This window comes from Spinacia oleracea, chromosome 6, assembly GCF_020520425.1.
Source record: "Spinacia oleracea cultivar Varoflay chromosome 6, BTI_SOV_V1, whole genome shotgun sequence".
NCBI lineage: Eukaryota > Viridiplantae > Streptophyta > Magnoliopsida > Caryophyllales > Amaranthaceae > Spinacia > Spinacia oleracea.
This window is the reverse complement of record NC_079492.1, coordinates 86,180,369-86,252,457: the sequence shown is the minus strand read 5'-3', so window position 1 is coordinate 86,252,457 and position 72,089 is coordinate 86,180,369. Positions and strand designations below refer to the sequence as shown.

The 72,089-nt window shown below is 36.8% G+C and overlaps 1 protein-coding gene across 6 annotated transcripts; it reads right to left on the bottom strand.

The window, feature by feature from the left end:
* Positions 1–30,597: 30,597 nt before the first annotated feature.
* On the bottom strand, positions 30,598–59,147 carry LOC110777216 (uncharacterized). 6 transcript variants are annotated; one of them, XM_021981824.2, is made up of 13 exons: positions 59,028–59,147; positions 58,812–58,939; positions 57,067–57,256; positions 56,881–56,955; positions 56,454–56,560; positions 49,180–49,240; positions 48,969–49,028; positions 48,805–48,879; positions 48,514–48,657; positions 40,349–40,403; positions 34,360–34,482; positions 31,503–31,726; positions 30,598–30,961 (listed from the first exon to the last, which is right to left on the bottom strand). In XM_021981824.2, the coding sequence occupies exons 2-13, from the start codon at positions 58,841–58,843 to the stop codon at positions 30,938–30,940; spliced, it is 1,170 nt and encodes a 389-aa protein (XP_021837516.2). In that variant the 5' UTR covers positions 58,844–58,939; positions 59,028–59,147; the 3' UTR covers positions 30,598–30,937. The 6 variants fall into 6 exon arrangements, with proteins under 6 accessions (XP_021837516.2, XP_021837518.2, XP_021837517.2 ...); XM_021981826.2 differs by having other exon boundaries at positions 49,180–49,233; positions 56,454–56,537; positions 59,028–59,104; XM_021981825.2 differs by lacking the exon at positions 59,028–59,147 and having other exon boundaries at positions 48,808–48,879; positions 58,812–59,020.
* Positions 59,148–72,089: the final 12,942 nt, after the last annotated feature.

The following is a 72,089-nucleotide window of genomic DNA, read 5'->3' as shown; positions in this document are numbered from 1 at the left end:
GATTAATTGCTGCAAATGTTTACGTGATGCATAATGTGTTTTACTAACCAGCTATGTGGGCCATTCATGATAATGAATGGGTGAATGGTATATATTGTATATGTACTGTTTTGCAGGTTATGAAGTGACTAGTATGGCCCAAATAGGATAGAAAATATGGTCTGCGTACCATTAATTTGAATGTAATTGGTCTATAGTACCAAAGTTATTTTTCAATTCAAATATGGTCTGCGAACCATCAAATAGTTGTAATTAGTTATAGCTTATCCTATTTGAAGAAAATGGTGCCTCCCACGGAGATTTTCAAGACGGACTTTGAAGTCAAAGCTTCAAGATGAAGTCGGGCCATACTAGATCACAAATATCTTATGCATGTTTTAAGTTATTTATTGTTTTAAATATGTCTTAAAATGCATGAGATCATAAGCTTGATTATGTTGCATGATTAAGGATTTTAGTTCACTTAAAATCTAACCAACATAGTAAGAGCCTTAAGTTCCAAACTTAAAAATTGAGTTAAAAGGTGCCATGCCAAAATATACACTTGCTTGGATATCCTTTACATCAATCTAGTAATAGTTTTCGCTCAGCGAGGTGTTACTTATTGGTCCTAAAGGGGCAAGGTACACAAATAATTGTGAGTACATGTTAGTTTTGGTGAAACTCAACGATATAAGTAAGGAATCCTTTTATGTCGTGGCAAATTCGATAGGTTTACCTAATAAGTTCTTAGACGTACCTATCAACCAAGAATAGTTTCTAGACTATTAGCAAAAGGCTTTTGCTTACCTAAGATGTTCTAGGATTAAGTCGACAAACTGTGCTTAGTTCTTCAATGATTTTAGGATCTTGGAATCATTTTATTCACACCTGCCGGAACACATAACTTGAATAAAATGCTTAATAAACATTGAATTATGCATGAATGCTAGAATTTAAGTTTATTAAGAGAAACTGTGAATGGTTATTTATTTGTTTATTCTTTTCAATTGTAGTTTTAATATGGCAAACAACAATTCATTCAACATTCGATCAATTCTCGAAAAGGAGAAGTTGAACGGGAAAAACTTCCTTGACTGGCAAAGGAACTTGCAAATAGTTCTTATGCAGGAAGAAAAGGAGTATGTCCTAGATGAGGCGATGCCCGAAGCTCCAGGCGACGGGATCACTCAGGCAGCCCTCAATCGTTGGATTGATGCCAACAAGGATGTGAAATGTCTAATGCTCGCCACCATGAGTGCGGATCTGCAGAAAACGTTCATCAACTCAAATGCTTTCACAATCATCAGTGAGTTGAAGAACATGTTCCAAGATCTGGCTCGAGTCGAAAGATTCGAGACTCATAGGCAAATTCTTGAGACCAAGCTTAAGAAAGGCGAGCCCGTAAGTCCACATGTTCTCAAAATGATTGGACTCATTGAGAATATGAGTCGGCTGGATCAGCAATTTTCTCAGGAAATGGCTATAGACACCATCCTCCATTCTCTTCATAGCGGGTATGATCAGTTCAAACTGAACTACAGTATGAATAGTCTGGACAAAACGCTCACTGAGCTTCACGGTATGCTGAAGACCGCTGAAAAGACGCTCAAAAGTGATAAGCAGGATGTGCTTATGGTGCGTGGGGGCAAGTTCAAGAAATCTGGAAAGAAGAGGAATGCTAAGAAAGGTGGCAACAAGGCCAGCCCAACTAAGCAAACTGGCGCCAAATCTGCAAAGAGGAAGGTCAGTCAACCCACTTCTGAATCCGAATGCTTCTACTGCAAGAAGAAGGGGCATTGGAAGAGAGATTGCTTGAAGCTAAAGGAAGATCAGAAGAACGGAACAGTCGTTCCATCTTCAGGTATTTTCGTTATAGACTGTATACTTGCTAATTCAACTTCTTGGGTATTAGATACAGGTTGTGGCTCACACTTATGTTCCAATCCACAGGGACTAAGAAGAAGTAGAAAGTTAAGCAAGGGTGAAGTCGACCTACGAGTGGGAAATGGAGCACGGATTGCTGCATTAGCTGTAGGAACTTACTATTTGTCGTTGCCCTCCGGGCTAGTTTTGGAACTGGAAGAATGTTTCCATGTTCCAAGTATTACTAAAAACATCATTTCAGTTTCTTGCTTAGATGCTAAGGGATTTTCCTTTATAATAAAAGACAATAGTTGTTCGTTTTATTTTAAAGAGATGTTTTATGGATCTGCTAGATTAGTCAATGGACTTTATTTATTAGATCACGACAAACAAGTATATAACATAAATACCAAAAAGGCCAAAAAGGATGATTCAGATCTCACCTATCTGTGGCATTGTCGATTAGGCCATATAAACTTGAAACGCTTAGAAAGACTTCAAAGAGAAGGAATTCTAGAACCATTTGACTTAGAGGATTATGGTAAATGCGAATCATGTTTACTTGGCAAAATGACAAAGCAACCTTTCTCTAAAGTTGGAGAAAGAGCAAATGAACTATTGGGTTTAATCCATACAGATGTATGTGGACCAATGAGTACAAATGCTAGAGGTGGTTTCAGCTACTTTATCACTTTCACTGATGACTTCAGTAGGTATGGTTATGTCTACCTAATGAAGCATAAGTCTGAATCCTTTGACAAATTCAAGGAATTTCAGAGTGAAGTAGAGAATCAATTAGGCAAGAAGATTAAGGCACTGCGGTCTGATAGAGGCGGTGAATATCTGAGCTATGAATTTGATGACCATCTGAAAGAATGTGGAATTCTATCAGAATTGACTCCTCCTGGAACACCACAATGGAACGGTGTGTCAGAACGGAGGAACAGAACCTTGCTAGACATGGTCAGGTCAATGATGGGTCAGGCCGAACTTCCATTAGAATTTTGGGGACATGCACTAAATACAGCTGCACTCACTATAAATAGAGCTCCGTCTAAAGCTGTCGAAAAGACTCCATACGAATTATGGTTTGGAAAGCCTCCAAATGTGTCTTTTCTTAAGATTTGGGGATGTGAAGTATACGTCAAACGATTAATTTCAGACAAACTTCATCCAAAATCTGACAAATGTATCCTTGTGGGCTATCCAAAGGAAACAAAGGGGTATTACTTCTACAATACATCTGAGAACAAAGTGTTTGTTGCTCGAGATGGTGTCTTTTTGGAGAAGGATCACATTTCCAAAATGACAAGTGGGAGAAAAGTAGACCTCGAAGAAATTCGAGTCGAACAACAAACTCTAGAGAATGCTCAAGATGACATTCAGGATGAAACTCAGAGATCTTTAGAAGAATCTGGTGAGAATCATGGTCAATCTAGAAATGTTACCCCGCGTAGATCGCAAAGATATAGATCTCAACCGGAAAGGTACTTAGGTATTTTGACGAACGAGAGCTATGACGTTCTATTACTTGAAAGTGATGAACCTGCGACTTACAAGCAAGCTATGACGAGCCCTAGCTCCAAGCAGTGGCAAGAAGCCATGCAATCTGAATTAGACTCCATGTCTGAAAACCAAGTATGGGATTTGGTCGATTTGCCAGATGGCTACCAAGCCATTGGAAGCAAATGGGTTTTCAAACTGAAAAAGGACAAGGATGGGAAACTTGAAGTTTTCAAAGCTAGATTGGTTGCAAAAGGTTACAGGCAAGTCCACGGTGTGGATTACGATGAAACCTTTTCACCAGTTGCAATGCTAAAGTCTATTCGAATAATATTAGCAATCGCTGCATATTACGATTACGAAATATGGCAGATGGATGTCAAAACTGCTTTCTTAAACGGCGTTTTAACAGAAACTGTGTTTATGACACAGCCTGAAGGTTTTGAGGATCCAAAGAATGCTAAAAAGGTATGCAAGCTAAAGAAGTCAATCTACGGATTGAAGCAGGCATCCAGGAGCTGGAATATACGTTTTGATGAAGCAGTCAGTGACTTTGGTTTCATCAAGAACGCGGACGAATCTTGTGTATACAAGAAGGTCAGTGGGAGCAAAATTGCTTTCCTAGTATTATATGTCGACGACATATTGCTTATCGGAAATGACATTCCTATGTTGAACTCTGTCAAGATTTGGCTTGGGAAATGTTTTTCGATGAAGGATCTAGGAGAAGCACAGTACATATTGGGCATCAAGATTTACAGAGATAGATCTAAAAGGATGATTGGACTTAGTCAAAGCACTTATATCAATAAGGTGCTTGATAGGTTCAAGATGGCGGACTCCAAGCGAGGCTACCTACCCATGTCTCATGGAATGACTCTAAGCAAGACTCAGTGCCCAAAAACACTTGATGAGCGTAGACGAATGAATGGGATTCCATATGCATCATTGATTGGTTCAATAATGTATGCTATGATATGTACACGCCCGGATGTTGCGTACGCACTCAGTGCTACGAGCAGATATCAGTCAGACCCAGGAGAGGCGCATTGGACTGCTGCCAAGAATATTCTGAAGTACCTGAAAAGGCACAAAGATGACTTCCTGGTCTATGGTGGAGATGATGAATTAATTGTTAAAGGCTATACGGACGCAAGTTTCCAAACCGACAAAGATGATTTCAGATCACAGTCTGGGTTTGTCTTCTGCCTCAACGGAGGAGCAGTAAGCTGGAAAAGTGCTAAGCAAAGCACCATTGCGGATTCTACAACTGAAGCGGAGTACATTGCTGCACATGAAGCAGCAAAGGAAGCTATATGGCTAAGGAAGTTCATAGGAGAACTTGGTGTAGTCCCCTCCATTAAAGGACCAATAGCCCTGTATTGTGATAATAACGGAGCTATTGCACAGGCAAAAGAGCCTAGACACCACCAGAGAGTCAAGCATGTACTTCGTAGATTTCACCTTCTACGAGAGTTCGTTGAAAGAAAAGAAGTCGAGATAAGCAAAATTGGAACTGATGACAACATATCAGATCCATTAACTAAACCTCTGCCGCAAGCGAAGCACAACTCGCACACTGCAGCTATGGGAATCAAGCATATTGGAGAATGGCTTTGATGTCTCTGTTTAATGTTTTAAAGTTTTAGAGTTTAAATCTTTGTAAAACATTATTGGTTAATCATTCACAATAAATGAAAGGAATTCATTTTTCCATTTAATTTGTGGTTTATTAAATGATGAGTCCCTTCAACTTGACGATATATTCAAGATAGACTGTCAGGACCAGTCCTGTGACTAAGAAATGTCTATCAAGTGAACTTGAATGTCAAAGGTTGAAAATGGTCCCTAGTCGGAGTTTTCTATAAAATTGGACGCATAGAAACCGTTAGACGATTAGAATGCAAGATGACTAGTAGTTCTGTTTCTTGAACTATGTGGACATGGCAATGTCATAATCATTTGCATAGATACTTACTTTGGGAAGACTAGTATCGGACAAGACCTATGAAACTTTACTGTAAGAGATGAAAGTCTGTCATAAGTAAATTTCATTAAATTATTAGACACTAAATCCTCAATACCTGAGTGATTTGAGATTACTTGTTTGAGAACTGGTTGCTTTGACGTTGACCAACCGTCGCACCGTAAAAGGAGGCTATAAAGGCAACGCTCAGGTAATCACCTATCAAACGAAGTCTAATCTCAAGATCGCAAGATTGGGATTGTCCTCCCATAAATCGGGATGAGATGCTTAAAAGTTGTACAAGGCCACTCGGAGAGCTAGAAACTGTGAAATGCATGGCCATGCTCGGATGAATCATAGGCTATGATTATCTGTTTATTTGATCAGTTGAACTCTGAAACCGAGGAACACCTCTGGACATAATAAGGATGACAACTCTTACCTTATGTTCAAGAGCAAGCATCGAGCGACAAAGGAATTAGGAAATGCACACTTGTCCCTAAGGACAAGTGGGAGACTGAAGGAAATAATGCCCTTGGTCCAAGTATGCATTCTATGTTAAGTCTAATAAATGCGGTTCAGTATTAATTAACAAGTTAATAATTCAGTGAGATCAAGTGAGCTGAATGCCTAGCTAGAGGCCGCTTCAGTTCAAGTGGAATTAATGATATTAATCCACAGCTTACTCTTGACTGAACCCGTAGGGTCACACAAATAGTACGTAAACGGATCAAGTATTTAATGGCATTAAATACTCCATCTATGAATATTCGGAACCGACGGATCTTGGTTTCAGTGGGAGCTAAGATCGTCACAGGCAAGAAATGAATACTCCGGAAACGATGATATTGCCGGAAACGGAAATATGGATCGTATCGGAAATATGAATATTATCCAAGTCGTAGATGTTGCCGGAAACGGAAACATGGTACGTATCGGAAAATATTATTGGAAATGGAAATATTACCAGAATCGGAAATATTGTCGGAAACGGAAATATTGTCAGAATCGGAAATATTGCCGGAATCGGAAAATAATTCCGGAAACGGAAATATTAAATATTTGTTCGAAACGGAAATTAATTCCGGAATCGGAAATATTAAATATTGTTCGTATCGGAAATAGATTCCGGAAATAGAAATTTAATCGGAAGCGTATCGTACGAATTAGCATCGGACGAGGCCTGCCGGACGAAGGCCCAGCACGAAGCCAGGCCATCGCCCAGCAAGCACGCACGCCACAGCCCAGCGCGCACAAGGCCGCGCATGCGTGGGCCGCGCTGCGTGGGCTGCTGCTCGCATGCGTGGGCAGCCCTTGTGGCTGCCGTGTGTGTGTGAGTTTGAGCTCATGCGAGATTCCTGAATCTGCAAGAGTCAGTGTATGATTAAATGTCTATTCCTATTGGATAAATTGATTAAGTAGAATTCATGTAGAATTCTAATTCCAATTAATTCGCATCCTACTAGGATTACGATTCCTTTTCCATAACTCTATAAATAAAGGCCTAGGGGTCATAATTTATATACAAGTTTCAAAGTATTCAAAAGTGAGTTTTTTGAGAGAAAATTCAAACACCCATCTTGCCCCAAAAGTGCCGAATTTTCTGAGTACCTTAAGGGCGATTCTAGTTGGTCAATCTTAAGGCGGATCCGGACGTGCTGTGGACTTTCTACGGAGGGACGACACTTGGAATCCTAAAAGACTTGTTCTTGTTCGGTTCGGGCGCAGCTAGGGAAGGCACGCAACAAAGAGTATGCATCTAATTATGCTATATGATTATGTGTAAATAATATGTTTCCTGGGTTAATGGTTGTTTCCGCATGATCTATGTAAATGTCATATGTATCATAACCTTACAAAAACATGAGACTATGAGATACACAAAATAAATTATGTAAATGAGTTAAAGCTTGACAATAATAAATTACGGAGTAATTTGAGAAGGAACTCCCTTTTTATTGCACAAATATGTTAGAATGCTAAGGTTGTGCATACATACTTAATCACCTCAAGTAATGATTTAAACTCATGTTTGTCAAGCCCTTAAATCGTACTATTGTACATTGCAACAAGTAGCCATATAGATGGCCTTGCTAACGGTACCCCCGATATCTCACCTATTGTTGCTAATGTCGTGATGCAGGACACAATATGTACCCACACCCTATAATAGTTGGCCTTGCATTAATATCTGTATACAGAGTATAAAAGTACTAAAAATGATCTTGATAAAGGTTCTTCAAGTATACAAAACCCAGGCAGAAGTGGTGATATAATTGTCATAATAAATCATATTCGTCTTGCAGCAATAAACTATCAAACTTGGAGAATATTAACTCAGTAACACTCAATAACCGTTTCTCCAATTCTATAACCAAACAACAGACTATAAAGTACTCCACCTTTGATTAATATGAATACTTCCGTATACACCTTAAAGGTATTGAATAAGCAATTTGTGAATGTAATTTGATGACCACCGAGACACAAAAGCATAAGGCATTCAATTTTATCCTCCATTAAACAACCAATTGCTTTGTTAGCCGACAATAAATAAATTCTACCACCCTTAACAAATATAATAAGAAGTTGGAAATTAGGTTTCGTTTTGCAAACAAAATTTCACAAAAACTTACCGCTGCAAGGAATATACAAAACTAATTGAATTAATTAAATAAAACATGCACCTTATTTTTACCCAATGGAAAGCAAATTCCATACAATTTGATGACGCAACATTAATTCAATTGGACTAGATAAATTCACAAGAAACAAATCAAACAATTGAGATAAAATAACTTCCATTCCATCAAATTAAGGAATACTTTCAATATTAAAACAACCGGTAGTAGTGATAGTATCGATAATCTATTGAAAGAATAGGAAATGTACCGCCTTTAATTTTCCACGATACCGCACGCCGCAACTCATAACTAGTTTCAATAACGTAGTTTTCTCAGATTATAAGTTCACCCAACACAAGTCATTCAAATTATACGCAATTTAATAATTGTCTTTTAGATTGTTTCGATTTAATACTATAAAAAAAAATATTGCAACAATAATATAATTGGAATGTAATTAGAATAAACTTATCTCAATATCGTGATGAATGAGGTGACTGATTTAGAACGATTGTCGCGCCGTGGCCAAACCACTGCTCTAAAAGACAATTCCGCGCTACCTCTGATGTAGTAGAACACTTGCGGTTGCCCTCCAGGGTTAACACGACACCAAGGTTTGTGTGCACTCACAAGCCCCGGTTGGAGATCAGAATATTTGCCCAGAAAAACGAGGATAGTGTTTAGAATTTGAGAGAGAATTGTAGAGAATGTTTCTGTAACTGTGTATTAATGGAAAACAGAAGTGATGTATTTATAGGGAAGCTGCAACAGCCATAAACGGCTAGTAGTGGGAGGTTACCACATTTACTGGGTAATTAATGGGCAGTTAAAACGGCTATTAAGTGGAGTTAATGGGGCAGTTACGGAATTAGTGGGTTTGATTAATTCTTTCTGCCCGTTAGAATTAATTAAGCCCACCACTGACCAAAAAGAAAGACCCGGACCACAAAACCCACCCCACACCCGCGAACCGCATTCGCCAAGTACCAAGGCCCGGCCCGCACGCGTGTGTGGGTTGTGTGTCCACCCATGTCACTCACATGCTTTCTTAAACAAATGATTCCCTCAAGCCCCCAAATATAAACATTAGAAGTAGTTGGCTTTTTTTTCCATGTGGGACTTTTCACATTCCCTTTTCCCCACTCATTTTTCTTTTGTATTCTCACTAGGATTTCCAACAAGAAAGATAGTAAAAGTAAATCAAATACTTTAAGAAGTAAAATTGTGTTAAAACTAGAAATTTCACATTCTGTTACACTTGTATAGGCAAATCATAGAAAAACAGGAAGTATGGGGTAGAGACGATTAAGATTTTAGAATGACCAAAGGAAGCAAATTTGATCACGGGAATGTTAATGCCTAGTTGGAAGATCCATGCCGGCCTGTGGGTGATTTAGCATACTTGAGTTATGACTGGTATGCCCGTGCCAGACACTATTATGCGGATATGAAGCAGTGGAGGTTTTCTGCTGACTTGTTCCAATTTTTGCCTATTTTTCAGTGAATTTCAGATCATTAGAACTGCTCGATCAAAAGTAAACTAAACCTCACTAAAGGTAAACCTAAATCTCTAGAAAATCAGATGACTTAATGGTTTTGTTCCTGCTTCTGTAGCCTGTTGTTGGTGATGTTGTTGTTCGTTTCAAACTGAAAGTCAGATGTCCTGCTTGCTCTCTTAATTGAGGGTGATGTTGTTGGTCACAAAATGAAAGTAACCAAATTGAATAAAAGTAAACTTAATATATCTAATTGTAAACTCAATATCTTTAAAAGTAAACAAAAAAAATCTCCCATGAAGTATTGTTTTCTCTTATTTTAAAAAGTAGATCAAAACTTGGTAATAGTAAATCAATTATGCTCAGAAGTAAACTCGTGAGGCTGGTTTCCTGGTTCTGAATTCTTATGACGACTATTATAGAAATTCAATGGCTTGTGTTCTGTTTTGTTATGTGTTGCTGTGCTGTTGCAAATCTGTTTCTGTTCGGCCTTGTTTCTGCTGGTCTTTTTTGTGTAGGAGTCTTCATAGTTGATAGTTCAGTAGGAACACTTGACAAGAGGGGGGGTGAATTGTTTCTTGGGAACTTGAGTAAGTTTCTTGCGGAATTTAAACAATAAAGAGACTGAGAACAATGAGCGAAGAAAGATATAAAACGGAGGAACCTTCTTGACCCTAATCAAGAAGAACCTCACTACTCTTTTGTATTAATGCAATAACTCTATTACAAATACACTCTTTAACTCGAGTTCCTCTCGAACACGAGTTCCCCACAGCAATCCCCTTCGATTACTGTGCTACTCTTTCTCTCTCTGACTTAACTCTAAGTCGCTCCTTTTCTCTTTGACTTAACTCTAAGTCGCTGTTTCTCTCTTTGACTAAACTCTTAGTCGCTCTTTCTCTCTTTGACTTAACTCTAAGTCACTCAAGGATCACTCAATCCTTAAACCCAAAATACAATATGATAGATAGATTCTAGTACGTAATAAAGCTTATAATAATAAGGAACTCAAGGAACACTCTATTTTGCCAACTGATTCTTTTAAAACGTTTAAGCTCTTTAAGATAGATTTTGTAGAAATCAGTTGTGTTTTGAAAAGCCAAAACTCTTCTCCTTTTATAGGAGAGTTTTACTTAGGGTTGGGTACCCATGTTCTCCTCAACTACCCACTAACAGTTACTGCTCAGTAACATGGGCATAGTTGGAGAGAAACAAGGGAGACCAAATCAAAACACTAAATGTACGTTAAACAGAAATACGTGGGGAGAGTTTCAAGGAACATGGAAAATCTTTTACTTGAGAAACAAGGATAATAAATCAGAATCCTATGTTTCATTTATTAATTAAATTCATTTTATTTATTAAAAAGATTTTCCAAGTTAAAACTCTTTTATAATTACAGTTAACATATTTCATTTAAAACGTACCAAAATACTTAGGTTCCTTTCGTTCCAAATTACGTATAAACAATATTAAATACTTACATAAATCCTAAACATAAACTCATATGTTGTAGTCTTCATGTTGCACCTTTAGAAGCTTCACTCGAAAACTTCCCAATTTGTTCCTTCTCTGGAACATCGAGGATCCACATAATATATGAGGATCTCGCCTTAGGAACTCGCCTAAGGATCTCGCCTTGCTTAATGATTATTTCTTCAATGTAGTGTCTGACATGGGTCAATTACTTGCTTATATTCCACGTTGCTTAGTTTATCCAACTCAGGATCTCCTTAACTTAGCATTATCCCTCTAAGGATCTCGGAACCTATTATGCAACATAACTTAACCAATTGTCAGGAGTTTGCTTTGTCATCATCAAAACTTTAGGGTCAACAATATTCCCCCTTTTTGGTGATGACAACATAAGCAAACTTTCACTAAATGCAATAATAATCAATTAGCATAAATATAAAGCAATAAATTAAATAAAGTATTTTTATAAAAATTAATCTAAATTTCCTAAATGAAATTAAGGAAAATTGAAATTAATTTTAATAAACGAAAATAAAATTAAGAACGAGAAATAAAATTTTATAAACTTACATCGAGAAGAGAGTAGTGAGACGGACTCAAGTGATCAATTTAAGTTAAGTTTGCATTCATTTCCCCCTGTTGGCATTAACAAAAAGTAGAAATACACAATACTAATATATACCGATTATAGCGCCCTCCGATCAACAGTTGGCAAACTAAGTTAGCCTCAAAGTTAAGTTCCAACGTACTAAATTCGAATATAAAACATAATAATTAACAAGCCAAGTTTTTAGAGATACGATCTTTTAGGAGTTCCACAGAAATAAAGGAAGAGAAATTGTATGTTTCCCAACAGATGGTTACATACAAAAAAAATAAAAAAAATAAAATAAAAAGTTCCAAAAAAAATCAAAAGCGTAATGTAACACAAATGGATAGGATCAGGAAAGATGACTTGGGTATGTAGCAAGTTTAGGTTGTTCCTTTTTCAACTGCATATAGATCCATATCCTTTCTCAATTGCGTCTTTTCATTCTTCCACTTTCTCATCATCATTCTCATTATCATAATATATATCAACAAACAACAGAGAATATTTCACCTTGGAACCACTTTGTGAACCCTGTCATACTCTTTTTTGTTTTTTTTTTTTTTTTTTTTTTTTTTAATTTTTTTTTTAATTTTTTTTTTTGGTATAACAACGTCCCCTTAGTATATACATCATAACCCATTCTTGTTCCCCCTGAGAACGTGCTGCCTTTTTTTTTTCTTTCATTCGGGTTTTTAAAAGCACCCCCACCACCCGACCTCCGCTGTAATTCGCGGGTCGGTGAAGCTCCCTCTTTTTTCGGGTGGTTCGAACTAGACAGAGAGGCAGGGGGAGTTTCGGGTCTGGGTGGGTTCGGATCTGGGTGGGTTCTGTGGGGGTTGGCGTTAGCGACCGGGTCAGGGCGAGTAGGGAGGGTCGCGAACTGGGTGGGGGGAGTTCGTTCGCGAGCGGTTGCTTGTGGAGGGACGTCGCGAGCGGGTTTGGGTTTGTGGGTTTCGGTGAGGACGGTGGCCATGGAGTCGGACGGCTGGGAGGTGGAGCCGCCGTCGTTGGTTGTTGTGGAGGGTTGGAGGGTTGGAGAAGCTCGGTTGCTGTGGTATCAGTGGTCGGTCGGTCGGCCGGGTTGGGTCCGGTCGCCGAGCCACTGCCGCCGGCGCTTGCTTGAGGCTGGCCGCCGCTCATGGTGGCTAGGGTTTCAGATTGGGGATTTTTAATTTCTAGGGTTTTGTGGTGTTTGAATTTGGGGATTTTTATTTTTGGGTTCCTTGTGTTTGAATTGGTGAGATGTGAATTTGTGGTGGTTTTGGGTATGAGATCCATAGGGGTGATCCATTAGCTTTTAATTTTGGAAAAATAAAATTTAATGGAATAAGAAAAATTATGGATATATAGAAGGAAATAAAAGATAAAAATAATTTGTGGAAAAATAAAAGATATGAAAAAAAATTGTAACAAACAAAATATATCCATGATCCTTTTATTTTAGCGGAACTTTTGATTTACGTATCTCATATTACTGACTAATTAAATACACATTTTAATTCTAAATTTTTGGTTGTTCCTTAACGATGGTAAACTTCAGTTATGCTTTACGCACATGTATTTATAATGGTATACAGTAGTTCTGCATAAATCTATAAAAGTCATACCTTGTGAGGAACTGTCCTGCTTACTTTTCTTATCTTGATCATCCCGATATCGAATCTCATTTTCCCGTGCTTCTCTCTGCTTGTTTACTTTGCAAGATTCTTGCAAAAACTTTCATTAGTTGTACGAAACAGTAAATTATCAAAGTAAATTTGTACAACTAGTGAGTCAGATCCTTTTGATTTTAAAAATAGAATTTTATCAATTCTTCCTCGTTTAAAATCATTTTGTAAAAGAAACTTGCATAATCTCTCGTACCACGATATAGGAGCCTGCTTTAACCCATATAGAGCTTTGTCAGGCTTGTAGATGTGATTCGGAAATTCGTGATTCTCGAAACCTGGGGGTTGTTCCACATAGACGTCTTCTTCAAGAAAATCATTTAAGAAAGCACATTTGACGTCCATCTGATACAACTTAAATCCCATAAAGGCTTCCTGTTGATTGTAGCCTTCGACTACTAACCTTGCCTTGTTCCTGACGATCGTTGTATGTTCATCGAGCTTGTTCTTGAACACCCACATCGATCCTATGACCTTTTGATTCTTTGGTTTGGATTCCAGATGCCATACCTTGTTCCTTTGGAACTCGTTTAACTCATTTTGCTTGGCAGTGATCCAATCAGTATCTTTCAAAGATTCAGTGTGGTTCCTTGGCTCGATTATGGAGAGGAACGCATGAAAAGCACAAAAGTTCCTTAGTTGAGACCTTGTTTGAGTTCCTTTCCTAATATCACTGATAATCAGATCCATTGGGTGAGAACTTTGATGTTTCCAGGGCTTAGGTTGAAATTGTGCCACTGGAACATCTAAGGTCTCCTCAGTTCCTTCTGTTTCCTGAGATCCTTGTTCCTCTGCATCAGAGGTTTCTTGATCTTCTTCCGGTTCCTCAGAATCAGCATTTTCTAGTTCCTCAGGATCAGGGGCTCTTGGATTTCTTTGTACAGGAACTTTTTGGTTAGAAGCAGTTTCTTGTGTTTGTGGATCTGCTATTCCATTTTGATGTCTTCCAGGAGAGATTTCCTCATCATTATCTGTAAAACGAATTAAACCAATTTCGAAATCTTCTTGTTCCTGAATTTCATCAACATTGTTAGCTTCATCAAGCATAATATATACATTTTTAACTCTTTTAAAAGAGTCTTTAAGAGAGGTGTTCCTGTCAGGCAACTGAAAGAACCTACCATGTACATCAGATTTAACATTATCGAGGTAGGTTGTGTGTTCTTTGCTAAGTTCCACTGCCTTGTCACTTTGAGCCTTTATTACGATAAGCTTTTTAAAATTGTCTAGAGTTTCTATCAATAATTCCACTAATTTAATTTTAGACAGAGATAGAAGAGTTGAGGACATTACTTCACTTGATGGATCTTGGGTTGATTCATCGATCTTTGCCATAAGACAAAGGTTTGCTGTTTCTTCTGGTTGATCCTCATCTTCTTCCGAGTCAGTGGCTTCTTCCCAAGCTCCGATCATTGCCTTCTTGAAGTTGGGCTTGGCAAAGGTGGATTTGTTGAATCTTTCCTTATATTGATCCTCTCCCTTGCCTTTCCCTTTTTCATTTTCCCACTGAGGGCAGTCTTTGATTTGATGGTCAGAATCACCGCACTTGAAACATCCTTGGTCAGACTTGGAACCGCTTAGTTTTCTCATTGAGTTCCTTCCTCTTAGATTTCCAGGTTTAGAGTTCCTGTAAAATCTTTCATTCTTCTGACCAACGTAGCAACCTCATCTTCATCAGGTTCTGAGTCCTCCTGTTCCTCATCCTTGAGAGCAAGGCCTCGGTTCTCAGGAACAACTGCTCCTAGATGTAATTCGTGAGTCATCAAGGATCCCGCCAATTGTTCAATGTTGAATTTGGTGAAATCCTTTGTTTCGAACAATGTTGTGACCTTGGTTCTCCATCTATCATCCTGTGGCATGCTCCTTAGGATCTTCCTAACCTGTTCATCAGAGGGAATATTTCTTCCAAGAGAAACTAGTTCATTAGTAATATTAGTGAAACGAGTAAACATTTCCTGTATTGTTTCTCTTGGTTGCATTTCAAAACGTTCATACTTAGACATTAATAAATCAATTTTTGAACGTTTGACCTCATTAGTTCCTTCATGAGTTATTTGAAGGAGATCCCAGATTTGCTTTGCGCTCTTGCACCCCATAACTCTGTTATGTTCATGAGGTCCAAGGCCGCAATGCAAGATTTTCACAGCCATTGCATTGATTTCAAATTTCTCAAAATCTTCCTTAGTAAATTCAGACATGGGTTTAGGAACTACCTCATTTTGAGCATTTGTCATTGTTACCTCGAAATCACCGACTTCTATGACTCGCCAGACTTGATAGTTCTCTGCCTTGATATAGATCTCCATCCTGTTCTTCCAGTAGGTGTAGAACTTCCCGTTGAACATTGGAGGTCTTTGAGTGGAATAACCTTCCTCGAGTTTCTCGTAAGCGTTCATACTTTCCAGGAACTTTTTCTCAACAGGGTTTCCTGTATTTTTATGAGATCCTGCTCTGATACCAACTGATAGTTCAGTAGGAACACTTGACAAGAGGGGGGGTGAATTGTTTCTTGGGAACTTGAGTAAGTTTCTTGCGGAATTTAAACAATAAAGAGACTGAGAACAATGAGCGAAGAAAGATATAAAACGGAGGAACCTTCTTGACCCTAATCAAGAAGAACCTCACTACTCTTTTGTATTAATGCAATAACTCTATTACAAATACACTCTTTAACTCGAGTTCCTCTCGAACACGAGTTCCCCACAGCAATCCCCTTCGATTACTGTGCTACTCTTTCTCTCTCTGACTTAACTCTAAGTCGCTCCTTTTCTCTTTGACTTAACTCTAAGTCGCTGTTTCTCTCTTTGACTAAACTCTTAGTCGCTCTTTCTCTCTTTGACTTAACTCTAAGTCACTCAAGGATCACTCAATCCTTAAACCCAAAATACAATATGATAGATAGATTCTAGTACGTAATAAAGCTTATAATAATAAGGAACTCAAGGAACACTCTATTTTGCCAACTGATTCTTTTAAAACGTTTAAGCTCTTTAAGATAGATTTTGTAGAAATCAGTTGTGTTTTGAAAAGCCAAAACTCTTCTCCTTTTATAGGAGAGTTTTACTTAGGGTTGGGTACCCATGTTCTCCTCAACTACCCACTAACAGTTACTGCTCAGTAACATGGGCATAGTTGGAGAGAAACAAGGGAGACCAAATCAAAACACTAAATGTACGTTAAACAGAAATACGTGGGGAGAGTTTCAAGGAACATGGAAAATCTTTTACTTGAGAAACAAGGATAATAAATCAGAATCCTATGTTTCATTTATTAATTAAATTCATTTTATTTATTAAAAAGATTTTCCAAGTTAAAACTCTTTTATAATTACAGTTAACATATTTCATTTAAAACGTACCAAAATACTTAGGTTCCTTTCGTTCCAAATTACGTATAAACAATATTAAATACTTACATAAATCCTAAACATAAACTCATATGTTGTAGTCTTCATGTTGCACCTTTAGAAGCTTAACTCGAAAACTTCCCAATTTGTTCCTTCTCTGGAACATCGAGGATCCACATAATATATGAGGATCTCGCCTTAGGAACTCGCCTAAGGATCTCGCCTTGCTTAATGATTATTTCTTCAATGTAGTGTCTGACATGGGTCAATTACTTGCTTATATTCCACGTTGCTTAGTTTATCCAACTCAGGATCTCCTTAACTTAGCATTATCCCTCTAAGGATCTCGGAACCTATTATGCAACATAACTTAACCAATTGTCAGGAGTTTGCTTTGTCATCATCAAAACTTTAGGGTCAACAATAGTGTATCTTTTCGACATGTTTATGAGCTAGGAGTTGCCTCGTACATAGAAATCTTGATAAAGGATGCATGTAAACCTTTTCAAAGTTAATTGTCCTAGTTTTGTGCTCACTCAGAACAGTGTATTTTTAACAGTGTTCTTTATTGTGAAATTGGTGCTACAAATAACTTGTTTTCAGTTGTATTTGAAGTTTTGAACTATGCTACTCTCTTGATAAGATGTCAAAAACCCACAACTCCATTCATGCACCAAATTGTCTGTATAATTATAATGGAACTAGACAATTGCATTTCAACACTGCAGTGGGAAATTAAAGAGGATGCGACATCTAACTTTGGTATGAAAGAGTTATCATAGAGGGTTATGGAGTCGTTTCGTGTATTCAAGTTGGAAGGGGAAAAGTGACCACTTTGTAATTTCGATATTTTATTAGGCATAATAGCATAAGGAGGACGCTTGGGTTCTGGCAGTTTGGTTTTGAAACTTGGAAGGATCTCTTTAATGGGATGTTTTGGTAGTTCCGTACCTTCCATTTGAAGGGAGGGAGTGTACTAGATGATCTTTGTAAGCAGAGGGGAGGTCTTAAATTACTGAACGATATAAGGTGAAACTTGTAGCGAAAGACTAAAATAAAATCATGGTGTTAACCACAAGTATTTGCCCCTGTACGGCTGTACTCGATATTAAGTCCACGTCCTTAAGAAGTAGTTTAAGTGGAAGTATCTAAAGATCTCGCTATAACACGAAGTTGGCATTTTGGTTATAATGACTAATGAACACATAGATAGGTATTAGAGTTAGTATGGTTTCATCATATTCCCTATGCTAATATAGTTTACATGAAGGAAGGTGGTAAAGGAGATATTCTGAAACGTACTCTACTGTTGTGGTTTTAGTTGGGGGACTGGTACTGAAAACTAAATGTTTTGCAAGAATTATCTGCTTTTCATTAGTTGGTATGTAGATGGCAGGAATGCTGAAACTTTCACTTGCTTCACTTTTGAGAACAATTTTCTTTGCCTGTGGCACAATTCAATAGATCACTCCCCACCCCCACCCTCTTTCTCCTTTATGCTAACACAAAAAAAGACTATTGGGAATCTGAGTTTCATAGTGAAGTGTAAGAGCCTTGTACCAGAAGTGTTAGATTTCTAAGATCTGGGGAAATAAAGAATGTGAGAGAAGCTGACTGGAAGAAAATTAAGTCATACTTATAAAGTTATATAGCTACTGTTTTTTAGCCGCATATATTTTGTGGAGATTATGGTTATGCCTCCTTTCATCTGGATAAAAACTGATGGTGCCTTACTGTCTTCTCATATATTTATTTGTTATCTTATTCAGGATTTATTCTTTAAGATATTGAGTGCCTCCCCCACTCGGCCACCCCCCCCCCCCCCCCCCCCCCCCTGCTGGAGGGCTTTAGAATGTGAGAGAAGCTGACTGGACGAAAATTAAGTCATACTTAGATAGCTACTATTTTTTAGCTGGTTATCTTTTGTGGAGATTATGGTTACGCCGGTTCATCTGGATGAAAGCTGCTGGTGCCTTCTCATATGTTTATTTATGATCTTATTCAGGATTTCTCCTTCGTTTATGTATGCAAATGCAAGGAAGACCTATCACTTATCTCAATTCTCCTTAAACCTATTAGCTCAAATGGTAGAGAACTATGCAGATGCATAGGGGGTGTAGGTTCGACTCCTACATAGGTTGTCTTAAGAGTAAATTTTAAAAAAAAACTCAAAAGTTAATACTCCGTACAAGAAACTAAAAACTAAATCAAAGTACCTCAAAAGTGAATCATAATAACTAAAAATTAAATGTATCTCTGAATTACATGTACAAACAGTAAATCAAATAAATTCACAAGTAAAGGTTTTTGAATTAAAAGTAAATGAAATAATACAAAAAGTAAATAATAAAATTAAAGTAGAAAACTAATTAGCCAACTCATACAAATACGAACTAATACAGAATTAGAACTAATTAGCCAAGTAAGGCTAGTGTTATTTAAAGATAGAGTAGGAGTAATAAGAATACACTCATATGTTTTACCTTTTGTTCAATTTAGAAGTAGATAAAGAACCCGTAATAGTAAATAGAATCAATTCAAAATTAAAGACAATACAATAGCACAGAGATGAGTACCTTTGACATTTCACTGAACAACCCCTATACCAAATCCAAAAGAACCCAACAACCCTTTAACTAGCTTCAAGGTTAAGGAAATATTCTGAAGTCATTCGAAAAATCTAAGAAATAAATAATATAAACTCAAAAGTAGACAATATATACTCAAGAGTAAACAATATAGACTCAAAAGTAAATAAAGGAAACTCAAAAGTAAACGAACCTACGTGGGATTCGAACCCACATCTTTTGTGCATTTGCACAATGCTCTACCAATTGAGCTAATAGGCTAGTGTTTTCACATAGAATAAATACAAATAAAGCAAAAACCTAAAATACCTACTGAAACCAAAACATCCAAGCAAACAGTAAGCAGACATAGCAGACCACGACACTAAAAGAAAATAAAAACAAGCAACCAGACAGCATCATCAACTAAAAACCTATTGAAACCAGAATAGAAGCCGCTACAGCAACCCTGCACACAACGAACTCCTCACAACACCTATGCAACACCCTAATAATTCCTTGCTTTTATAAAACCATTTTCCAACTTAAAATAAAGGAATTACTAAAGTATTACCGCCACCGTGATAACGGTTAAGGCTAGTACCAGAATTACGCAACGGAATTTAATGACAACTAACTTTTCAAAAACATAAATAATAAATTATCGAGGCCTCCTACAAGTTGGAACCATAACGGCCCAAAAACTAAGGTATTAAAAGTTCAACAAATTCAAAACATAATTAAAGTATAGATAAAATAGTTTTAAAGTAGGAAAGCATGCAACTCTCTCAATCATCCCAAGCCACATGATTTCGATCGTACTTTGATCTACCAACCTGCTATATTATTCTACTCCCCAACAATGCAAGTGCAAATGATGGATCATCATAGGGTCATTAAGGCAAAGGCCATGACCAAAAGACACAAAGCACGTAGTCAGTAAAAAGCTGAGTACTTACAAGGCTAGAGTGAGATAAAACTATAAACATGCATCACTCACTAAGTACTAATCAACATGGAAAAGCCATTAAATAAATAACAAGCAAATCATGAATACAAGACTCGACTCTTGACTCGACCCTTGACTCACAATTTAATTAGAATAAGCTTCGAACGGGCCAAAAGAATCTATATAATATACTAAAAGAGAGGAAATCAGTGTGGTGATGACAAATGTCACTCATTGATTTGCCTCACTTTTATTTAAAAAATAATTAAAATTATTGATTAACATTACTTTGTTTTATTTAAGGAAAAATATGCACAAATAAAATACTATAGATTGTCATTATAAATCTTAAAGATTCCTTGGATAATAAACATCCTAAAACTATTATGAAAAAATATAAATTATTACAATATACATACGATTCATTATTACAATTTACTTCTTCCTCTACCTAGCAACACTGAACTCTCTCGATCAATTTATGAGACATAAAACTAATTAACTATTAAATGCATTAGGTGTTTTTATTAACTAAAGAAATCCCTTAATTTCCTTCTTTAACTTAACGCACTTTTTTTTAAGGTATGTTACTTTAGTCAATGAAACGAAAAGTGAATTTTCTTTTCTTTTCTTTTCTATATGCCATAATAAATCTTACATCTACATATGAATATATGATGTCACTGATAATCCTAAAGTTTTCAACCAAAAAAGAATATAATTCTAAAGTTTATTTGTTTTGTTCAATTCATTTTAGTGATGTAGTATATTGAAACAACCTCAAAATGAGCTCATGTCAAACAATCTTTTTTTGTTTTTTGTTTTTTAGGGAACAAAATGATCTAATTTCGTATAGCATCATGAAACAATAAATGAACCTCTCAAAAATCGAAAGTTGAAGTCCAACTATAATTAATCTTGAATTTTGTCATCATTTGCGGCGTATGTTAATGATATTACTTCTTTAGAATTATATTTTTGAATCTATATATCCATATAATATACTAAAAGAGATAAAATTAATGTGGTGATGACAAATGTTACTCATTGATTAACCTTTCTTTTAATTTTTTTTAAAAAATTAATTATTAGTCAAATACTTCTCCAACCAAATAAATAAGGAAAGTATCAAATACCCATTTAGGTCATAGGTTTGTATTTATAATTTACTAACTTCTCCAACCAAAAATATAAATAATAATTTACTAACTTATATAAATTAAATACGTGTATATAGTATCTAGCTAAATAAAAGTAAATATACATTATTATATTAGAATCTAAGGAATCAAACACATATTTCATACATAATAGTCGTAGTTATATAGGAGTACTCGATCCCTTCGTAATTGTCTGCCCCATGCATGAACCATAAATGTTTTTTGTGATGAATTGGTTCTACTATAAAATTGAGAATAAATAAAAGTGATGGGACCAAATACATTTTATGTGAGATTAAAATTGTAATAAGTCAATATTTAGGAACGTGGGGAATAATTAACAGATTACACTGAGCCTTTTTGGTATACTAATTTATAAAAAATGAATAACATATTAGACTAGGCCTATTTGGTATACTATTTTTTTTTAAAGTCGACGGAGGCACATACCCCTTGGGATCCTTAATAACTTCGTCATTGTTTTAGTATATTTTATTTATAGGATACTTCCTCCATTCGTTGAATATTTTAGTATACTCACACACCTACTAACCTGCCCCAAATCCTAGAATATTTTATTGTACATATTAAGTATTCTTTGAATTTTTATAACACGTGTAGTTAATATTTTAAAAAATATATGTCAAAATGCTCAAAAGTATATTATGTACGTATTCCTTAATAAGTGTCAGTTTTCGAGAATTAACTTTGATCGTTCATATCAATATATTTAGAGGAAAATTAAAACTTACGGAGTACTTTGTTAAAGTTATTTCTTAATATAAATGCCCCTCTATGATTTGTGAATCTTTTAATATAAATAATTAAACAAGATAATATCTTTGACTTTATTACAAAATATACAACCAAGGCTCCGTCCTATTCGACTTATTTTGTCTGAACTGAACTAATTTGAACTTATCTAAGCTTAACTGAAGTTAACTGAACTTATTTTGCCTGAAATAAGTCAAAACAAGTTGAACAGAATAAAGCCAAGAATATAACAACACAACTCATAGTTGATAATTGTTATACTTTGGTCAAAATATTCAATCAGTATGTGCATGATCATATTCTCGACTTTCAAACGACAATATATTACTCATTCATAGAATATTCAAACTTCTTCCTTTATATCAAGTTGTCACGCTGATAGGAGTAATAAAAAAAAATCATAGTTATGGATAGACGAGTGAGTGTAGAACAACTTTTTAAACGCAAGAATTTAGAGAAATAATATGTAAAACAAGAATCATAGACTAACTAATTGAACTTTCTAGCTAGGTAGTTTAACCTAATGTAGAGTATAATTATTGAATTTGAAATATTGTAATCGATTATTGAAAGTTATTATTCCTAAAGTTTAGAGTTATAAAAGTTCTACTATTAAGCAAAAAGCTTTTCTTTAGTTTTTTCCTGCTTACTAAATATCTTCAACTTGAAAATCGAATGGCATTAATTATTCAATAAGTATGAAAGGGAAAATTAATTTTTTGACTTTATTTCAAGAGTTGGCTCATATAGGGGGATTTCTCTTCAACTTATTACCTGAACTTATAGGACCTGAAACTTATTTCAATAATTAAGGTCATATAAGTTGAAGATAAGTCCATAATAAAGATAATTGTGGTTAAGAAAATAAAAAAACCCTGACCAGGAAAATGTTTATATGCTAGAAAATGTGATTTAATTTTTTTTTATTGGACCAGAAGAAAATGTTCTTACCATGAAAATAGTAATGTGTTTTTACTAACATACAGAAAATGTATTATGAACTTTGTTTTTTGTACTTTTTTTTAAAGAGAACATATTATTATAAAAAAAAAGATCCTTAATTTCAACGTGATACATTGAAATTAAAACATAGATTTTTTTTAAAAAGTGCTTCATATATAATAAGTTGGTGGTGGAATCAAGATACATTTTTTATGTACTATGGTAAGGATGCACTTGCCTTACATTGAGATAAAACATAGATTTTATGAACGACCTAACTAAGGTCAGAGTTGATGCTTGGATTATGTAAACGACTATTATTTAAGAATGACAAAAGTGAGTTCATTCGAATAGGGCTTATTTACGGGTAGAAGACTTCCGTTTCGGATATTTAGGTACAAGTCGGGAGGGTCAGACATTCTATAAAGTTTATTGGTAAGTTATACATACTAATTAAGGTGTTTATTCATGTGGGTTAAAAATTCAATTAGTATGTGCATGATCATATTCTCGACTTTCACACGACAATATATTACTCATTCATTGAATATTCAAACTTCTTGCTTTATATCAAGTTGTCACGCTGATAGGAGTAATAAAAAAATCATAGTTATGGATAGACGAGTGAGTGTAGAACAACTTTTTAAACGCAAGAATTTAGAGAAAGTATGTAAAACAAGAATCATAGACTAACTAATTGAACTTTCTAGCTAGGTAGTTTAACCTAATGTAGAGTATAATTATTGAATTTGAAATATTGTAATTGATTATTGAAAGTTATTATCCCTAAAGTTTAGAGTTATAAAAGTTCTACTATTAAGCAAAAAGCTTTTCTTTAGATTTTTCATGCTTACTAAATATCTTAAACTTGAAAATCGAATGTCATTAATTATTCAATAAGTATGAAAGGGAAAATTAATTTTTTGACTTTATTTCAAGAGTTGGCTCATATAGGGGATGTCTCTTCAACTTATTACCTGAACTTATAGGACCTGAAACTTATTTCAATAATTAAGGTCATATAAGTTGAAGAGAAGTCTATAATAAAGATAATTGTGGTTAAGAAAATAAAAAAAAAACCCTGACCAGGAAAATGTTTTTATGCTAGAAAATGTGATTTAATTTTTTTTTATTGGACCAGAAGAAAATGTTCTTGCCATGAAAATAGTAATGTGTTTTTACTAACATACAGAAAATGTATTATGAACTTTGTTTTTTGTACTTTTTTTTTAAAGAGAACATATTATTATAAAAAAAAGATCCTTAATTGAAATCATTGAAATCAAAACATAGATTTTTTTTTTTAAAAGTGCTTCATATATAATAAGTTGGTGGTGGAATCAAGATACATTTTTTATGTACTATGGTAAGGATGCACTTGCCTTACATTGAGATCAAAACATAGATTTTATGAACGACCTAACTAAGGTTAAAGTTGGTGCTTGGATTATGTAAACCGACTGTTATTTAAGAATGAAAAAAGTGAGTTAATTCGAATAGGGCTTATTTACGGGTAAGAAGACTTCCGTTTCGGATATTCAGGTACAAGTCGGGAGGGTCAGACATTTTATCAAGTTTATTGGTAAGTTATACATACTAATTAAGGTGTTTATTCATGTGGGTTAAAAATGAGTAGAATGAAGATGTGTGTTAGGATCTGTTAGTACATAAGAGGGTGTGTGTGACAGGAACAATTTAAATATGTTCCCACCACCGTTGATAAAAATAATAAATTTACTTCCAATGTATAGTTTCTCATTAATAAACGCAATAAAATATCGAATTTTCTTATAAAATTGTAATTTTTTTTATAAGGTTTATGGGTAAGATACTAAGGTGGTACGTAATTCGGGTGGAAATAAGATGAGTACAACCGGTACAGGTAAGACGAGTGTTATGACAATAATACTTTTATATATTATTCCCCTAGCGGATGATGAATTGAATAAAGCCACTTTCATCATATAATTTACTCATTTCTATTAATGTAATAAAATATTAAATTCCTATAAAAAATTAAAATAGACATGCACAAAAATGATGGGTCAGAGCCTCAATGGTGGTCACGATTGACCTACTCTATAATTTATAAGCATTTTCCAAATGTTTTTTTAAAATATTTTTAAATATTTAGTTTTTAATACCCGGAATTGAATCATTTTATTATAGGAGCTACGTATGACCATTTACTGAAAGTCAAACATTTAAATAAGGCGTTATTTTTTTAATTGAATCTTCTTCTATATTTCCCCCGTTTCATAATGTATGGTCAAAGTAATGCATAAGAAACCGCACATATAATGGAAAATCGGAGAATATTATGGAACAGAAGGAGTACTTAACAACACATTTAGGGGGAAAACAAAGAAGGAGAAATGCAAATGGTAAAAATATTTTTCGAAACCTCATTGCTTGATTAATTTATTGGTTAATTTTGCCATCATATTGTAATGATTAAATTACTATGTATATTAATACAATACTGTATATTTTTTTTTGAAAGATAAGGATAATAAACTTAAAATCTCCGCATGAGAGTCACTCCTAAGTAAATACAATATTTTATTAGTGTAAGAAAATCCCCTATGTATTATATATTTCTACAAATTTGATATTATGATTTTCAAATCGTGCATCGCACGGGTGTTATACTAGTATTCCATAAAGGAAAGGTGATGGGAGCCAACCATACACCAAATAATAAATAATAAAATCGGGCCATACCGAGTGTCGGGCCATACCGACGGAATTCCTGCGCATATTATAAATGAAACAACGTCTTGTATCATTAGTAGGAGTACGAGCTTTCCGGCAAGACTCCCCCCATTGTTCATACTCAAGGTATATACGTTCCAAGAGTTTTGAAGCTTGCTCCGGTTGCACTTTACGTTTATTAATATTTTATTAAAGGCGAACTCAAGACTCAACAATGTACACACATACAATTAATAAACGACAACCAAAACACTCTTATTTTAATGTTTTAAGACTTGTGATCAACCAAGCAAGACTCTTGTGAAATTACTACCATGTTCCTTCTCACCAAAGTGAGATTCCACATCATGCCAATTGACATGAGGGTTGTGCCCTTGCACGACAAATCTTAATTTATTTCATACAACATATTCCCAACTGAACCCTACATGTGCGGTGGCTTACGTGAGCTAACCCTTCACATGTGGTAAAATAAATAGTACAACGAGGTACGAATAATTGGCTCAAAGTATGCTAGACATCCCGTACAATAGCATACAATTAAATAATTCATCCCTTGCATGTGAAACAAACCATACATGCATAAATATTGAACAACATGATTGACAATGAAATCCACACTCATAATAATATCAACATGCTTGTTCAACCAACAATTCAATAATTCCAATAATATTAATCCACGTGATCGTTCACCAAAGCATATATGAATCCACATAATAGAATTCACATCATCAACAATCATGTAATGTCATTGACAAAAGGTGTGGTCGCCCTAGACTTGTACGTACCTGGAATACCTAAGTACGGGGGCCACTGTGCGAATCACAACTTACTAGAAATCAACTCCTATAAACACAATGTAGAAACATAATTATTATCCATGTTTACTAAATTTCCATCAACTTTGTTTAGTTTTAAAACACTTGAATTAATTAGAACTTAATCGTTCATTAATAAAATAATAGTCTCAATCAATCGTTTAAAACCATAGCATGAAATTAATTTATTTTCATGCATAAAACCATTAAAAGTCGACGTTTTAAGTCTTTACAATATTCTGAAAAATATAATTGATTATCATAATTAAATGCATCATCTAATTATGCTAATCAATCGCCCATAAGACTTAGATTAAAACTCCAATCATAGTTTGTAATTAAAACCATTAAAACTAATAAAAATTGAAGCTTTAATATATATACCTCAAATCTGAAAATTATAATATTTCAATTCAAAACATTCTTCAATAATTCAAACATACAAATCCTCAAAATTCGGTGTTCATAACCGATCTCAACATTTTAATTAATCAAAACCAATAATAGTAATATAATATAAATACGGAATTGAAATAGAACAGGCAAGGAAGAAGAGAATTATACCAATCCGACCTATAGCACGGAACTACCACGAATTAAATGTGATTGGGCGAAAGAATTGAACGAACAAACAAAACACACGCACACACACACCTTGTGCGTGTGCGCGCGCGGGCGAGAACGAAGGCAACAGCAGGGGCGCGCTGGCGCGGGACGAGAGGGCGAGCAAGAGAGACGAGTGTGTGTGGGCGAGGGCCAACAACGCACAGAAACAACAAGAACAACACACATCAACAGCACGCAGCTGTGCTGTGCGGGTCGAGGGGCGTGAGAGGCGAGAGAAAAAGAGGGAGTAAAATTACTGCAGCAGGATTTTAGAACGTCATAACTTTTAATCTACAACTCGGAATTGATCGATTCTTGAGGCGAAGTTCAAGAACTTTTCGAGATCTACAACTTTGAAGAATAAAACTTTTTTCTGAAAACGAACGGAAGTAGGATAAAAACGGCCAAACATAAGTTCGACGAAAGAAAGAAGAATTTAGGGTTAGGGTTTTATTTTTAGATTTAATGAATAATAGGGAGCGATTTTGAGGGTGAGCATCTATATTTATAGGCTTAGGAACTCAAAGATGGGCTAGGGTTTAGGATTCCCTTTCGGGCTTCATTAAACATAGGATGGGCTTGTTTAATTTGTTTGGACTTGAACTCGGAATTGAATTGGGCTAGATTCATTTAAAATCGTTTTACTTTTGAAACCCAATTAAATTCCCAACATTAAATAATAAATTCGTTTGGTAATAATTAAACTAATAAATATTCTAATTAAATAAAATACAATTAAATGACATTTAAATGCGTTTTAAATTCTAAAAATCATAAAAATACTTTATAAATATAATAAAATATATTTATAAAATACAGAAAAATACGAGGTATTACAACCTAACTACATAAGCCAAACCAAATAGAGAACAACCTTAACCAATGCACCAACTGCAAACAGCATCTCAAACCCCACTTTTCAGCTCATAAAACTAACTGCAATCAGAATCTGACGATTTATCATTTAAAAATCTCTAAAGTAAATAAAAGGAATCCCAAATTAAATAAAAGAAACTCAAAAGTAAATCATAATAAATCAAAAGTAAATCAACCTACATACTTGGATTATTTGTACAATATTCTTTAGGTGTCAGGTTGTATGGAGCTTAACAGAGCTTAGCAGCCCCATAATTCACACAAGACACCTAAGCGTAAACCAGTCACTGCCTGCCATAATCATCAACATAAAAATAATAAACATAAATGTGGTTGAAAAGCTAAAACATGGATGATGAGAGTGAAAGGTGGGAAGGCAGCTTCAGTTTCAGAGTTGTATGATGTCTCACCAGAAGAAAATGAACTTTCCTGCAAGCGCTTCAGCTCGTCATAAGCCCAATCAAGGCCTGGGCAGTAGTGTAATGGTGGGTTAAATCGGACATCATTGATATCAAGTCGTAGGAATGCCCCATTCTCAACCAGGAATCTGACTACCTCCCTATTCCTCTCTTTATTTGTAAAGTGGAGCAGTGTCCCTGTACCCCGCCAAAAAAAATCATGGTAAGACCTCAAGATTAGTTAAGAACACGGTAAAATTAGCTAGCAGGTGGTTAGAGATAGTTCGTGTACGTACTTACAACGACATGGACCCTTGGTTCTAGCTTCGATATTAGCACCTCGTTCAAGCAGCACATCCATGACTTTTAGATGGCCCCTTCAGCAGCAAGGTGAAGAGGAGTGACCCCTTGCAATTTGGTGCCCCAAGAAGCCAGATTAACATCCATCCCCTCATTAAGTAATTGTTTAACCTGAGTAACAACAGACTCACTTGCATTAACAACACGTACAAGTTCCCTTACCAAATTTTCAATTAGCTCAGTTATAACTTATGCATCTCCTGCTGTCAACTTGAGTTTATCCACCATCTCTTCTACAACACACTCACTTGTATCGGTTTTAAGAAAGTACATAAACTTAATTCTTGAACTAATACAACAAGAAAATGGTGAAGAAATAAGGATAAACAATGTACACCTACACCTTTTATTTAACAATGGATAAGGTAAGTGTTGGTGAAGCATCTATTTTAGACTCAATTTTTGGCCATTGCAAAAAACAGTCCAAAATCAATACAATCCGAAAAATTTAAAATACAAGCTAATGAACAAATTGTTTAGTAAAAGTAGTCACAATAATACAAACAAATATAGATCAAACAATGAATGGGATCGAAGAATAACTCAGAACAAAAAACAAGATCAATAATAAAAAAAAAATGTTTAATTTTAACAATTAAAAATGCAAAAACTGAAATGAAACCCTAATTTTAACAATGAAATCGTAAAATACTGCAACAAAATCCCTAATTCGAAAAATAATACACCGTAATTTGAGCCAAAATCAAAAGAGCAAACACTGAAACAAATCGAAAATTCAATACATACATGGCGAATTGAAAAACGTGAAATCACAAAGAATATATTTGCAGGAATTAAAGATGTTGAAGAAGATAAGTCAATAGTAGAGATGATTTGAAAAAGGAGAGAGAAAACGGGAAGAAGAGAGAGAAAGAAAATCTGGAAAAGGGCAGAGAAAGGGAGGTCATTCGTCCAGATTAAAATGACAATATTACCCTTATTTTTTTATTTGGTCGGGCGAAATTAGGTCCATTGGATTGAATTGATCGAGGGCTGAGATTAGTTCTCAGTTCTCATCTTAAGGGGTGGTTCACACCATATATATATATATATATATATATATATATATATATATATATATATATATATATATATATATTATTTTTTAGTATTCTCAAGTGCTGTCAATTTACTAAATGAGACGCACTTGAGGGAAGCACACGTCAATTTTTCTACTAGTGTATGCTCATTTGGAAGAAAAAAACGAGGCAATCAATAACCCGTTACAAATCTTTATTATTTTTCAAGTTTAGGTATTTTTGGCAATTATTGATCTATAACTTCAAAAACTTAATCATCGGTTTGACGAAGCAAGTATGGATCTTCTTCTTATTATAACATGTCTAAATCCTGTTAATTCCTTCTCTTCTTTTGACAAGTTAAAGTTACTTAGACTTGCTAACTTTTATCCTAATGAGTTTTCAAGCTTTGATTTGCTCTGTCGTGAGGATGAACTTGATTTAATCCATGATATGCAAAGAGATGAGAGATTTGAGAGTTTGTAAGATATTGGAGAACTACCAAGAAACTTGTTGAGACAACGAAGCATGATACATGTCGTTTTATCTACTTGCTTATAAAGATGGTGTTGATTCGGTAGAATGGGCATTCTCTGCAATGGTTATTGTGAAGAGTAAGTTGAGGAATAGTATGGGAGATCAATTGCTAATTGACTCTCTAGTGACTTATATAGAGAAAAATGTGTTTCGACAAATAAGTGACTATGATATATTGAACCGCTTACGGAATATGAGAACTCGGCTAGCACAACTCCAATTTTGACAAAACAAGAACTTTTGTAAGCCTCTATTCAAATTTATTTTATATGGGTTGAACTGTGAAATTGTCATTTCCATTGTATGTATTTAATATAATAATTTTAGTAGTTTTTATTTCTTTTACAAGTATCCACCCTGGTTCAAAATGTTTGATACATCACTGAGCAAAAATGATTAAGACTTCATCAGTTATTTGCCATTACAATGCCAGTATCATTCCGGTTTCTAAAAACTGACTAAGGAAAAATAAAGGAAAGAAATTCCATTATTTACATTAGCCTTAGATTGAAGTTTTCTCAAACTTAAGGAAGCATCAGGACTATCCAATACAAAACACTTGAGGAATCAGATTTAATCCAGTTTCTGGGAAATACTCAACCCAAAGGATATAGTAGGAAATTCCAACATCTGGAATTCTATGCGACCGTATCTGATAGTTCTGCATTTGTGAATCTTCCGCTCACCAAGATAGAAGATTACATACTCACCGGTGGACCAACCTAATTTTGACGAGCATTAGAAGAAGAAAATTAGCAAGAAAATTAAATAAAATCGAGCAATTTTCATAGATATTGCTTAAAAATAACAAAATTCCCAAAATACACCAATTTTTAAAGTAATTCCCACCATATCGTCCATGTCATCAAAAAAATTAAATAAAATCCAGCAAGCTGATGATATCTAATTATGTAAAGGACCTAAAGGCTGCTAGCTCACGGTCACTTTGAAGATAAAACAAACTTGCATAGACAATGAGAACAGCAAGTAATTTCTTTCAGAATGCTAATTCGATATTCAGGAAACAATTAGTTCTCATTCTACAATAACTTCTCCATTTTTTATCACATGTCTACATCTATAAACTGAGTCACATAATTTAAGCCTCAAATATCTCTTTCTGAAATCAGCTCCCCAGTTGTGACAAAATCAATCATTAATAATTTCTTAAATAAGTACTAAAAATTTCCAGTCAATACTTTTTAACAAGCCAACCAACACATTGCCAACAATAAATTAGAAAATACCATACTAAACTGTTACCTTAAGCAAGAGATCATGTGCAATATGCTCCCAAGGCAATGATACAGACACTAAGGAGCAATTTAAAGGCAACATATCATCATCCGCATTATTTGATGCTGCTGCATAGGCCTGTTTAGCAGCAACAGAAGCAACAGATGCAGCTCTCCGAACAATTGTAGCTAGACCAAATGCACCTTTTGAACTACCAGGTGAAGAAGGTCCTGATGAATGCTCGCTCTGGTCTGGTAAAACATTTGCGAGTTTTAATCACCATGCATGATAATAGATTGTGCAAAATTTTGAGTATGCATCCCAAGTATTAAGATATTTATCTAATCATAATAATTTACTAATCATGAGTTACGTTTTATACTTTGGTCCAGTCCTTTGAGGTGGGTTCACTTCCTATCGCACCAATTTATGGTAATGATATTTGACAATTTCACCCCACATGCAACTCTCTTTCCTACTTTTTCATACACAAACCACAGTTGCGACACTCTCTTTCCAATATTTTCTTACACAAACATCACCTACAACAATATCTCTCATACTTTATCTTACACATACCCCACTCTTTCTCCTACCCTCCTTGGAGGGAGTATGTGGATATTATAATGGGAGTAGCATTGCAACAATTTATTTCTACCTAGATTGAAGTTTTTGGGGCATCTCCCTTCTGTTGCAAAAATAAATATAGAACTATATTCAGCCCTACCAGAAAAAAACAAGAGTTCATATTTTCCAACAAAACGACGACTTAAGGCAAATGCCCCCATGCGGGAGCCCAATTGGTAAAGTGCTAAGCGGTTTTCCTATTTAAACTTAAGTTCCACTCCCACTACGGGCATTTGAATTTGGAGGTTTCCCTACTTACACCTAAGTTCATTTCCCACTACGAGCATTTGACAGTTCCTACTTCCTTAAATAATATCCATAAAAACAGATGGAAGCAAGTGCAACAACAGCTACAGCTTAAAAAAAAAGGTGTAAAACAAAAGAGTGACATGCAATCCCCTAGACAAATACTAAGGTCCGTACACATAATCACTTTCACCAAATTTAAAGGCAAACTTTGCATCTACCTAGACTCTTCATTTTACCTCAAATACCCGTGTATGATCCTCAACACTCGTACATAGATTGGACACTTCATCACTTCATTATGGACCAATAAAACGCAAATTTTCACAAAATAGCCAAGTTGAGCATGTACCCGTGTCCGATACAGGTATTCAACCAGGGTAAAATATGCGCTAATATTGCCCACTAAATTCCAAAAGCTTTTAAAACGTATTCATTATTAATATTTTCTCCCTTTTTTTTGCACTATTCACATATTCTACTTTGATTATCTTTAATGATTTATCCCCTTAATCTCATATTAATGATAGTCACGTATAGACGTGGTTAGTAGACAAGGTAGTCCAATGGGTAGCAGGTTCGGGCTAATTTTAAAACGGGTCTTGGCTTTTTACCTTCTTAATGGGCAAGGCTCTTATAGGGTTTTAAATATAGGGCTCTTACAGGGTTTATGTTAGTATTTATGAAGAGAAGATACAAGACAACTTAAGGGCCAACTAAAATCTTTTGCTTTCTCTCTCCTCCCCTATAACCAAGTTATAGCTGGATCATATCTTAGTGCTTTCTCTCTCTCTCCTCATTCCTCATTGGCCTGCATCCTCTTAGAGACTCACAACCTACGGAGATGCCTTCTTTGTAGTTCCATCACATTTGTTGTTCTCGTACTTTCTCGATCTCCAACTTTACCGCTTTCTCTCTCTCTCCTTTCACGGCAATTGGGTATGCCATAAAATTATTGTCAATAGGCTAGTTTCTGATCCATTTCCGATGGAGTCAAAATTCATTTGTTCTTTTGGCTGTGGGATGTAATGGACTAAATAAAAATGACTCTTAAACCTCTTCGCTTCCTTTCCATGAAGTAGAAGTTGGTCTTCTCGTTGTCGTCCCGTTACCGCTTTTGGGTCAATTGGAAACAACCTCTCTGCAATTGCAGGGGTAAGGTTGCGTACACCCGACCCCCCCTTACCTCGCTTCTTGCGGGAGCCTCTTTGAGGCAATGGGGTAATGATAATGATAATGATGAATGAGTCTAGTTTCTGATCGTAAGTGATCATTGGCTTTGTAAATTGTAATCTAGAAGTCTGCATCCCGTTCCTCCTCCCCATACATTAACGAGGTTAGAAATTCAATTAATAAAAGTTCATTCTTATGATTCATTATTTAGTTTCTCTGTCTTTGTTCAAGCAATACTTGAGCTCAATTCACTGTAATTTTTAGTTCTCCTAATTAATTACATAAATACTATACACTTCTATATTACTTTTGTTTGGTAGAAGAATGAGATAATCCGGTACCCGGTAATGATCAATACCCTTTCGCCCATAAATGACCCATTAATATCTTGGACTTGACTGTGACTCGATCGTATTTCTTCTGACCCGCTTCTGACCAGTCCCACTAACAACCCAAACTTACCCGCCTCGACCCTCCTAATAACCAGGCCTAATCATGTGAAGTCTTGTTAGATTCGTCGAATGTATATTTTCAAAATATCATTTTTTACAATTTTTACTTATTGACAATTAGAGATATTAGTGTTTGAAATAATGCATTGACAAGCGTGAAAAGAGAAACGTTGCAACTAAAAAGACGGAGGAAGTACACTGCAAAAACGTAAAATAAATAGACTGGACAGATGACTAAATGCACAAAATCTCGTATATCAATCAATACAGGCAAAGCATCTCACAAAGCAGTGTACATTGATACCGGCACATATAACAATTGTGTTACTAGTACACAATACGCCATGTATATCCAATAAAAATTTACGAGTTGAAATATCTAATACCTTCAACACCAGAAACAGCAACTTCAACTTCTCCACGTCCACCTGGCCCTTTCATGTAAATTCTATCTATTTTACCTGAAGAATGACTGAAAGAAAGAAGACTTCCAAAACGATTTCTCCCAGCTGCAGAAGGTAGAATGAATAACGATTAGAACGCTAAACAAACAAAACAGATTAGAAATTCTTAAGTTTGATGTCAACATAGATTTCAAAAACATAAGAAAAGCCACCAAGAGCAAAGAGTAATGACGAGTGTACTTTTTCGCAAACTGAAGCTGATAAAAAAAAATTAGAAAATTCCAGCAAAAATAAGAGCCAGTCGAGAAAATCTTCAGCATCATTAAAAGTTGCATCAGTTTCTTTATCCACAATAATAAAAAATCATGACTAATCAAGGTAAAGTTCACCAAATTACAGCCTAGCCAACCTTTCGAGAGGTTGGCACTCTCCCAATTACATTTATTTGATTATTTTTCACAGTGATGTAATAATCCATTCCTCCCTGTCCAGTTTATTACAAATTTACAACGTGTTATGAGCTGGAAATTTGTGCAGAAAATTAAAGGAAAAGATGGAAGACATTTTCAATAGAAACTGGAAATAAAATATTATACGGAGTACAAGCTCTCGAGACGCTTGTTCTCTCCCTCAGCGTAAACAAACTAAAGAAAAATCTCAAAAATATTCAGTATTCCTTCTTTCTCCCTAAACACCTGTACTTAGGCTACTTTACACAATGCCTTAACAGAGACTTGCTACCCTTTCCTGAAAACTATAACCAACTTTGCGGCTGATTTACTTCCTTACCTGTATCCACCCTTCTGGAATAAGTGAGCATTGTAGGAGGTCCAAGCATAGGTTGGTTTTCTGCATTACCCACCACCCACATTTCACCCAACCTTAGCACAGCTTCAGTTCAACCTCCAACATTAAGTCTGTTGCCAGCTAGGTAGGCAGTTGTTTTGAAACGGGGAAAAACCCCCACAGCCCTCTTCAATTAGGAAATGTGGAATACATAGTACCTAGCTGATAGCTTGTTATAAGATCTCTTTGCAACCGACTGCTGTCTGTATGGTTGCTGCTTGAGGAATACCCTGTCTCCCACCTGAAAGCCCTCTTCTCTACACTTAGAATTTTCATACCCTTTCATTTTCTGTTGTGCCTGTAATTGAGCATTTAAATCATGCAATATAGCATCCCTTTGCAACTGCTCCTCCAACGAGGGACTGCAGTGTTACCTAACGGATCAAGGTAGTTGATCTCTCCCATAGACCGCCTTGAATAACTGTGGAAGAATGAGTGGCTGTGTTGTAGCTAGCCCATGTTCTTGGTTTCACATTGATGAAACACCTCAAATAAGATTCCACCCCTTTATTTACAACCACAGTTTCCCATCAGATTGAGGGTGGTATGCAACCTTGCAAGCAGAACATTTCCTTCGACAATATGCTTAAAAATACCCTCTCTATATGATGCTGTGGAAGAGGGAAACCATGCAGCCTTCGCGTATTTATATTTTACAGCTTAATTAATCATTTTTCATTATTAGGTCTTGTTTCTTTTATTTTATTTATATTTAGTTGGTCTCGTCCTCTCCCGGTTTTGTTTAAATGTGTAGGCACGCATTTTTGAGGTTCGAGTATTTCATGAAATCCCATATTGCATCAACGTATAGGAATTGAGTCCCATACTTTTACAACCAACTCCAAGCCTTCATAAAGCCCAAACAACCACAGCTGTAGCAACACCATAACAGTCCATACAATCCCCCCTCATCAACATGCTGCAACACTGGATCCATGCAACAACCATGCCCAATGCAACACCGCACCAGCTAAGCTCCTCTCTAACACCAGCAGCCGCCTTCTCACCAAACGCACATCAACTTCATCTCACCTTCTCCTCCTTGCTTTGCTTCACTACCCGACCAAATGAGCAGATATACTAACATCAGCCAGCCTTCACCTTCACCTCCATACCAACAGCCATCACCAATTCCTCTCGCTAATCAACTCCAACAGCCTTCCTGCCCCTCTGCTCGCCGGCTTACCAGCGCCACCATACACCACCGCAAACCACAAAGCAACAACATTCCAATGGACTCACGCGTCCAAGCTTGTCTGATGTACTTCGCCTGCATGAGAACAGTTTTCTACAACATTGGAGATGCAGTAGCATTTCCACCCAAACGCGCAAGTTAAAGGCAGAGCGTCCACCCTTAAGGGTGTTGCCATTTTAACCTCTCGTGACTCCGTGGCTGCACGTGAAGGTGGTCCTCCAATATTTGAATCTATGGCCAGGATTGTAGGGAACAAAGATGGAAGAGATGATTGAGAAGTGATCATATGGCCGTGATTAAATCATAGAGCATTGAAAGAGATCAAGGGGCTATGATTTCTTGCCAAAAGTACAGCAATAATTTGAAAAAGGAGGCAGACAAACGAAGGGGAAGAAAGAAGGGGGAGCGCTTAGATATTTTTGGGGTATTCTCATTTTTCTTTTCTTTTCTTTCTCATTTATTAGTTTTCTTATTCTTTTTTTTTACCTCTTCTTAAAATTCTTTTCCCTTTCTATTTTCTCTTCAACTAGAGGTTGTATAAGTACCTCATGGATAAAATGAACAAGGGGAGAAAACACACTACATTATAAATGATTAGATTAATTTTAGGGTTTTAGATAGTTTTTAGAGAGAGAAAATGAGGAAAACATTGTGTTGAAAATGGATTTTGAAGAATCAAAGATGCGAAACTTGATGATTTGGAAATCTCCATCAATTAATCAATGAGCTTTTCTTTCTCTCTCTCCTCATTTATTGCATTATTTTAATTGTTTTTATTAGTTTAATTGTTTATGCTTAGCTTAATGATTCATCCTTTAATTAGTTGTTTTAGTCCTTAGATTACTTTTTGCTTTCATGTTATTATTTGTTGAAGTCTTTCAATTTCTTGTTTTTATCTTTACCGAGTATTAGTTGGTTAGTGACTTTATCGTTTCCATATCAATTCCGACTTCGCTTGTCGTTTCCAAACCATGGTATTCCTGAAGGAAGTCAACATTGAAGAGTCCTTGGGGATGACTACCTCTTCCTTTTTACTTCAAGCCTTTTGGAGTATGCTGCCTTCAGCAGTAAATTTCTGTATAAATTGGTCCTATCGAATTCGAGCTTGTATACTCTGCCAGCTAATCCCAAAAGCTGTCACTGTGGTGCACAACTCTACTGCACTTGCAAATTCTCCCGACAATACAGCGGCCTCTCTACTTTCTGCACCAGGCTTATATTTTAATAACAGCTGAAATGAAGGAAGAAATTGAGTAAATGAGGGCAAGCAAGGATATGACTGTAAGGCCTAGCCAATCTATCGAGACTCCCATTTACAATTAACTGATTAATGTTGCAATAAGCTCATTCCTACTCCCTTTATAATACAATGTCCTAATAGAGACTTGGACAATTCTCAAAGCTCTAACTAATTCTTTGACAAATACCATTGCTACCCTTTCCTCAAAATGGTAACCAACTTTGTGGCGATTTACTTCCTTGCCCTTAATCTTCCTTCTGGAATAAGTGATCATTGTGAGACTTGCACAATACTTAACTCTGACAAATACCACTGCTGCCCTTCCCTTAAACTATAACCTACTTTGTGCCTGATTTGCTCTTATTCTTCTTTCTGGAATAAGTGACCATCGTGAAACTTGCACAATACTTAACTGACAAATACCATTGCTACCCTTCCCTCAAACTGTGACCAATGTAGAAGTTTCAGGCATAGGTTGGTTGTCTGCTTAATCACATACTCCACTATCAACCACATCTAATCCACTTGGAAACCTATCTTTAACATGGTGTCATGCGTTCCACTTTTTTCAATCATAGACCTTACTCATATCGAATTGGAAAGCCATCTCCTATAGTCCTATCCATCATTCACGTGCTTATAACAATAAAGTTGTATCCTTATAAATGGCTGATAAGATGTTGACAAGTACCCAAGGTACAAAAGTTGTAAAACAGTTAAAAGCTGAAGATTTTGCTCCAAGGAATTTCAATTATATAGGTCAGCCTCCAGGTGACACTGTGCCAGCCTATTGTTAGCTAATTTTCATAATCCTCCGCAGGCGGCAATTTGGACTAGTTTAATGAGACTAAGTACTGGTTAAGCTTTCGTTTCACATGCAAAATATACCACACTATCACATTTCATGTAACATTGGGCCAACTCAAAGACAATTTTAAACAGTAGCTCCCTACCTCCCACGGAAGGAAAGAAATTAAATTACTGGCAAATTGCTTATTATTCCCTTAGTAAGAACTTTACAAAAACCTATATGAAAAGTTTCCTAATTACAGGCAAAACATTCTAAACAGAAATGATAAAGATTCAGCCAATCAGACATGAAAATGAATTTAGCTAGAAGTCCTTGATTGGAAGTATATCACGATGTCCACTGTAAATTGAAGTACTTCAGTATATTTAGTCTTCAAATCAAACAATCAGAGGCTAAAGAAACACATCAAGTATAATAAGTAAAAACTATTACCTACGGGCTACAGTTCTAAAAGAAGAAAAGCTACTTAACCTTAATGTCTAATCATTTCTTGTAAATTTACCTGAAGAGTGAAGACTAAACGAAAAAGACTCACTAGACGGTATCTGCAAATTGTAAAAATGTAGCATAACGGATACAGACTAGAAACGCTTCCATTAGAAGTTAGCAATTTATCTCGAAAATGGAACACGGCACCAGCAAAAAGAGCAACGATAAGAGAAATTAATCCTTTTCTCAAGCTAAAACTTATTAGAAGTCTGCAAATCACCGCAAATGTGAAATTTAATAGAAACACATAAAGGAAGGTAACCTATACAAGGATATAGAAAAAGAAATTCTTTACCAGAAAAAATATATATTACTCTATTATCAAAGATAACTTATTATCAAGACATTGAAACAGCAACTTGGATTCTCAAAAAGTGGGCATCACCAAGTAACACTACCCAGGAAGGGAGTCTCTGAGAAGACCCCGTATAACTCAGAAACATGTATCAGAATTCATACATGCAACCACAATTCTCTTTGAGGGTTTCTTAAGTTTTTTTGGCCTGAAGATATGCTGGGAAGTACTTGAAGCTGTCCTATGCCATGTAATCTTCTCTAGTTTACTAAACAAATCATTTGTATCATTGTCATTACCCCATTGCCTCAAAGAAGCTCCCGCAAGAAGCGGGGTAAGGGGGGTCGGACGTACGCAACCTTACCCCTGCAATTGCAGAGAGGTTGTTTCCAATTGACCCAAAAGCGATAACGGGACGACAACCGAACAACCATCTTCTACTTCATGGAAAGGAAGCGAAGAGGTTATAAGAGCTATTTTGATTTAGTCCATTACATCCCACGGCCAAAAGAACAAATGAATCTTTGACTCCATTGGAAATGGACATTAAACAAATCATTTGTCTAATCAGGCTGACATGTTCTCTCCATGGTTATAATTTATGCTTGGAACTTACTCCCTCCGTCCCATAATATAGTGCCCGTTTGACCTTTTTCACGGGAATTAAGAAACTTGAAAAATAACATGATGAACTATTAATGTTATTGTACTTTAGTAGAAAAGTACACAATTTATTTTATTTTTTAAACAAAAAGACAAAAAATAATAAATTATGGGACCATATTTTCATGATAGAAACATTAATGATAGGACCACACTATTTTTTAGGTACAAACATTAAATATTGGACCACATTTTGGGTGTCCCAAAATTGTAAATAGGCACAATATTTTGGGACACCCAAAATGGAAAACAGGCACTATATTTTGGGACGGAGGGAGTATTAAATCTTCTAGATGTATTAACCTAATTCCAGCCATTATTACAGAACCTGCAGCTGTGGTCACAGTGAAACAGCAACACCTTAATAAATTTAAATTGAAACGCTTTGCATTAGGAAAAAACAATTTTAGACCTTGAGTTGTGAAATTTTACCATCATACGCATCACGAACCATTTGATAGCTCACAAATCCAGAAAAAATAGTAACCTGTAGCCACAATTGTGTAATTTCGTCAGAAGGGTTGATGGTGGAGAATAGTGGATATTACAAATCATATCAAAAGAAATACTGATTTCATTAAATGCTATAACATGCAGATAGTGCACAAACGAAAGAAATGAAGCATAGAAAAAAGCCCCAAGGCCCAAGGGATTTCAGTCGATGCGACCGAGATTTGATTCCCTTCTATGGCCAAGCCAAAAAAAATTGAAAAGTATATCTACCTGTGTTACACATGTACAAGCTGAAGGGAGAATATCAAAATATTAGTACAATAAGAATTTCCACTAAATTTGGACTTCCATTTGGGACCAGAGGGCTGAGAGACAAGGCTGGAGTACATGCAGAAAATAGAGGGCAGAGAGACAAGGCTGGAAGTATTGATCAAGTGGCAAGGGCTGCCTTCCTTTGAAGCTACTTGGGAGGACGCGAAACTGTTGCAAGAACGTTTTCCATCCTTCCACCTTGAGGACAAGGTGAGAGTCTTTTGATGGAGAGTAATGTGATGACCTGGCAGAGGCCTCCAATAACTATCATCTACGCTAGAAGAGGACAAGGGAAGCAACAACAGAATGCAGCCAAACCAACTCTGACACAAGCAGACAAAGAGCAGCAGCAGACAACAAACAACACCAGCAGCAACAATAATAATGGGTGAGGGCAGTACAAATGTGTAGCAATTAAAAGGGAGGGAAGGGGTAGTAAATCATATATTGTGTAGACTCTTGGGATTTGTGACCTAAAGTCACTGCTTGGAGATTGGCAGCCTCAAGTTTCTCTTTGTGTGTGAGTCTCTTATCACACTTGGATCAGAGCAATATCAGAGCAGTACGGTGCTGGTTGCAAGCAGTAAACATGGTGAGCAATAACCAACAGTGCTGGAAGAAGGGCTCAACGGTCTGAACACAAGATTTGAGGGAGTTGAGAACAATATTCAACAGATGGTCAATACGGCAGTAGCAGAGGGAATAGCGGCAGTCCAAAGGTCGCTATCCGAGCAGTTTAAGACCGCCGGTGAGGAGGAGGCGAGAAAGAACGCAGAGGCGGTCGACGCGGCCCCGGTAAGGCTTGATTATTTTCGAGAAGAACAAAGGCAGACCATGCTCTCCACTAAGGATAACCAAGAGAAATTTCAGGAGGAGGCGTGAAATTCACAAGCACCCAGAAGGAACCTCCACCGCAGATGAACAACCGTGCGCAGCGCCACTCTGAGACGGGAGCACCCAATCACAGAAACTATGATAGGGTTTCGAGGAAGAAAATTACGTGTTCGAAAGGGGAGGGCTCCATGATGACGTCGGTGGCGGAAAGGGTGGAAATACCCCTTTTCGATGCAACTGACCCAAACACGTGGATGATAAGAGGTGAAAAGTTCTTTGATATTTACCGACTCACCGAGGAGGAAAAGCTCGAAGTGGCAGTAGTGTCTATGGAGGGGAATGCCCAGAATAAGAGAATGGAGAGACTTGAAGGGATGAGCTATGATGGAGTTTCGGTCGGCCAACCCCGGAACCTTACATGAACAGTGGCCGGCATATCGCAGACGGCCATCGTCGTTGAGTATAGGCGGAGGTGTATAGTATAATGTTGAACCAATTCGTTAATGGACTTACAGAAGAAATTAAATCTAAGGTAAGGTTGTTGAACCCTTTCACCTTACAGCACGTTGTGGATGTGGTTGTGGATGTGGCTATTAGGGTAGAGGAGAGGAACAAAGTCAACAACACAAAAAGGGGTCAAACTTGGTCCAACACGAAGAATGGCTCCTTATCTCTGATTCACGCAAGTCCAATCTCACAAACAAGCCCATCTTCTACAATTCAGTGGTCGGATCCAGATTGAGCGGGGCGAGCCCACAGGATGTGAATGGGTTCACAAGCTCCTAATCAGGTACCCAGATCCGCTGCTTCATCAAAAGGAGTGGGGAAAGTTAAGCGACTTTCGGAGAGAGAGCTCCAAGAAAAACGGGCCAAGGGGCGCTGCTTCAGGTGTGAGAGTGGGAACCTGGAAAACGAAAGTGGGGAGGAGTTTAGGGATGACGAAGCTGCGGTCGAAGAGGAAGTGCCCACCAAGATCTCCCTGTGTTCGGTGGTGGGGTTGACTAACCCTAAACCATGAAGCTTAGTTTTAAAAAGCGCGTTTTTTTGCGCTTAAAGCTCGGAAGCTCAGAAGCTCACACCAAAACGCTTCTACCAGCCGAAGCCCAGCGACATACAAGAAGCGCGCGCTTCCTAGCGCTTCGGTGCTTCCTAGCGCTTTTGCGCTTCCTGTAGTCTAAGCACTTCAGACCCTTCTTTTTTATAAAAAATAAAGCCACATGACTCTAATCTTCTTTTTTAAAGTATTACGTGATTTCTTTTTTTTAAAAAGCGAATATTTGGGAAGTTTTTGAAAACCCTAGTGCAATTTTCTCCCGTAGCCGGATTTCTCTAGCCTTCTCGCCGGATTTCTCCCGTCGGATTCTGAATTTTTCTTTCATCGTTTTGATTTCTCTATTTTTTTCATCTTTTCTTTCCATATTTTCTCCATATGTTCTGAACTTCTGAAATTTTATTATTTCTTTCCGGGTGCGCTTCGCCTACGAAAAGCGTGCGCTTTCGCTTTGCGCTTTGCGCTTAAGCTCCAGGTCCCTTTTGCGCTTCAATGCGCTTCGCGCTTTTTAAAACTAAGCCATGAAGCTCTATGGCGAGGTCAATGGGGGCAACATGGTGATTATGGTGGATCCCGGGCAACACACAGCTCCATGCCCCTTAATACAGTCAAAGAACTCGTCATTCCGGTATCCGAATCCGCCGGTTCAGGGTTGGCCCTGGGAACGGAGAGGTAGTTCACGTAAGGGGGTTTGTAAGGGGTTGCGACTTGGGCTAGAATTTTTCCCATTAGAGTTGGGGTCTTGGGGAACTCAGACATTTTTTAGGAGTACAATGGTTGGAAAGGTTAGGGGCAGAAGACACAGGCGATGCGTTTGCGTTTTCAGGTGAACGGCGCGACGGTGACCTTAAAAGGGGGCCCAACCTTATGCCGATCACAAATATCTCTGAAGGCAATGATACGAATGTTGAGGAAGGAAGGCATAGGGGTGGTAATTGGGTTGAATCAGTTGGAAGAAGGGGAGGAAGAGAAGCGGGATGAGTTCGGCCAATGCTCAAAATTCTTGAAGGGGCATATTACTTACTTCAAAGGCGTTTTCCAAGCTCCGGTACGGCTGCCACCTCACCGAGGGCATGGACACACCATCAACCTTAAGGAGGGCACCAACCCCGTAAGTGTCCGCCCCTACTAATATTTACAGTTCCAAAAGGATGACATTGAACGGCTTATAAGGGAGATGTTGCAAGCAGAAATTATCCGCCCAACAGCAAACCCGTTCCCAAACCCCGTGCTACTGGTGAAGAAAAAGACGAGGTATGGAGATTTTGTGTTGACGACCGCGCCGTCAACAAAGAAACAGTACCAGATACTATGATCCATGTCATTGATGAATTATTGGATGAGCTTCATGTAGCCACCATTTTTTCCAAACTTGATCTTAAAGAAGGTTATCACCCGATTTTGGTGCGACCGGAGGACCGTAGTTCAAACACATGAGGGGCACTACGAGTTTTTAGTCATGCCCTTAGGATTGACGAATGCACCGGCTATTTTCCAGTTTCTCATGAACGATGTATTCCGACCATTTTTGAGACGGTTTGTGTTCAAATTTTTTTTTTAGTATGAATCAGGAGGACCACATTGAGCACTTGAGGTTGGTGTTGGCTAAGTTAAAAGAGCATAAATTGTATGCTAACTTGAAGAAGTGTGAATTCGATAAACCGGAGGTGGCTTATCTTGGTCACATAATCTCGAGCAAAGGGGTTGTCGTCTATCAAGATAAAATCAAGGCCATAGTAGAGTGGTCTATTCCTAGCAACCTGCGTTAGTTAAGGACTTAAGGGGATTTTTGGGGACGAAAGGATTCTATAGAAATTTTTTTGGCCAACTATGCAGAAATTGCTCATTCTCACACGGATCAGTTAAGGAAAGATGATGATGTCCATGCTGGAAAGAGGTTGGAAGCGTGGAACTGTGGCGTTCGCGAAACAGAATGCGGCAATGGTCAGCATCAACAGCTCGCTCATCAAGATGCACAAAGACAATGAGTTCACCAAAATCACTTATTGGTGACAAGTTGACATTCAGAGATATGACGAAGAGGACAATGTAGCTCAAGTAAGAGAGTACGAAGACATGTTCTTTACGCCTTAGGCGGGCCCCGATCTGGCTTGAGGTGAGGTAAAGCGAAAATCGATTCTCATTCTCAAAGTAGCACTCGTGCTCATAGAAAAAAACACGGATGCGGTCGCGTTCGTGGTAACGGTCTCGTTGTCGCGGAAACCGCTTGTAACGGATGAATAGAACGGATCGTGGCAGACGCGGTGTGAATTTTTTTGAAAAAACCACATTAGCATGTCTAAGCCTTATTATATTTTAAGTCCAAAAAGTATTTTAGCAACAAAATATAACCAAATCCATCATAATATGAGTGAGTATTATATTTTGTGAACAAATAAGCACTCGAAATATCATGTTTCATAAACTACATAACTAATTACAAAAATAATTTTGGTCAATTTGTGCAAAAGAACGGTGTAACGGGGAAAAAAACGTCTAACGCGGCGAGTCACCGTTACGTAACGCACGACGCGAGGAGAAATACATGATTCTTGTCGAACCTTAACGTAACGGGTACACCTGGTTATCGGGCGGGGCGGGTCAGGGTCGGTGCGGGTCAAAAGAGGGTCGGGTATTAAAAGTGTCATTTTTAGCGGGTCGATAATGGGCGGGTCAAAAGCGGGTCGCGGGTCAATAGCGGGTCATTAGTGGGCGGGTCAATAAACGAGCAATGAAAAATGAAAAACAAAATAGCCATGTGCAAGTACAAGTAAATACGAAGCTATACACGTAATTTTTTGTATCATTACTATTTTAATTTTCAAAATAATTGTAGTATAAGTTTGACCCTATAATGACCCTGTCCAATAGAGGCCCTGTCCAATAAGAGCCCTGCCCAATAAAAGCCCTATTAACTTGACCCTAACCCTATATCCATTGGACTACCCTGTCCAATAACCAGGTCTAGTAACGGGTCTTCGCGGAATGGCAAATCCATAACAGGTTACAGAGCGGCCATTGCGTAACGGAACGACCGAGTTTTAATTCCATGCAGTCGTGCTCGCCATGCCGGACTTTGACTTGTCCTTCGTAGTTGAAACAGATGTATCCGGATATGGCATGGGGGTTGTCTTGATGCAAGGTGACCGTCCCATTGCGTTCTACAATGGGATATTGGGAGTCTGGGCTCGTGATAAGTTCATCTATGAGGAGTCAATGGCCATATGTTTGGCCGTTCAAAAGTGGAAGGACTACCTTTTCGGTAGGCGGTTTGTGGTTCGTACGGATCAAGAGAGTGTCCGCTTTATTACACAGCGAGAATTAGGGGCAAATTACCAAAAGTGGGTGAGGAAACTAATCAGGTTCGACTTTGACATTGAATATAAACCCGGAATCTCAACTTCAGTCATGGTGGTACTTGCAGAAGAAGAATCCGGAAATTGTGTGCAATAAGCTTGGTTGGGTTAATAGTTGGCTTGGAGGGGAAGCCAATTGGAGAAGATGAGGTGAGTAAGGGCGATTTTGTAAAGGAACAAGGTGGTGCTAATGATTACAGCAAGGAAGTGATGGTGATGGGGCTGACCCATTTAAAAGCCTTGCCTTGTTTTAAAAAGAAGGCCAAACATATGACTTGGGCCCAATTTGCTTTCCCCACCTCTGATCCCCAATTACTCCAACTCTCAATTCACGGCCCAAAGCAACTTATCCAACATCAATCTTGCCCTATTTTGGAGACCCGAATTACCCACCTCCCAACTCAATCATCCACCAAGCCCAATTTACAACAAACCCACAAAACCTTTTAATTTTAATCCCAATTTCTTTTCAAATATGCCCAACCTAAAAGCTTATAATCAAATATCAGAATCATCATTCATCTCACCACATGACTTTTCTTCTCTCACCTTACTTTCACATGACAACCTTATACTCTTCCATGAAAGACTGCAATACCCAACAAACACACAACAAACAGGAGCTTGAACAGCATTGATCCGTGTTGTCGAGGCCGAGAATCTACTGCTGACTACTATCCACCTACTATCCACCTTTAGGACAAGGTGGAAGTTTAGGGGGCCGGTATTGTAATGAACCAAGTGTAAGGGAAGCATTGATCCGCGTTGTCGAGGCCGGGAATCTACTGCTGACGACTATCCACCTTGAGGATAAGGTGGAAGTTTAGGGGACCGGTATTGTAATGAACCAAGTGTAATGGAAGGGCATACTAGGTGGTGAGTAATATACGTAGAAGACAAATTAGGTAGGTGCAGTAGAATGGTTATAAATAAGGACACATTAGGTTATGAAGGGCATGTTAAGAAATTGGTTAGGCTTTGGAGAGTGGTGACCTCAAGTCACTAAACCTGGAGATTTGTACCTTCAAGCTACTACTTTTGTAACCCTTATGTGTTCTTCATCCATTAAGCAATTTAACATAATTTATGCCATTAAATTTCTGCTCCAAATAGTCAGTTCATCTCAAACTACAAGTCCTTACCTCCCCGTCCTACTTCCGAAACAACACAAAATATCTAGTCACATCGGCAGATAACTCAATTATATCATCCCAGATCCTCCTATCCTAACTGTTAAAGATGAAATAAGGCTAGCATAATACCAAGGGAACTCCAATATATATAACTACGTGGACACCGTGCTGAAACCTTAGCTGCTCAAGATATGGCATCTTTCTTCATTCACCCCTATATTGCAAATACAATTCTTTGAATGGTTTTCACACAATACACATCCCCACCAACACTGCACAATAGGCTTGTCAAAACCATGACTGACAGAAATTCATCCCTCCTTAAATTCAACATGTTATCCTCTAAATTTTGAAATGAGACTTGAGAAGTTGAGATCACCTTTTCCATACTTGTCAATATTGTTATGTTAATAAGTAACATATGGTTAGGCTTATGGATTATCACCAAGGAGAAGCTTGGTTGAGCCATAAGCCCTCAACGAGTACAAATTGAATGATAAAAGATACGGTTCACAGTTGGAACAAGAGAATGAGGTAGACATAGACCACTCCAAGAAAAAGGTTTCTTGACAAGAATAGGGTGTGTAAATTGTCGATTGAGAACGATATTCACAAATTTGACGCATTGAACAAATTAATGGTTCTGGATTACCTTTTCTTGCGCGCTGGTTAAAGGAAATTTCAAGAAATGCATAAGTGAAGTTAATCAAACCACATAGAGTCGGCTATCTTTGACCTACCACAATAATATTAGTACATATTATATGCACCCGGGTGCACCGTGAACCCTCTCACATTTCCCCCTTACATGCGAGGAGAAAATGTGAGAAGGACCACCAATGGGCATAAAAATACCCTTGGGTGCACGGTGCACCCTGGTGCACATAATAATTTTCATAACAATATGACTCGAACCCAAATGAAGTACAAAGAGAAACTTGAACCTGACACGACAATACGACATGAACACAAACCATCTTAACTCGATAATATTTTACTAGATTCTCATGTAGTGTAATAATTTCATTTTTTGGTATTTCTATAGCACAACCTGAAATTAAGTAAGTAATCATCACAAAATTGATGACAAATCCGGCCTACTCAATTACGAGCTCTAATCATACATATTCAAATTCAATCTACACTTGATTCCACAGGTATATGGCATGAGAAATGTCCAGTTGCGTTTCTGATACTTGGAAGAATATCCTTCTCAAGTATCAATAACATCAAGAAATTGCCACCACCGTATTTATTTTCCTTCTTTGTACTGCCATTAGCTTGCCTTTACCATGAAGGCTATTTATCATAAATGCATATAGATCTCAAAACCCAAAGGTCATTCTTGAGAATTTTGGTAATCTTAGTATGTTGTTTCCCAATATTTATTGCAAATCAAGGAAGCGTAAATTTATTTTGACTATCTCAATCATATTCTAAAACAGACATGATTCAAACCTTGGTTTTCTTTGTGTTTCCAGAATCTTCTTCAGTTTTCGGCAACTTGTCTGAAACTTCATGCTCAAGCTTTTCACTAGGAAATGCTACCCCAGCATGTGCGTTAAGGACCACACAATAGCAATGATCTGCATCCGACAAAACCTACAGTAGGAAGAAAGTACAGAAAATTGAACAAAAACAAATTAGATCAGCAAAACACCACAAATATGAATGAAAATTGTACTGATACACAGAGTAATTACAGCTCTTTGAAGTTATGAAAACAATAAGTGCTCTGAATTGAATTACCACCGTGTCAAATGTGGAATCAAAGTCATCAATAGCAAAGCATATATCAGGATATGCTGGTACAGTTTCTGCTTCCTGGACATAAGATAAACTAATTTAGATAACCTAGTGAAAAAAAAGAAGGAAATACTGGAAGGTAGATCAAATACAAGATTTATGCTCGCCTTTCTAGAATCCAAATGGAAATTGACCCGGCTTGGTGACGCATAAACAGTCTTTACAACCTGGAGAAAAAATATTATTAAAAGAAGTTACACGTTTCATAATATTAATTCATGGACTAGTATCCCGCTACCTTAGCATTAATTATAACAAGATTAGAACAAGCACTAATTATGTTAGCCCAGAAAATCATCCAAGGGGAAGAGTACAAACCTTGTATATAGGACTCAATTTTGTATCTTGCCCCACTCGGTGATGTTGAAGGACCTGATTGCTAAAACAGATAAGTCACATTAAATAATCATGGGAAATACACTAAAATAAGTGAACATAAAATGAATGTTTCATCCATACATTTCAAGGAGATCAGCAATCAAGCATCCTTCCAAAATGTTTTCAAACAAACAATTAAAATAGCTGAGAATAATTGGAGGCAAAGGTTTATACAGCTTAATTTTCACATTTCTACTTGCATTGGAAGTATTTTCTAAAGAGACACAAATAGATTCGAGCCCCGCTTGAATGATATTAGACAACACAATATAGATAACAATTACGCATCGGTGTCCTTAAAAGTTCGCAAGCATTAGATCCATGCTATGATCTTCCCAGCATGCGATCAACTCTATCCAAAATCATCAAAACACAAGCTGTAATCCATATCTCACTTAGCCACCTGACTAGTATTACACCTTTCAAAATCTTGCGTTTGGGATTGACTGAATATCTTAACCTCCCAATGTAGATGGCCCTGTTAACAGGTCTTCAAGCCCAGGAATGAGCCACGCACCTTATTTAAGTGAGGCACACTCCTTACAAGTAGAAATATTATACACAACCCAATAGAATAGGCTCTTAAAGAATGAATTTGTTCAAAAAAAGATAGCATACGACCATACCACACACCAAAACCACCATGAGGCAAGATTTATTTCAGGACTTCAGGTACATGACAAGAACTGGCTGCTTCTCCTTTCTATCTTCAACACATACAATCTTTTAATCCATACTACAAAGAGGGAATAATTATTCCAAGCCGTAAATACAAGTAAGAAATAATTGAGTGCTTTAGTTCAACCTCAGTCTTCTCCATACTTTCTTCTACTATCCCCCAACTCTCCCTCCCTATTTCTGACTACTACCTGACTGATAAACAAATTTTTTTTGGAACATTCTATGGTAAACAATTGCAAAGATCGATTTCATGTTTGTATCACAGTTGTACCTAAGGTACACCACATTCTAGTCATTGCGAAGTTAGAGAAACCTAACTACTTCCTCGGTCCCTTTTTTCTTGCCCAATAGAGCAAACTTCACTTTATTAATACTTGGGTGTAAATATTGCACATGGGTTGGTAAAGTGGGCCTATGAGGAGAGAGATAGAGAGAGAGAGAGGAAGTGGAAAAACATACAAAAAGAAGTATGGAGCAAACTGAAAGGGACACCACAAAATGGCATATAGGGAAATCAAAAAGGGACGGAGGGAAATAGGGAATAGAACACAACTAAGGTTCCAATGTTTCCTACTGGATAGAAAAATTCTAGCAAATTTTAAATCATTAGGTTCCATGAATCTCTAATCTCATCAAAGATAGACTGTAATTATATTGGGTACCCTAGATTTTGCGTGAGGATAAGCTTATACAACACCAGTCCAATTGAATTGATTATGTACAACAGATAGTATTTGAAGGGTACTTCCATTTGGGCTATAAAGATAGTCAGGTTTATCTTTACATTCAAGTTGAACATCTAAATTCAGTTGTAATGTCTTTTTGATTCTTAAAATAATAATAAAGTATTTGTCATCGTTTTGTACTCTGTAAAGACTGTAGAGACATGCTGCAGTTGACATAGATTCCAAAGGAGTTGAACATATAAATCCTGGTGTGCGCTTTCATTATGTGTTGTGGCATTTTGATTAAGCTTAATATAACCAGTATAAGACCAAAAATTCCTTAAGACAACAGTTATCCAACTTAAAAAACTATGCATCAGTCCTCAATTCCTTTCCTTCACCTTGCGCTAACTATTGATATGAAAATTTGCACAAGTGATAAGTATGATTACAACAACAACAACAACAACAAAGCCTTAGTCCCAAAATGATTTGGGGTCGACTAACATGAATCGTCGTAGGAGATCGTCATTGTCACCAATCAGACCAAAAAGGAGCGGGAAGTAAAAAGAAAAAAAATAAGGAAGAGAAAGTGAAATTACTGAAAGTAGGATAAGAGAAAAAATGAATATATATATATATATATATATATATATATATATATATATATATATTATAGAAGAAATATTGTAAGAGATAATAAAAAATAAGTAAAATTTGAAATAAATGAATAAGTAAAATAAGTACATTTCAAAATAACATATGAAATTAAAAAAATTGAAAGAATTTTAAAAATAAAATAAAAGTAAAATAAAAATAAAAATAAAAATAAAATAAAGAGAATCAGAAACATTGAACATGTATAAGTCAAATGAAGTCATCAATGTATATTCTCTCCCTCCACTCTGTCCTATCCAACGCCATATTTTCCTCAATCCCAAGAAACCTCATATCGTGCTCAATCACCTTCCTCCAAGTTTTCTTAGGCCTTCCCCTACCCCTTGAAATTCTATCCCTTTGCCACCCTTCTATCCTCCTAACCTGGGCATTAGACCTGGTTATCGGGCGGGGCGGGTCAGGGTCGGTGCGGGTCAAAAGAGGGTCGGGTATTGAAAGGGTCATTTTTAGCGGGTCGATAATGGGCGGGTCAAAAGCGGGTCGCGGGTCAATAGCGGGTCATTAGTGGGCGGGTCAATAAACGAGCAATGAAAAATGAAAAACAAAAGAGCCATGTGCAAGTACAAGTAAATACGAAGCTATACACGTAATTTTTTGTATCATTACTATTTTAATTTTCAAAATAATTGTAGTATAAGTTTGACCCTATAATGACCCTGTCCAATAAAGGCCCTGTCCAATAGGAGTCATGCCCAATAAAAGCCCTATTAACTTGACCCTAACCCTATGTCCATTGGACTACCCTGTCCAATAACCAGGTCTACTGGGCATCATTTGATCTTCTGCTTACATGTCCAAACCATCTTAAACGATTTTCTATCATCTTAAACTCAATCGGTGCAACCCCTACTTTCTTCCTAATAATCTCATTCCTCAAACGATCCTTTCTTGTATGCCGACACATCCAACGTAACATGCGCATCTCCGCCATATTCATCTTGTGCACGTGACAATGTTTCACTGCCCAGCATTCCGTGCCGTATAACAAAGCCGGTCGAATTGTCGTGCGGTAAAATTTTCCCTTCAATGTTTGGGGCATGCCTGAATCACATAGGAACCCCGTGGCACATTTCCACTTCAACCAACCTGCTTTGATTCTATGGGCCACATCGCCATCCAATTCTCCATCCTTTTGGATAATAGATCCTAAATAACGGAACATTTCAGAGCCTAGGACAATTTTTCCATCTAAGGTAATCGCCCCTGTCTCTCTATCTTGGACTCCACTAAACTTACACTCCATATATTCCGTCTTGTTTCTACTCAGCCTTAAATCCCGAGATTCCAAAGTTTGTCTCCATAACTCCAACTTACTTTCCACTCCTTCTTTTGTTTCATCAATCAACACAATATCAATTCAGTGTATAAAAAGGCGCGCCTAAGCGCGCCTTGGCTCTGAGGCGCAAGGGGATTGGAGCCAGCGCCTTTTATTGTATAGGCAAGGCGATTTCGATGAGGCGCACCTAAGGCGCAAAAAGGCGCACCAAGGCGCAAAAATGCGCACTTTGAGGCACAAAAAGGCGCAAAAAAGGCGCACCTACCAAGGCACACACCATTTTTTCACTTTTTTTTTTTACTTTTTATTAGGGCGCCTCACTTCAATGAGGCGCACCGAGGCGCGCCTAAGGCGCTGGGAACCCCAAATCGCCTTGTTGCGCCTTGAGCCTTTTTATACATTGAATATCATCTGCAAACATCATGCACCAGGGTATACCATCTTGGATTGACCTCGTCAATTCGTCCATGACTATAGCAAAAAGAAACGGGCTAAGTGCGGAACCTTGATGCACTCCAATCGTAATGGGGAATTCTTCGGTCTTACCAACACTAGTTCTCACACCCGTACTAACTCCCTCATACATGTCCTTAATGATATCAATATACTTCCTCGGAATTCCTTTCCTACTTAATGCCCACCAAATAATTTCTCTTGGTACCTTATCATACGCCTTCTCCAAATCAATGAAAACCATATGTAAATCCTTCTTCTTATCCCGATAATTCTCCATTAGTTGCCTTATAAGATGAATGGCCTCCATAGTCGATCTCACAGGCATAAATCCAAACTGGTTCTCCGAAATTTTTACAGTTCTCCTCAATCTTTGCTCAATAATCCGCTTCCAAAGTTTCATAGTATGACTCATTAGTTTGATTCCTCGGCAGTTGGCACAATCCTGGACATCACCCTTATTCTTGTACAAGGGGATGATAGTACTTTTCCTCCACTCTAATGGCATCCTATTACTTTCCCAAATCATGTTGAAAAGAGTTGTTAACCATACAACCCCTCTCTCTCCCAAGCATCTCCAAACTTCGATAGGTATACCATCGGGCCCCACTGCCCTCTTGTGTCCCATCTTTTTCAGTGGCATTTCGACTTCTCTCTTTTGAATTCTTCGCATAAAGTCTAGGTTAACCATATCTCGAGGGATATTTGTATCCCCAATATCGCATCCTTGATCCCCGTTGATCAAGTTATCAAAGTAGAACCTCCATCTATCCTTGATTTCCTTATCTCCCACCAAAACTTTTTGATCAACATCTTTCACACATTTAATCCTCCCGATGTCTCGCGTCTTTCTATCTCTCATTCGAGCAAACCTATAGATGTCTTTCTCCCCTTCTTTTGTATCCAATCTTGCGTAAAGATCTTGATTCACCTTTGCTCTAGCCTCTCTTAAGGCCTTCTTTGCTTCCTTTTTAACCACCTTGTACTTCTCGTAGTTCTCATCACTTCTACATTTTCCCAACTCTTTATAGCACTCTCGTTTGCTCTTTATGGCTTGTTGCACAACTTCGTTCCACCAGGATGTGTCCTTACTTGGTGGCATGATTCCTTTAGATTCCCCTAGGACCTCTTTCGCCACTCCCTTTATGGTGTGCTTCATTCTTGTCCATAATGAGTCTATATCCAAATCCATATCCCCGGCCCAAATACTTTCACTTGCCACCTTTTCCACGAATTTTAGTTGTTGCTCCCCTTGAAGTTTACACCACTTGATCCTAGGCTCCACTAGTGGTCTTCTCCTCCTTATATAACTTCTACCTCGAAAATCAAGGACCACAAGCTTATGTTGGGTTGCTGTACTCTCACCCGGAATCACCTTACAATTGGTGTAGCATTGTCTCAAAGCATTCCTTACTAAAAAAAAGTCAATCTGACTCGTATTATCTCCACTCCTATAAGTTACTAGATGAGAGTCTCTTCTTTTGTATCCAAGTGATAAGTATGATTCTAAAGACAAATTCTAAGATCAAGGGTTTAGGAAGCCTTTACGAAAACCAATGGTCAAACACATACACTGATACACATGACCATGTGAGTATTAGAATAGAGCTTACAGCCACTTCACGAGAACCACTAAGCCATAATGCTTGCAAGTACTATGCTCAGAAAAGCCTTTTCCAATTTTGCTAGGTTTTTATAAGAATGCATTCTATGCAGATGATCCCTCTTTGAAAAGGAGAATCTGAGAATCCTTCTAGTTACTTCGTTCTCTATTTTTTATTGAGAGAATCCATCGAAAATGTATTATGTTCTAATAAAACAACACTGGAGACCACAATAGAGATAGCATGTGAGTGATGGTGGTTTTTTTAATTATTTAAGTGGGTACATTGAAAGAGAGAGTGAGAGAGAAACAATACAATATTTTGAGTAGGGATTAATGGAAGAGGGGAAATAATAAAATATGATAGAAAATTACCAAATGTAGATGATTTATTTGTTCTAATAAAACAACACTGTGGACCACAATAGGGTTAGCATGTGAGCGATGGTGGTTTTTTTAATTATTTAAGTGGGTACAATGAAAGAGAGAGGGAGAGAGTGAGAGAGAAACAATACAACATTTTGAGTAGGGATTAATGGAAGAGACGAAAATAATAAAATATGATAGAAAATTACCAAATGTAGAAGTAACGCATGTTTTATAAAAAAAAAGGCCGAAAAAGGAAAGTGAAACATTTTAAGAAAAATGGAGGAAACACATCTTCAAGTTAGAAGAATTACTAGTTGTTGCTCTTGTTTCTTTAGTGGTTTCTATACCTGTCATGGTTTTTGGATTATTTACATGTGGTATGCAAACCCACATTTTGAAAATAAAATCGTAGCTTACAAAGGTGCATCCATGAAGGGTAATCATTGATTAGATGTTTTCAGTTCTGTTAGTAGATACAATTCAAACGTCTCCTTTTCTATTCATGACAACATTTCGTTTAGTGGTTATTTCATTAATAGGCAAATTGTCAAATCTTTAGATCTGAATAGAGTGTCATTCAATTAAGAAAATTGTGAATTTTGGAGATCTTTAAGTGAATGCATGAATCTTAGGAATACTCCATATCGACACCTTGATCTAGAAATCGCAAAACTACCTTTAGGTTAATCAACAATTTTCAGATTTCCATGTTTTTCCTTCCTGACAAGACAAATTCTATTATAATCTCCTATTGAATCAAATCAAAGGTGAAGTAAATTGTTACAAGGAGCATGTTCTAGTAATATTAATATACTATATTTTCCATTGAAAGAGGCAAAACCTTTAAAACTTCAAGAACTCATGTACATGAAAAAGTTAATTGCTTTCATCCAAGACTTTTAATTAACAAAGTCTCCCACCCCCAACGATGGTCTACCAACACGAAATCGAGGAATGATCAAACCCATAAACACTAAATCACAACCCACCAATGTTACTCGGACAAGAATCTGTGCGAAGGTGGGTATGTAGACATGTTTTTTATAAGAAAAAAAAGATATATTAGTCAACTGAATGAACAGCAAGAGGACAAGGTAATTAGTCTAGTTACAAATCAATCCAATTCCTTTGAATCTCCCCAAGTCAAAATACTTAAAAGCCCATGCTACCTTTGGCCACAAAGATACTAATGAACTTACTTTGTCCCACAGCATAACATTCGAGACAGAAGAAAGATACGGCCATTCCGTTCCAACCATACACTCCACAAGATCACACCATCACAACATTTCACCACAAAACCTTCTTCGCCTTGGACTTCCCGAACACCACATTCTGAATTTGCAACCAATCTAAGATATGCAAAGGAGCCCTTTTTCTACTCCAAAATAACTAAATGGAGAGAAAAGGAGAAAATCAAGAAAAACTAGCAACTTTAAAGAGATAAAAGGCAGAGAACAGAAAACATTATGACAAAGACAGGAACTACCTGCATATAGCAATAGTTACGGTGAATGAAGTGTGAGCAATAAGGTTCAAATAAAATGATCGCCTCCAATCCACCTCCACCAAACTGTCACCGACCAATTTATCCAACTGAATAAATATGATAAAATATATTTCACATTAATGATTAATGTTAATAATAACCCGATATAAACAAACCAAAATATATATATACCATATCCCTTTTTCAATTTTTTATTTTTTTATTTTATTTTGCAAAAGGGCAGCAGCTGGCATTCCAAAGGATAAAACAAAAGTTCTGGTTATAAGATCATGATGAATGATTACTTATAATTTTCAACCAAACTCTATTAGCAACTACTTCTCACGTTATATCTAGTAAGGGTTTGGACGTTGCAATTTACTATGAAACAAGTACAATTAAGAATGTTATTCAGTTTGTCTTTTACCTTAGATGCCCACCTGCGTACAAAATAAGGAGAATCAGCATCTTGGTCATCAGTGGAACTGTGTCTATGCAAGTTCTGCACTCACAATAATCAATACAAGCGTGGTGTAAGAATATAGATCTTACTGCAAATGACAGATTGACAACTATATCCATGCAGAGGAAGGACAAACAAATATTAGAGCACCATTTTCCTAACAAAAAAAATGAGATCGTCATCTTGGCGTCCCCTTGACTCCTTGCCCTGAACGAAATAAAGGTTCAGAATATCGTGCCAAAATGCTTGATCCAATTCAACATCTGATACATCCTGCTCATCAACTATAGTCTTTCCCAAAAACTTGGAGTGCTTCTTCACCATACTCAGCAAATCATACCTTCGAAACAAAGTGTCCGCCAATGAAAACCTTGATAACGAGAATGCAAAGTACTACCCAACACAAAATATGCTACAGTTGGTCAAAGTAAAGTGTGAACTAACAATAAAAAAGATAATAATTTATAAAAAAAAAAATTAAAAAAAAGGGGTAGCGAGCACCTTCACAATCCCAGAGACAAACAGTTCGCTCATAGAATTTGGCAATAAGAATTTACTGAAGGCACCTTAGACAAAATATCCTACAATACAATCCAAACCACGTATTGGCATTCTAGGAATTGACTATCCTATGACCTTAACAATTCAACAAACAATAGCCGAAAGGAAGAGGACAGTTTAACCTTAAATTTTCAACTAAAAGTTTAAAAGGATATATCATAATTTATGGATGGAAACAAGATAGGACTCATCAATCAACCTGCACGAACCGTTTGGTAGCCAATAAATGCCGGTGATGGAATGAACTCTACTGTAATTTGAGAAGAAAGTAAGATCATAATGTCCATGGTATTGGAATTGATCCAAACTTGAGTTTTTCTTCCTAAATGCTCATTCCCACCCAATACCCCCCAAATGATAATGGATGGTAATGAAGAAATGAGATTCTTTAGGTGCATTAGCATTCTCAAGGACATTTTTGCTAGTGCAAGTTCATTCTCATTAACCACCGTTTATTACTGTCTACCAAACTGGTCGTGAAGGTATGTTTTATCCCATCCAACAACTAGTGATAAACTTGTTCTACAATTTGTAAAACCTCTACAAAAACCACTCCATTAGCTCGTTGTACTTTTTTACCCCTTGATTTTTAAGTTGATTAACATTACCGCCTGTTTGCTTACTTAAGAATCCGAACAGGTTTACTTGGTCAACCCCCGAGGGTAGTTTACATGTATGTTTTCGATGACTTCGCACCATTAGCCGAATAAAATTCCATATCATAACAATTTTAAATTTGACATAAAATGTCTCCACACTAAAGCTCCAGGCAAGATGAAAAACTGGTGCAATGAATCAAGAGTCACTATGCCAGGCACTAGTCATCAAGAGAAGTGGATGAGATAACTTTCCCTTCCACCCAACCAACCCCTCCCCTGCCCGGCCTTGGGTCATCCGTAAATGACATTTCAATTATCACAAAACACGATATCACATACTCCCTCCGTTCTTGAATGGTAGTACTCTTTCCGTATTTAGTTGTTCCGATTTGGTCACAAGTAAATTTCCAAATGGCCTACTTGTTACCCAAATATCCAAGTAAACCCTTTAAGTATCTCTCTCCACACATGGGTTAGATTCTTATTCATTTCAAAAGGTACTAACATATGGACGGAAAAATATAGACGGAGGGAGCATCCAGCGACCAACTAATCGAACTTTAACATCAAAATTTTTAATTAATTCCAATTTCAGAAGCAGAGTTCACAAATTGAGCGCAGATATTGACAAGAAAAATTATATTATTACTTTTGTCATAGTAAAACGAAATTACAATTGTACAAGAATGAATGAAAGGAGAAGAAATTGAAAAATTAAAGGCGATGAGATGATACCTTGAAGGAGTTTCACCTCCATGGGCGAACATAGTTGCGCAATCAACGTGTGCGATCAAAACACAAAAGTTTTGAAGTTGAATCTTCAAAGGAGCATTAGAGGTGCCGAAATGTTGTTTATGTTAAAACTGTGTATGTAAACGACAAGCCCCAGAAGTTAGTTTTTGCAGAAGCAGACAGCGAAATGCAAAGAATGGAGCATTACGGGGTATATACCGGGATAACTGTCCATAAACCGGGAGTTTCTACGGCCTTCACCGAGTGCACTAATTTTCTGAGTACTAAATGGCAGGCTGGCAGAGGTTTTTTTTCATAACCATGGCTCGAAAATGAGACCTTGATTAAAGGATAAGAGGCATTTAGGCCCTATTTAGGTCACCTTATTTCTCCTGATCTGATCTGATCTGATCTTGTTTAGTCTGATCTGATCTGATCTGAACTTATTTTTTCTGATCTGATCTGATTTGAACTTATTTTTTCTGATCTGGTCTGGTCTGATCTGATCTGTTCTGATCTGATTCTTCTGAATTAAGTTTAAACAAAAATCTACATTTATTAATATTAAACGACTTACGTGTAAAATAAATGTTACACAAATTTATAATATTGTTATTATTTACTTGACTTTGCTCATGATTTAACTATTCCTTATATTAGATAGACCTATACATGATCTAGATAGATCGGTTATGATCTAGACATATAAGTTCTGATCTGGATATGATATGTACAGATCGGTTCTGATCTATACATGATTTGTACATATAAGTTATGAACTGGACATGATCAGTTCTAATCTGGACATAATCTGTACAGATTAGTTCTGATTTGTACATAATATGTATAGTTTAGTTATGATCTAGACATGATCTGGACATGATTTGTACAAATCAGTTCTGATCTGGACATGATATGTACAATTCAGTTCTGATCTAGACATGATATGTACAAATCAGTTCTGATCTATACAGATCAGTTCTGATCTGGACATGATATGTATAGTTCAGTTCTGATCTAGACATGATTTGGACATGATCTGTATAGATCAGTTCCGATCTGGTCATAATCTGTACAAACTAGTTCTGATCTGGACATGATCTTTGCAGATCAATTCTGATCTGAACATAATATGTACATAGTCGATATCTAGACAAGTTATAATTTGGACATATCGATTCTGATCTGGACATGATCTGTACAAATCGGTTTTTATCTGGACATATTGGTTTTGTAAGGATCGGTTCTGATGTAGACAAGATCTTTGCGGATTTGAACATGATATGGACATGATCTGTACAGATCAGTTATGATCTGGATATTATCTTATCCTATCAGTTCTAGTCTGGATATATAATGGTTCTGATCTATAAAAATCAGTTCTGATATGGACATGACCTGATCATATCGTTTCTAACCTGGACTTAATGGATTTAATTTGGACATGATCAATTTGAATGTTTTGTTAATGTTTTTTATGCCTTAAATGATAGATTTTAATTGCACCGACAACAACATTATTTTTTATTAAAGCAATAATAGTAATAAAATATTAAATATAATAACAATGATAAAAACATATACCAATAATAATAATAATAATAATTATAAATATAATAATAATAATAATAATAATAATAATAATAATAATAATATGGTCTGATCTGATCTGATCTGAACTTATTTTTTCTGATCTGATCTGATCTGGACTTATTTTTTCTGATCTGATCTGATCTGATTTGGTCTAATGATCTGATCACTTATGTCAACTCCACTTAGTATCAAGCTTTCTTTTTACAGTTTACTGTATTTTATTTTCTCTTTATAAGCGGTAATGTTTAGTTTTTGGTCTATTACACTTAGAAATATATTTATCAATAACTGTGATTTGTGAATAATGCATAACCTGATATTTTTGTAATTAAATTGGAATAAAAAAAGTTGGAAACAAATACAGAAATGAAAAAAGTGAATAAAATAAATAAATTTTGAGCTAAATGAATAAAAAATGAGTTAAAATATACTTCCTCTGATTTTTAATATTCGCAACGTTTGGACTTTTTACACTATTCACATATTCTACTTTGACTATTATTGGTGATGTATAAGTAAGATAAAATATAATCATGTAAGATCTTGTTAGATTCGTCTCAATGTGTACTTCCAAAATATCATTTTTTTGTAATTTTTGCTTAAAGAGAATTAATGATATTAGTGATCAAAATTGTGCATTGATATGCGTGAAAATAATAAACGTTGCGAGTATTAAAAATCGGAGGAAATATATCTTAAAAGTCTATTTATTTACATTTATGCTATGTGATTTATACTATTGATGAATAACAATTATTAATTAATTTGGAATCCTATAGTCTTATATGTAACTAGGCACACCATGAACTTGATGTTGTGGCATGTTCACATTTGAAAATAAGTTCAGCGTGTTTAAAGCCCAGTAAACGGAGGTTAAAGGAGCCCAAAACTGCAGTTTTATTCTAGGGCAATTACTTTTATATGTTAGATCACTTACTTTTATAGTTTTAGGTCAGGTGTTTCTATATTTTTATTTGAGATACTTCTATAGTTTTATAATTGTAGGAAGGTACTTTTATAGTTTTAGGGGAGGTACTTTTATGGTTTTTAGGACATATACTGTAATAGTTTCATTTCAAATATTTCTATACTTTTATAGTTTAAGGGAAGCTACTTTTATAATTTTAGAGCAGTTACTTTTATGGTTTTGGGGGAGGTACTTTTATAATTTTTAGGCCATATACTATAATAGTTTTATTTTAGATATAGTTATATAGTTTTAAGGTAGGTACTTTTATAGTTTTAGGTCGGGGAGGTACTTTTATAGTCTTAGGCCGAGGAGGTACTTTTATACTACCTCTGTTTCAAAATAATCTTTACACTTTCCGTTTTAGTTTGTTTCATAATGTTCTTTACACTTTGCTTTATTCTATTTTTGGACATGAAAATTTACTACCTTACCTTCTTACCCCACAATATTTACAATTTTTCACTCACTTTATCTTAATTTATCTATTTTTTTTCTTACACTCACTCACATTTTTACACATTTTTCTTACTTTATCCATATTTTTATTATATTCAACCAACGTTTCTACCTTTGTCTTAATATTTTTGCACATAGTAATTGTAAACATATTTATGAAGCGATGGTAGTAGTTTTAGGCCCCTTTAGTTCACCTTATTTCTCCTAGTCTGGTCTGATCTGATCTGATCTAGTCTGGTCTAATCTGAACTTATTTTTTCTGATTTGATCTGGTCTGGCCTGGTCTGATCTGGTCTGATCTGATCTGATCTGATCTGATTTTTCAGAATTAAGTTTAAACAAAAATCTACATTTATTAATATTAAACGACTTACGTGTAAAATAAATCTTACACAAATTTATTATATTGTTATTATTTATTTGACTTTGCTCATGATTTAACTATTCCTTATATTAGATAGACCTGGATATGATCTAGGTAGAGGGGTTATGATCTGGACATATCAGGTGTGATCTGGATATGATCTATACATATCGGTTCTGATTGGGCATGATATGTACAAATTTGGTTATGATCTCGATATGATCTGGACAGATCGGTTCTTATATGGACATGATTAGTACAGATCTTGACATGATCTATACAGTGAAGTTTTGATCTGGACATGATATGTACAGACAAGTTCTGATTTGGACATGATCTAGACAAATCGGTTTGATCAAAATAGATCGATTCAAATTTGGACATGATCTTGACATTTGTGTTTTGATATGGACTTGATCTTGACATGATCTATACAGATCAATTCTCATTTGGACATGATTTATACAGATCATTTCTGCTTTGGACATGATTTGTACAGATCAGTTTTGATCTGGTCATGATCTTTACAGGCCAGTTATGATCTCATGATCTGTACAAATTACTTCTGATTTGGAAATGATCTATTCATATCAATTCTGATCTGAACATAATATGTACAAAGTCGATATCTAGACCAGTTCTAATCTGGATTTATCGATTCTGATCTGGACATGATCTGTACAAATCGGTTCTGATCTAAACATATTGGTTCTGTAAGGATCGGACATGATTTGTAAGGATCAGTTCTAATGTAGACAAGATCTTTGCAAATCTAAACATGACAGATCAGTTACGATCTGGATATTATGTGATCATACCGGTTCTGGTATGAATATAATATTATATATATATACTGGTTCTGATATGTAAAATCAATTCTGATATGGACATGATCTGATCATATCGTTTATGATCTGGACTTAATGGTTTTAATTTGGACATGATGAATTTGAATGTTTTGTGAATGTTTTGTGAATGTTTCTGTATGCCTTAAATAATTCTCCATTTGTCCCTTAATACTCACACCAGTTTGACCGGTGCGGAATTTAAGACACTTGAATTAACTTATTAATTTAATGGTGTTAGTTGATAGTGAAATATTTTTTTAATATAGTTAGTGGGAAATGTGTAAGGGGTGGAAAGTGGTGAGTGGGGGTGTGAATTTTTAAATGATTTTTTGTAGGGAGTAGGGGTGTAGGTGGGTTAGTAGGCAAGTGAGAGAAATAATATAATATTGGTAAAAATTTCTATTTATCGCAGTCGTGCAAGTATTAAGGGACGACCCGAAAATGAAAGCGGTGCGAGTATTAAGGGACGGAGGGAGTAGATTTTAATTGCAAATACAATAACATTCTTTTTCATTAAAGAAATAATAGTAATAAAATAATAGTAATAATAACAATGATACAAATATATAATAATAATAATAATAATAATAATAATAATAATAATAATAATAATAATAATAATAATAATAATAATAATAATAATAATAATAATAATAATAATAATATTGTGGATGCTGTTGGTAAGGCTGCTGTTGCAGTGGCTGATGACTTAGCCACTTCTATTACTGCGGTGGTTAATCTGTTACTTGCTGGTAAGTGTCCTGCTTCTTTGGGTGAGTTTATTTCTAGTGCCCCTCTTACGCCTTTGCTTAAGCCTGGAGGGGGTATCCGCCCTATTGCTGTTGGGACGGTTTGGAGGAGACTTGTACCCAAGGTCGCTGCTGTCGTGATCGGGAAGGAGGTTGGTAGTTATCTTGAGGATTTTCAGTTTGGGGTGGGTGTGCCTAATGGGAGTGAGGCTATTCTCCATGTTGTCAACAGGTTGGTTGAAGCCAAGGGAGAGGTGAGCAACATGTCTATGCTTCTGGTTCATTTTAGCAATGCCTTTAACTTGATAGACCGTAGTAATATGCTTAGAGAGGTCTGGCGTCGATGTCCTTCGCTCGCTCCTTGGGTTGAATTCTATTATGCCCGGGCGGCTAGGTTGTATTATGAGGGCTCTGTCTTGCTTTCTTCCCAGGGGGTTTAGCAGGGTGATCCTTTGGGGCCTTTGTTGTTTGCGCTTACCTTGCATCCGCTTATCCATCTGATCAACGAGAAGTGCAATCTTGATTTTATGGCTTGGTACCTCGACGACGGTACCATTATTGGGGACACTGCTTTGGTTTCTTCGGCTTTGCAAGTGATCACTACTGAGGGTCCGGCAATGGGGTTGCATTTAAATGTTGAGAAAACGGAAATCTTTTGGCCTACTCCTGACCCGAGGAGCTACGATTCCACACTTTTCCCTCCTAGTATTGCCCGCCCCAGGGATGGAGTCTAGCTTCTGGGTGGGCCAGTTAGCTTGAAGGCTGTGAGAGGGTCGAAAAAGCACGAGGCGAATGCATGACCTCGTCCCTCGTGGGCGTGACGTCGTCAGATCAAGTGTAATTGGATTTCCTGTGAGTTTACACCCAATCGACTAGTAATATAGGAGTCGCCATTCAGTTTTTAACGACAATGAGAAAAACTGACAAAACCCGGTTATCGTGACATAAAGGGAGTGTAATTATGTTCGACCACGACGGCCATAGGTTCCCTTGTGATCCCTGGTGTGGGGATCGCTCAACGTACACCCGCAGGGCAGAGATTGAGAGTTCGGGGGACTGTAGCTACCGAGAGGAGTGCTCATCGATAATACTCCAGAGGCAGGTTATCCTTACTAGCTCAGCATAAATAATTGAAGGGACATGCGTTAAACTATTAAACTATTCTGAATTGATTTTAGCATTGAGACTTGTACCGTGGGATGGTTAAACTCATGGTGCGACGTAGGCTTGTGTGGCCTAACAGCGCGTATTAGAACATTCCTCCAGGTGTTGGGATATCATTATTATTTTTTGCATTGGAGTACTTTGTCACGCCTTGTTCAGGTGCTCGAACAAGTGTAGCACCTTTTGCGTGGGTGTGCACGGCTTATTACTTCGTTCGATGCGAGGATTCATAGATGTTTCTTTCTTATTTTTTTTTTATCCTTGATTTTTCTTTCGCTTTTGCTTTGGAATGACGTAGACTGTGTAACGGGCGCTTGTAGGGCGAGCGTTATGTGCAGTAGTTTGATCGGAGTTTTGGTGACTCGCGATTTTCAGTTACCCTTGTTAGTGGGGTGACTTTATATATTCTAAGTAGCGCTTAGAATTTGGGAGGGGTTGTAGCCATTCTAAGGTTCGTTTTACATGATCAAACCTTAGGGTTGTGCCCCTATGACGTGTGTATAGCATTAGCGTCGAGAATTTGCGATAAAATCGTCATTTCAAGCATTTTTTAGAGTGTTTTTCTCAAGCCCCCAATTGTAGCTACGGGATTGGCTTGGTGCTATAATGCTTGGCATACGTTTTTATGCATTCATGGTGACATGGATCATAAATAGTTTGAACCAGACTCGTTTAGTGTAAGGTACGTTCGAGTAGTGATTTGCTACTTCTCTTGTAAATGTTGTATTGTGCGACATTGCCATGGTCAAGGTAGTCACATGTTAAAGTGTGCCTTGACCAAAAGCTAGGTGCCTTCCTTTACCCATAATCATATTTAGAAATCTTTTTGACTCACTTGCAACATCGAGATAAACGCATACTTAGCTTAAACCAACGACACTTTATTATGTTCGAAAAATTATTTGAAATCCGAGTCCTACTGTGTACAATCCGAGGTGTCCTAAGTAAGTTGACTTATAGAGGGTTCATACAGGATTACATGAGTGAATCAAAATACTGTTACGATTTTCGGAATGTTGTCTAAGGATTTGCTGGAAGCCAGGGTGCAGGCGTCAAGATATTACTTGTGCCCGTGTGGCACATGCTTTGGGCTTTTAGGGCCATCTTTTCCATTGCGGGAATATAAACCGTTTTCAAATCGACTTAGATTTACTTGGTGTATGTCTGCACAAAAGGTCAAGGTATACTTAGTTCTTTCCCTAGCTCTTTCATTTCAATTTTTAGCTCCCAGTTGCTATTATGTCTTCTCATTAATGATGCTTTCAGATTTCGATTTTAGATGCCCGTGTCATATGTCTGAGTAGGGTGAGCCTTGGTTAAGTGCCAAGTCCTATTGACAATGTCTGATTTTTTGAAAGGGGATTCGCAAGCATTTGAATTACCATGAACGGGTGCCTTGAGTTCGGAGGAACGATGGGGAGATGCCGTAGAACAATCCTCTTTATTGCAAGCTTATTGCCTTTACTACTTATTGGCGATTATGACTGTGTCTAGTGGTGAAAGAAGGTCTTAAGTGAGTTACTTTGCTTTAGGGAGGGTCAAGTCGAGTACTTTTAGAGGTCATGGACGCTCGCGCTAGCCCCCATTCAATTGAGGCAAAGCGATCTTTTGAGTATTGGCTAAGTGCCTAGGAGTGTGAGTGCTCCTTCTGGCAAGGGTACGTGCCCTTATTACTTTTCGATGTGTGCTCATTTTGGCATCTTGATGACTTGGATTCTTCCTTTGACTTTAAATTTTTCTTTCGACTTGGATTGCAAGTAACTAAATTTCAATAAGGGACTCTATTTTTTATTCTTGTTATTCTATAGGCTTTAACATTTTTGCAAATTGGTTGGACCGAATCATGGATTGTGAAGGAAATAATGCCCTTGGTCTAAGTATGCATTTAATGTTAAGTCTAATAAATGCGGTTCAGTATTAATTAACAAGTTAATAATTTAGTGAGATCAAGTGAGCTGAATGCCTAGCTAGAGGCCGCTTCAGTTCAAGTGGAATTAATGATATTAATTCACAACTTATTGACTGAACCCGTAGGGTCACACAAATAGTACGTAAACGGATCAAGTATTTAATGGAATTAAATACTCCATCTATGGATATTCGGAATCGACGGATCTTGGTTTCAGTGGGAGCTGAGATCGTCAAAGGCAAGAAATGAATACTCCGGAAACGATGATATTGCCGGAAACGGAAATATGGATCGTATCGGAAATATAAATATTATCCAAGTCGTAGATGTTGCCGGAAACGGAAACATGGTACATATCGGAAAATATTATCGGAAATGGAAATATTGCCGGAATCGGAAATATTACCGGAAACGGAAATATTGTCAGAATCGGAAATATTATCGGAATCGGAAAATAATTCCGGAAACGGAAATATTAAATATTTGTTCGAAATGGAAATTAATTCCGGAATCGAAAATATTAAATATTGTTCGTATCGGAAATGAATTGCGGAATCGGGAATTTAATCGGAAGCGCGTCGTACGAATTAGCATCGGACGAGACTTGCTAGACGAAGGCCCAGCACAAAGCCAGGCCTACGCCCAGCAAGCCCAAGCGCCCAAACACACGCTGCCAAGCCACGCCAGGCCCAGCGCAAGGCCAGGCCCAGCAATGGCCTTGGCGCGCGCGCGGAGCTGCGACGAGTGTGCTGGCGCTGTGTGTGGGCCGTAAGGCCTGCGTACGGTGCTAGCGTATCACTCGAAGTGTGTTACTCGAATCCTAAGGCTACCGGGATTCGTCATATGATTAAATCTAATCCTAAAAGATTTAGTTTATTTAATTAGAGTCCTAGTAGGATTATAATTTAATAAATTAGTATCCTAATAGGATTCCAAGTCCTTTTCCATAACTCTATAAATAGGTGCCTAGGGTCACATATTTATATCGAGGATTGAAGTATTCAAAGGTAAGATTTTCAAGCAAAAATCAGCCACAAACACTTGTCCTATTTAGCCGAAATTTATAGTACCTTAAGGGCGATTCTAGTTGGCCAATCTTAAGGCGGATCCGGACGTGCTGTGGACTATCTACGGAGGGACGAAACTTGGAGTCCCAAAGACTTGTTCTTGTTCGGTTCGGGCGCAGCTAGGGAGGGCACTCTACAAAGTGTATGCATCTGAATTATGCTAAATGATTATGTGTAAATAATATGTTTCCTGGCTTTATGGTTTTTCCGCATGATTTATGTTTATTCATATGTATCATAACCTAACAGTGGTATCACGAGCCTCTTATTATTTTCATAATCTAAATTGCATGAACATGGTTAAATTTTGCAAATTTGCAAGGAATTAAAGGGGTGATTAGTTTTCGTAATTAATTGCAAATTGCGTTTATTTAATTATATGTACGCAGTTTTTTTCGGCCGAACCCAGAATTCCCAAATTCGAAGCCTAACTATGACTTTTCGGAGGTTTAAGTTTTTCGAACGCAAAAGTTTGTAAATTTAAGATGTTAAATTAAGTATTTGCGATTCTTGTTGATAAATCTTGAGTTTTTGATTGACCTACACTATATGTTTAACAATTATGAAAGCCTAGACTTGTTAATTATACAACCTAATTTGTAATTATGATCAATTTGTTGAAATTCGAATAATTTAGAATTGATTTGTTTTTCATAATTAATTAATAATTTAATTAGGTATCCATGATTAAAATCCACCATAAAAATTATTAATTTATGTTGAATTTTAAATTTTTATGACCTAGATTTGAATCCATGTTAATCGGAAATTAATTGATTAATAAATTTTCGATTTTTCGCCCTAAAATTATGAAATTAATATGATTTATTAATTTGTCGTTAATTTTAAATTAAAAATTTTAAATTTTTATGAAAACGCTCATAAATGTTGCACGCACAAAGCAAAGGAAGCTACGTGTTACCCTTAAGGGGTGTTGTATAGTGCGGGCATGCGACGACGAGCAAGGGAGCTCGTCGCCCGTGCGGTACGAATGCAACGAGCAACCTAGCGCATGGCGCGCGCACGAGGCAAGGGAGCCTGTGCGTGGGTGCTGTGTGCTATGGGTGATGGGCGAAGGGCGATGGCGTGGCACATGGAGAGGCGCGCGCGCGAGGGTGAGAGCTGGGTCGCTTAACGATCTCCGCTCAACGCACCTACATGCGATGCCTCGAGGGCTTGCTTGCGCGCGAGCGAGCGAGCGCTCCTTTTGTAGCTGCTGCGATGCATGCGGGCAAGCAGGCTGCGCGCAAGCGTGGCTTGGCTTGCTGCGTTTGCACGTGGCTGCTGCTGCGATGTGCTATGGGCCAGCGATTGGTCGTGCACATGATGGGGCTTGGGCGCAAGCCCAAGTGCCTCGTCGTGTTACGATTGACGCGTTTTGAATTTTAATTTCAGATTTTCAGTTAGGAAATAATTTTAATTAATTTTAAAACTAATAATTTAAATTGTTTTCTCGGATTTTAATTTTGAATATTATAATTATTATAAATTTTATTTATACTAATTATTTTACTAAAATTAAACCTTGAATTAATTTAAATTTATTTAATTCAACTGAAAAATAAATTAAATAAAATGGATTCAATTATAAATTTATATGAGCTTTAAATTTTAATTAAATCTGTATGTTTCCGGTTAGACTAGAAATACATTTTTATGTTTAAAATTAGTAAAGCATATAAAGTTATTGGTTTAAGTGGGAGCAATTTTAGTCATAAACTCTTGATTAGGTCTACAAATCCTTTAAGGTTAAATAACTTAATTAGAATTAATAAGGACTGAATAATTGGTAGATTATTGGTGCCCTTGATTAATTGTTGCAAATATTTATATGATGCATACAATGTGTTTTTACTAACCAATTATGTGGGCTATTCATGATAATGAATGGGTGAATGGTATATATTGTATATGTACTGTTTTGCAGGTTATGAAGTGACTAGTATGGCCCAAATAGGATAGAAAATATGGTATGTTATTCCAGTAGGAACACGCACAAGAGGGGGGGGGTGAATTGTAATTAGAACTTTGATAAAGTTTCTTGCGGAACTTAAGAAACAATCAAGAAACTGAGAATAGAGAAGACAATAGCAACAATTGTGAAAACTTCTTGATACTAATCAAGAAGAGAATTCTTTTATTATGGTAATGCCTCGATTACAATAATCTCTCCAACACAAGTTCCTCTCAAACTCGTGTTCCTCACAGTAATCTACTTCGATTACAACTCCTTAACTTCTCTCTCTCAGACTTAAACTCTAAGTCTAAACAGGATAACTCTATCCTTACTAATACAAAATATAATTCGTGTTTGGATAACTCTAGATATTAATAATGCTTTTGTGAGGATATAAGAAACTTAGGAACTTTGAATTAACTAGGACACAAACTGTTTTAGAAAATCTTAGACAAAACGTTTTTAGGAAAGCAAAAACTCTCAGAATGTTTGTGTACTTTAAACCAAAAACGATTTCCCTTTTATAGTGTTTATCCTTAGGGTTAGTTCCCTTCAAAACCTCAACTGCTAACTGCCAGCACTTTGGTCTCCACGTCCCTTGACTTGAGGAACAAGGGGAAGACCACTTCCCACGTTCAGCCATGAAGCAGTTGGAGATTTGACTCAATCAAACCCTAAAGCATTTCTTTAAAACAGATTTTATTTATCTACAAAAACTTAGGAGTATTTTTAGGAAAATAAGTTTTGTTTAAATAAAATAAAACGTAAATCTATTTTATATTAAATATGCAAAACTTGTTTTTATTTATGAAATGTTTTCCATAAAAATCGCTTCCAATAAAATAAATGGCCTAATTAAATCATAAGTTCCTTGAGTACTCTATATACCATTAGCATAATTAATATTTACATAAAATTCTAAGTACAGTGGACTACCTAGACTTCATGTCTTCCCTTTGTCTGGAACTTGCAACTCAGAAGCTTCAGACGTTCCAGTCAAGGAACATTGATGAGTTCCTCTCTAGCTAACACAGGAACTCTTGGCTATGAGTCTGTAATAGTTCTTGTGGATATTCGGAACTCTTGATATGTAACTGTGTTGCTCCTCTTGTGACTTCAAACTGGAACAGATACAACTTCCATCTCTGAAACTCCATTGACTGTTCCAAGTGTACCTCAGGAACTTCACCAGTTTATTCAAGTTCCTATCCTAATAGAAACTTGGGCATATGCCTGTTCAAAGTCATTTAGCAACCATAATCAGGAAGTTTGCAATATGTGTGTGTCATCAACCAAAACATAGGAACAACAATATTCCCCCTTTTTGGTGATGACAACACTTGCAAACTTTTTACAAAGAGAGTAAGTACAAACAAACAAGAACTTATACAGACTATTGTGAAACAGAACATAAAAATTGAAAAACAGAAGAGAAAGATTAGAAAGAAGAAAGAGGAGCACCCTTGGCTTACAGAGAGATTCAGAGAGATTGATTCAGGAACTGGATTGAGTGTGCCTTGGAAGTTTGCACCCATGACTTCCCCCTGTTGACATCAACAAAAAGCATAGCACGAAATATAGCCATTCCAAACACAGTGCCCCACGATCAACGTTTGGCAAGTTAAGCTAGCCTCAAAGTATTAAACTAACTCATACAATAAATTGAAAGCAAGCAGTAATGATCAAGACTAGAAAGCATAGACATGTGTAACCAAGCAAGTCAAAATAAGATGGAACAAATACCCAAGTTTAAAAATTATACAAACCAAAAGCAAATTAAAAAGATTGTTCCATGGCAAAAGATAAAAGAAACATGGGATAGGGTGATTTAGGCTTGGGATGGGGAACCAGAACCAGCAGTTTCTTCTATCACAGTCTCCTCAAAAGATTCCAGATTGTTGATCTTTGTGAGGATTGTGGCACGAGTTGCATTGGCTTGTTTTGAGTAGTGGTGAAGATCGTTTTGGAGAGTCTTGACACTTGTAACCAATGCACCTATGTGGGCCTGCATTGAGCTAATCCTGTGATCTGTTCCCTCCTGTAGTTCCACCAGACGAGCAACTGTTGCCTTTAGCTCCAATATCTGATCATCCTTTGTGTTCCAGGCACCCCCATGATCTTGAACATGTTCCTGTTCAGATGGAACACGACTAGCTTTGGACTTTTTGGAGGATCTGGGTGTCCTTTTTCTTGGCCTAACAGTT

Coding starts and splice junctions, on each gene's coding strand:
- LOC110777216 (XM_021981824.2), bottom strand. CDS start 58,843: ATGTTCGCCCATGGAGGTGAAACTCCTTCAAG. Junction 56,956..57,066: donor TTTTTTTTGTTAGGAAAATG/GTGCTCTAATAT, acceptor TTGTGAGTGCAG/AACTTGCATAGACACAGTTC. Junction 40,404..48,513: donor GAAACACAAAGAAAACCAAG/GTTTGAATCATG, acceptor TTGTGGCTACAG/GTTACTATTTTTTCTGGATT.